General features: G+C 41.9%; 6 protein-coding genes and 1 long non-coding RNA gene across 8 annotated transcripts; 3 read left to right on the forward strand and 4 right to left on the reverse strand.

Moving 5' to 3' along the window:
* Positions 1-13,270: 13,270 nt before the first annotated feature.
* Positions 13,271-16,823, reverse strand: arl4d (ADP-ribosylation factor-like 4D). Its single transcript, XM_030399157.1, has 2 exons — positions 16,688-16,823; positions 13,271-15,016 (listed from the first exon to the last, which is right to left on the reverse strand). The coding sequence occupies exon 2, from the start codon at positions 14,888-14,890 to the stop codon at positions 14,282-14,284; it is 609 nt and encodes a 202-aa protein (XP_030255017.1). The 5' UTR covers positions 14,891-15,016; positions 16,688-16,823; the 3' UTR covers positions 13,271-14,281.
* Positions 16,824-20,652: 3,829 nt separating this feature from the next.
* tmem106a (transmembrane protein 106A) lies at positions 20,653-26,618 on the reverse strand. Its single transcript, XM_030401302.1, has 8 exons — positions 26,476-26,618; positions 24,770-24,955; positions 24,544-24,607; positions 24,295-24,448; positions 22,767-22,910; positions 22,643-22,686; positions 22,475-22,528; positions 20,653-21,347 (listed from the first exon to the last, which is right to left on the reverse strand). The coding sequence occupies exons 2-8, from the start codon at positions 24,948-24,950 to the stop codon at positions 21,239-21,241; spliced, it is 750 nt and encodes a 249-aa protein (XP_030257162.1). The 5' UTR covers positions 24,951-24,955; positions 26,476-26,618; the 3' UTR covers positions 20,653-21,238.
* Positions 26,619-28,444: 1,826 nt separating this feature from the next.
* On the reverse strand, positions 28,445-43,878 carry nbr1a (NBR1 autophagy cargo receptor a). 2 transcript variants are annotated; one of them, XM_030399409.1, is made up of 22 exons: positions 43,643-43,878; positions 43,232-43,294; positions 42,253-42,271; positions 42,107-42,129; positions 41,452-41,634; positions 41,139-41,216; positions 40,472-40,695; positions 40,250-40,369; positions 39,678-39,977; positions 39,143-39,302; positions 38,491-38,739; positions 36,820-36,945; positions 36,620-36,695; positions 36,383-36,493; positions 35,395-35,574; positions 35,127-35,294; positions 34,811-34,965; positions 34,272-34,729; positions 33,646-33,731; positions 33,168-33,255; positions 32,853-32,952; positions 28,445-30,068 (listed from the first exon to the last, which is right to left on the reverse strand). In XM_030399409.1, exons 1-22 carry the CDS (start codon positions 43,742-43,744, stop codon positions 29,880-29,882), a joined length of 3,258 nt encoding a protein of 1,085 aa, XP_030255269.1. In that variant the 5' UTR covers positions 43,745-43,878; the 3' UTR covers positions 28,445-29,879. The 2 variants fall into 2 exon arrangements, with proteins under 2 accessions (XP_030255269.1, XP_030255270.1); XM_030399410.1 differs by lacking the exons at positions 32,853-32,952; positions 33,168-33,255 and having other exon boundaries at positions 29,870-30,068.
* A 16-nt stretch (positions 43,879-43,894) lies between these two features.
* psme3 (proteasome activator subunit 3) lies at positions 43,895-48,946 on the forward strand. Its single transcript, XM_030399411.1, has 10 exons — positions 43,895-44,075; positions 44,596-44,628; positions 44,712-44,774; positions 46,191-46,295; positions 46,392-46,440; positions 46,544-46,662; positions 46,763-46,899; positions 47,027-47,081; positions 48,047-48,133; positions 48,227-48,946. The coding sequence occupies exons 1-10, from the start codon at positions 44,034-44,036 to the stop codon at positions 48,305-48,307; spliced, it is 771 nt and encodes a 256-aa protein (XP_030255271.1). The 5' UTR covers positions 43,895-44,033; the 3' UTR covers positions 48,308-48,946.
* A 3,359-nt stretch (positions 48,947-52,305) lies between these two features.
* g6pc1a.1 (glucose-6-phosphatase catalytic subunit 1a, tandem duplicate 1) lies at positions 52,306-55,324 on the reverse strand. Its single transcript, XM_030399413.1, has 5 exons — positions 55,071-55,324; positions 54,877-54,986; positions 53,546-53,651; positions 53,347-53,462; positions 52,306-53,200 (listed from the first exon to the last, which is right to left on the reverse strand). Exons 1-5 carry the CDS (start codon positions 55,286-55,288, stop codon positions 52,698-52,700), a joined length of 1,053 nt encoding a protein of 350 aa, XP_030255273.1. The 5' UTR covers positions 55,289-55,324; the 3' UTR covers positions 52,306-52,697.
* On the forward strand, positions 54,777-55,955 carry LOC115570719 (uncharacterized). The gene is made up of 2 exons (XR_003981801.1): positions 54,777-54,961; positions 55,079-55,955. It is a non-coding gene; the product is annotated as an uncharacterized LOC115570719 (long non-coding RNA).
* Positions 55,956-57,246: 1,291 nt separating this feature from the next.
* On the forward strand, positions 57,247-60,375 carry g6pc1a.2 (glucose-6-phosphatase catalytic subunit 1a, tandem duplicate 2). The gene is made up of 5 exons (XM_030399233.1): positions 57,247-57,553; positions 57,649-57,758; positions 58,527-58,647; positions 58,992-59,107; positions 59,477-60,375. Exons 1-5 carry the CDS (start codon positions 57,324-57,326, stop codon positions 59,977-59,979), a joined length of 1,080 nt encoding a protein of 359 aa, XP_030255093.1. The 5' UTR covers positions 57,247-57,323; the 3' UTR covers positions 59,980-60,375.
* Positions 60,376-60,948: the final 573 nt, after the last annotated feature.

Here is a 60,948-nt window from a genome sequence, read left to right on the forward strand (position 1 = left end):
CAACACAGTGTCGTTAATGTAATTAAACAGCTCTAAATAGATTGCTCAATCAACCTGGTTAATCAGTGTTAATCATGTTAAATGCTGCCATGCTGAGGATAAAAGTCTGTTCAGACAAAGATTAGCTTCTAAAATGCTCTTTCAATCCGAGTCAGAGACGGCAAACAAAATAATATGTTTACAATAAAATGCAATAACAATATAATATTCCTTTAAATAGGCTAATGTCATATTTATAATGCCAGGATCATGTCTATCCATTGACTCTGGAGCTGTTGCTAGGATGCGGTTAGCTTAGCTTAGCATAAGGACAACAAACAAGGAGAAGCAACTAGCCTGGCTCTGTAACACTCACACTCTGTACAAATTAAACAAACATGACTCAATTAGTTAATTAGTAAGCATTATCTTTAGACAAAGCCAAGCTAGCTGTTTCATCTCAGTGCATTTTTTTAAAATTTGGGTCAGGGTGAACGTAAACCGAGCATCAGTGACGTAAACACGTAGTCCACCTCTCCTCGTCCTGATGTCGACCTGCACTTTCAAAAACACAGTACGTCCGTCGAGTGCAACAGCTTGATGCAAGATGTTTTGGTGGAGACAGGAATCCATCCCTCTTTACTCTTAACATACACTTTCCATTTAATCCAAGCTTAAAATACATTATTCCACACGTTTTTCTTTTACTTTTGCGCCATTTTACTCACATTTCTCCCCAATTAGGCCTGCCATCCTTACCATCTCGCGGAGTGAAGTCTGGCTGCCGAGCATGACACGCTGTTGTAAGGTGATGTTTGAATAAAGGTGGATATAAGAAATAATTAACATCCAAACCTCTCTGTGTTACTTATCATACTGTACATCTTGTCATCACCCGAACAGAACATCTCTCCCCCCCCCGTGTGTGACAAAAATTACCACCATTCATGCATTTTTAATAACCGTTCAATCATGTCAGAGCGGGACTGTCTAATAATAGTCATTTTACACCACAGAATGGAAGTTATTGGTGTCAGCGTGCACCTGTAATCGTGTCCTCCCCCTCCCCTCCTCTCCCTGCTTCTGCATTGCGGCGTCTGAAGCTGTCAGGAGAGCATATGCACCACCGTGGTGTCATCGCCGGCCTCTGCCCGTCATCCCTGCCCCTGTGCACAGACCACCAGGCAACACAGCGAGTAACACGATACACGCTTCCTCCGTCCTCACGCTTCACCTTCTGAGCTGTTGTTCCCCGGAGCTGTGAGCTCCACACTGCAGCTGACAGCGATGAGAAAGTGCTGCTTTTTGCCCTCTCATTGGCCTAAAGGAATAGAAAATGTGCATCGGACAATAATAGTAGGGTTCTCCATGTCTAAGCTGCGGGTTGGTTAGTTATTGTAGACGCATTTTTGTTAGATTTGTCGAAGATTCGACAGCATCAATTAACCAAACGCTCTGACATATAAAAAAAACTGTCTGAAATGACTGAAGAGGCTACCTGAGTCCTTCACAAGGCTAGGCAAATGTATTGCTAAAGCTGTTAGCGAGCTAGTGCCACAAGAGGTGGAGCCACAATGTCCTAATGCTAACATACTAGCTGGACAGTAATGCCTACTGTCCGCTAACCCAGTTAGCACAAAGCACACAGCCCCTGAGCCAAAGAACAAGTGAGCAGCAGAGTCAAATTAATATTTCCCTGCTGGAAAAAATCAGCATAGACCAGCACCAAACACAACTAGTCTTGCTAGTGACTGGTCACCAGCAATACCAGCATATGTTGTGTTTTGAGGCTGATTTTGGTGCTGGTCTATGCTGGCTTTTCCAGCAGGGTTAGCTGCTAACCAAGTTAGCACAAAGCACGCATACAGCAATGAGGAGTAAATGTAGAGCTGGGAAGCCTTTTTGCACTCTTGTTGTTCTGTGTTTTCTTGACAACAAGTACACAGCCTCTGAGCCTCTGAACTCAGTAGCACAAAGCACACAGCCCCTTAGAACAAAGCAGAGCAGAAGAGACAGCAGCAGCCTCCCTTTAGCGGCTAACGTTAGCACAAAGCACACATCCAGCAGTGAGGACTAACTGTCGAGCTGGGTAGCATTTTCTGACTCGTGTTGTTCTGTGTTTTTTTGACAACGAATTCACAGCATGTTGTTTAGCACGAGCTAACTTATTAGCACAAAGCACACATCCCCTGAGAACAGAACAGAGCAGAAGAGGCAGCAGCAGCCTCCCTTTAGCGGCTAACATTAGCACAAAGCACACAACAACAGCCTTTACAAGTAACTGTCACAGTTATTAGACAAGAAAAGCTAAGAGAGAACATAGCAAACGAGCCGCTAACACATCTCACTGCTAGCTAGCGAGAGCTACATACATTTTGGGGAGGTGGTTCTGAAGTGAGAGGGATTGTTTCAGTTGGATACTTTCTCCAGTCTCACCAACCCAACCCAAGGTGGAAAAATCACATTTCAGCAGATTTTATTTTTTGCTAGATCTTCACCTCTTGCTGTTTTTCCACCCAGCTGTTCTAAATCCCAGCATGTGCCTGTTAACACAGCTAAAACACAGCTGGTGAATAATGAATTGAATGGCAGAGCCGTGGCCTCACTGCCTTAATAAAACTATATCCAGGTAGAAGCAGAAGTGGCACGCCGAAGTCTAGAAAATCCTCCGCATTTCCCTAAAATTGCAGCGCGCCCTTGACAGAATGACAGGGTATTTAGTCGCATTCAACTGATGCCTGAGGCGTTTCTGTCTCTTTTTTTTTTCTTACTGTCGCACTCTACGAGTTTCCATTCAGGTTTAATAAGTTCCTAATGAAAGAGGGCAGGCGGAAGCTGTTTGACTCAATCTCCTCTGCACAGTTACAGATCATTGGATGCTCCATTTAGGGTGATTTAAATGTGTGCCACGGGACGTATTCCAAAAAGCATTCACACAATGGCTTTCCATTTACTTTCCTCCTCCTCCTCTGCTATTATAGTAATGGAGGCCGGGGCGTCTCAGGCAACAAGACAAAGGAAAGCACAATGGTTGTGCCCCCCCCCCACCTCCCTCGCCTCCTCCTCTGGCTTGATGGTTCTGGGCTGGATGTTTTCAAGTGTGCACTCGGGTGCCATTGTGAAATAGATAAATAAATAAATAAATGAGGCTGCACGCTCAATCGAGCAAGACAAACACTCCTGACGCCAACTCCACATTTCACCACATTGCACCATGTGAGGATGTAACGAGCGAAGTGAAGGACACTGTGAATATTTTCTCTTCCGTGATCAACGGCGCACGGCCGAAAGTGATCAGGAAAGATGGAAAAATAGGGAATTTGTTTGACGCTGATGAGTTCTGAGGATCCACAGGATAACAAATTCTGTCTTCTTGTTTCAGTGTTGCTCGCTCACAGAACGAGTTGGTCGGTAACGTCAAATTAACTGAGACGGGGCGTCCCAGCTCGAGTTCAGTCGCATGTCATCCCTCTTTCCTCTCTCCCCGTCGTCTTCTGCGGTCAAATAAAGGCAAAATGTCAGAAAAATATCCTGAAATGTAAAAATGTTATGAAACTTTTGGAAGTAAGATGGAGTTCACAACTTCAGCATCCTTATAAACCAACATCGCCAAATGGGAAATGTTCATATATTCATTCATATCGGAGACTAAAAAATGATTCGATTTTGGACAAATGTATTAAATGCGAGTCAAAACCACGAGAACAATTTAGATAAAAACCAGAGATATTTAATTATAAACCCTAATAAACAACCAAACAAGCATGAAGATTAGAGAAGACAGACTGCAGGACGTTAACATCAAAAACCGTTATAGGAAGCTGACACTTGACTCGTCACACATATCTTCTTCTCAATCATCTTGCGTGACATGTGTACAGCTGGGTGTTAGCGTCTGTTAGCTCTCCTGTCTAGACGGGACTTAAGGTTATTTGTGACCCACTGGTCTCATTCCACCGGTGGAAAACGCTCCTGGCAACACTCCCAGCGTCGGTTCTGTCTAACAGGATTAAAGCAGCGCTGGAGGACGCGTCACCTGTACGTGCAGTGGGTTAAACAAGCGGCCGAGCGCCCTTGATGCGTGATGAACGGCAACAATACAAAACATCAGAAGGACTGAACTGAACTGTTATCTAGAGATTTCAGAAATAAATCAAATAGTTTCAGAGCCACATTGTTTCAGTCCTCCTCAGCAGGACTACCGGGTCCAAACTGGGACTCCCGCCTCTCAAACGAGCTGACAAAGTGCAGATCTGGCCAAAAATATGAGCGAATGGAAAGTGTGCCGAGCCTTTTTACGGCCAGCTGCTCTTTGTGCGTAAGGAACTCATTTAAATCCAGGTTGGTATTCGAGCAAATGACCACATCTCCATGTGGGAATGAACTCACTGCTGTCAAATCAGCAGCGTTCAGGCCGGGTTGTCCTGTGTAGTCACGGCCCCTGGAGGACCGGGATCTTTACTGCTGACCCTCAATAAAAAAAACCCTCCATCTTTAGCCAAGCATGATGCCGGTTCTGGAGTACCCTGATTTGGAGCGGTGGCCTGACAGTCTGGTCCAACTCCTGCCCCCTCAGAACAGTGAAATCTTTGATAAAATAACGTGAAACAGCAACAAAAGGAAAGCTGCGACGGCTCGAGCCTCGCTGGGGTAAACAAAAAGGCCACTATGGGCGCCTCATTTGGGAGAACGAGCCCCAAATACCAGATCTGATCCGCATGGGTTCCCCTTCACAAGCCCGGTCAAGATTCCTGGGTTCTTCTCCGCGGCACGGTTTTCAGTCCATTGTGCACACATAATGAGATTTACTAACTGAGGTATTCTCTGACTGAGTGAGTTTCACAAGTTGGACAAACATCATTTGTGGATTACTGAGCCTTTTTACCTCTTCTCACTTCTCACGTCAGAGGTTTAGAAACCTGGAATCAGCTGACTCGACATTTAAATCTACTGTAAGTGACAAAGACACTCGTATGTAGACAACTTCTAAAAGGAATCTAGTATATTTTCTGGTTTATTCCTGCAGGGAGATCATCTTCTCTCCCAGTCTTAAAGGAAAAGGAAAATCTACTCACCCTGACGCTGATGCAACACATTCAAAACAGCGATGTTTTGAGAGAAGATGTAGTAAAAGGAACAACCCAAAAAATACCCAGAATGGTTCCAATAGCTTGTCTGATGTAATCCAAGTCTCCAGAAGCCCCAAGATCCCAAATTAATTTGAAATGACGTTATCGACGCCCTTTTTCAGCTGGAAATCGTCACTGCAGCTGCTACGCTAATAGTGCTAGCCTGGAGTGATGAAAAGGGTGTTAATAACATCTTTTCAGACTAATATGGGATCGTAGGTCTTCTGGAGACGTGTGTGGATTCACCTTGTTGAAGATTTAACACAAGTCTCCATCTGCTTCAGTTGTTTAGTCGAATGCTGCAACGCTGTTTTGCTGCGAATGCTCCAGATATGTTTTGTGGACTACAACACTTCAACCTTTCCATCAAATAATGTATGAATGTGAACTGTTCCTTTAACTGTCCAACAAACCTGCAAGGCCAGAGGCTCCGTGAAACAGTCACTCTTATAAAACTCTCCTCTTTGGGCTGAAGGGAAAATAATTGAGAACAGAAAGTACGTAATAGAGAAAGAGAGAGAGAGAGAGAAGAAACAGACACGCATGAGCAGCACTGCTGGTCTGTGATCGTGGCGCCTCACGACAGGCAGAGAGAGAAAAAAAACCTACTCAACACGAGCGGTCAGTCCAGGATGATTTGTTTTGCCATGAGCTCCTCGGCTCACGTGCGCCCTCGCCCCCACGTGTTCTTCCTATCTGAACAAAAACACCACGGACGGCCTCGTTACAGCTGCTCCCGCGTCCGGGGGAGAGCCGCTGACAGCTCGGGGGTCCGGCACTTGCTTGAGCTCTGATCCCGACCTGCCAGGCAGGACGCAGCGTCAACAACAGCCACGCGGGGGGAAAAGACGTGACCTCCACGACGGAGTGTGTGCTTGTTGTGCACTGAGTCGTGTTTTCTTCAGACACAGCTGTGGTTCAATGCATTTACAAGATGTCATTAAAGTTAAAAAGGTGGTTGACAACACTAGATTTGAGTCCTTTGAGCAAGTTCCAACTTTACATTTCAGTTTCTGATTTCATGCACTCTCGCTTCATCTTATTTTGAAGGCAGGACTTTTACGTGTAATCGAGCAATTTTTCTATCGTGGCTTTGCAGGTTTTTCTTTAAAAATAAATGTTACTGTTCATCCACCGTTGCTCCGTTCTGAGTCATTTGATATTTAGGACACTTGTGAGTCACGGACAGGTTCAGCGTAGCGTAAGGTTCATTAACATATTGTAACTAGAATCAAAATTCAGTCATTCCTCGCCCCCATTCTGACGTTTCGGAGTCCACAAATCATTTCTGGAGCTTCACAGCAAAACAGCGTTCTCCTAAACAACTGACGGAGATGGAGACGTGTTTTAAAACTTAAAAAACAACAACAAGGAAAATGTCTTTATACGGCTCTTCCGACACTTTAAGTTGAAATCTTCACTGTAGCTGAGAGCGTCACTGTCTGTCAGGTGTAAATAACATCTTTTCACATCTATTCAGAATTTCAGAACAAGCTGTCTGGAGCCGTTTTCTGTTTTTGTTGGTTGTTTGTTTTCTCTTCTTCTTCAGTTCTTCTTCGGTGTTGCTGCAGAAATGAAAACTTCCCCCGACTTCACATCAGCATGAGGAGTGAGAAGATAATGACTGACTTTTTTGGGATGATCTTTACCTTTAAGCAGTGCATTATGGGAGTTTTTTTAGAGCACTATTCAATGCAGAGAATTTAAACCTTCCGACAGGAGTTAATCACGCGCTGTGTTTTCCTGTAAACACTTCTGACGGCTCGGTGTCCGCAGTCTCAGCCGTGATCTCTGAGTCCCTGTTGAACAGTAGCAATTATTCATGTCTCACTCGATCACATTAAACTATTGTGTCGCATTAAATCAAGCCACATAATACCCGAGTCAGCACATTCCCCGATCCACCCACAGCCGGCTGACACAAATAAACAGCTCAGATCTTGATATAGCACCTCGCAGCGTGACTGCTCCACATCCATCCCAGAGGCCATCGCTGCTTTAAAATAGTCGGGATTAACGGGAGCTGGTGTCTAGTGGCCACTGTACGCCTCGCTGGCTGGCATGTGCCAGATGGGTTTGTGGGTAATCCTAAAGCGTGGGATCAGGGGTAGACCCAGGGAGGCGGTGTGGGTGTACGGAAATCCACACCGGATTAATCGCTGCAAAATAAAGACAAAGGAAAAGATGTGTGTGTTGTAATTCAAAACACAACAGCAGGACGGTTCTCCAGATGTTTTGAAATGACACCTCACGAGGACTCGGCTTGGAGGTTTTTCATGAGAAGTGATTTAATCCCGACCCTTTGAGAGTCTGTGTGGAAGCATGAAATCATCCATGAGGTCATATTTATATCCCCCCCTGCAGCAGAACAAGTTACGGAAAAGTTTAGCCGTAAAATTTAAATCACAGTAAATGTGTGGTCTATAATTTCGTCATGGTTCCCGTGAGAGATGACTCATCTCTGACTGTGTCAGTCTGCAGGGGAACAAGAGGTGTATTTATACATATGAAAAAATGCCCCCTGATCCCTGATGTGATGCATTTTATTCACATATGAAATAAAAAGTGATTGCTTTCTTTCAGTCGATGGCAAAAGATGAATAAAACTGATAACATCCGTATGTTTTGGTGCAGGGTTACCTCAGAGGCCCCCCGCTGTGACATTGTCTCTTTTACGACTCAGAAATACAGCCTGTGTTTGTTCTTCCTTCACTTTCAGCCCGAGGGAGAAGACGCTTCTATACGCTGAAGTCAAGCTTCAGTTTCCCTCCAGTCCCTTCACACCCATCCAACCCTACAGGCTCGCCTGTAAATGAAGGACGAGTGGCATCTTTACGACCTTTCGGGAATAAAAACCAAAGCAACTAATCCAGCCCTCCCACAAACATTATTGTCACGTAAATCAACCCAAGACATAGTAACATAAGACAATGTAAAATAACGTAATGATGTATTAAATAACATAAAGTAATGTCGCATAACAAAAAAGATACGAAATGACACATAACGTCTTATACGGACAAGGAAAATAATGTAATATAACGTAACAATAAATAACACAATGTACATTAATTTGACATAACGTAACATGAGATGCCGTAATGTAACGTAAAATAACATAATGCAAGGTAATGATACATATCTTAATGTAATATAATGTAATGTAATGTAACATAACAATACATAATGACTCAAAATAATATAACTTAGCATAACATTATTTGACAATGTAGCATCAGATGCCGTAATGTAATACAAAATAATATAACGCAATGCAAGAATACACTTACCCTAATGTAAGATCATGAAATGTAACGCAGCGCAATGTAACGTAACATAATGTAACATAACATAATGTAATGTAATATATCCCAAAGTAATGTAACCTAATGTAACATAGCACAACAACATTACGCAATGTAACACAAGATAATGTAACGTAACATAATGTAACGTAACATAATGTAACGTAACATAATGTAATGTAATGATACATAATATATCCCAAAATAGCATATTATAATGTAACAGAGTACAACAATGTTACACAATGTAACATAAAATAAAGTAACCTAACATAATATAACGTAACACAGTGTAACATAATATATCCCAAAATAACGTAACATAATGTAACATAGCACAAAAGCGTTACTTAACATAACACCACGTAATGTAACGTAACATGAGGTAACGTAATACAAACCCATAAAAAGAAGCCTCTGCTGAACTGTTTTAAAAATGCTTTTATTAGCCTACTAACACACTAAACCAAGATGGTGAACACAGCAAACATTATGCTGATTGTAAAGTAGGAATAAAACTGATAACATCCGTATGTTTTGGTGCAGGGTTACCTCAGAGGCCCCCCGCTGTGACATTGTCTCTTTTACAACTCAGAAATACAGCCTGTGTTTGTTCTTCCTTCACTTTCAGCCTCGAGGGAAAAGACGCTTCTATACGCTGAAGTCAAGCTTCAGTTTCCCTCCAATCCCTTCACATCCATCCAACCCTATGGCCTCGCCTCTAAATGAAGGCCAAGTGGCAGCTTTACGACCTTTCGGGAATAAAAGCCACAGCAACTAATCCAGCCCTCCCACAAACATCGTCCCCTTTGAACCTCCACTCTGCAGCGTGTATTCTGCTAACAACTGACAAAACCAAACCCCCCCTTCGTCCACATCAGTGTCAACAGGGTCGATTTCCTCGAAGGACCCGCTCGGTGTGAAATCTGAGATATTTTCTGACATCAGCAACAACAAATACAAGACGAAGAAGAGCGCAAACACATAAACAGGGGTTGTCAACAGCTTTAAAACCAAAAGGAGATTAAATCAGACAGACGAACAGAGATAAAGAAGTGAAAAACAAACACAAAGGGACGGACGGACAGTGTGAGGTGGTGATCTCAGGATTCCCGTATTGATCTGATCTTCTCTTTCTAATCTCCCTGCCCGCTCGGTAACCTCAGCTGGATTGGACATCCAGCCACAAAAAAGCAATTTGACCCCCACCGCTGCCCTCACAGGTCACCCTTTAGTGACTGCTGACTTCAGGTTGCCATGGTGACGGAAAAATTATGTCTAGACCCCGGTTGGATTTGTTAAGAGGCTTGGATTTGTGCCCAGCGCCCGACTGAATTTAGCACAGGGGCTATAAAAAAAAACACCCGAAGCAGAGCATTATTGCTCCGTCATTATTTATCTGGAGATTTTGTTTATCTTTGCTTTCACGTGTGTTTGAGAAGAGGAGGACGGGGCGATGGCCTAATCGTTACTGCGATAAGCTCCCCGGGTCGACTGATTGAAATTTGGGTTCCTGCTTTTAGTCATGGCTCTGAAAATGCCCAATATTTCCAAACCGCCAATAGTGCAAAAAATATTCCTTTGGACTGAAAGTTTAGGAAAGAAAACACTCACCCTCCCTTCAGTTGTTAGTTTGGGGACTTCCTGTCTGTCCTTGGTGCTGAATTGGCCGAGTATTGTCTTTAACAGTGTAATTGTAAGAAATGACCAGAATTCGCAGGTAGCTCCTAAAACATAGGAGGCAGCATAACCGCTAACTGCTTCTGCCATCACTATCTTTTGCTGTAGTGACTAGTTGTCATTAGCAAGTAGCTCAGTTAGCCGTGGAGCTAAGTGACCCTATTGACTGTATAAAGAGGATAAAGTATGGAGGCGATTTACAGCGGCTTTGACCAGGACTATAACGTGACAGCGGAGCGAGTGCAAGTTTGGCGTCAGCAGTGTGAAGAACTGGATTGTTAATTGTGTTTTACAGTGACTTATCATCTTAATTTGTAAAAGAGAAAATTCAAACATGACAATACGGGGGCTTGGATTATTGGTTAAGCGATACAAAGTAATATTATGAGATAGTATGGGCTGGGGCTAGCTGGTTAGCATGCTATCGTCAGTAGACATGATCTTAGTAGTGTGTTTAGTGCTTATTAGCAAGTATTAGCATTCACATTGTCATCTTGAGCATGTTAGCGTGCTGATATTAGCATTCAGCTCAAAGCAATACTGTGCCTGAGTTCTGCCTCCAGCATTTCTGTACTCTTAAGTCTTGCTCGTAGTTTTTTACAGCTGTTGCCGCATTTTTCTATCTTTTTATTTGAGAACAGGATGAACTATCGGGGTTGTTTACGCTCTTGGGATGACTGAAAGAAATCTGTTGTGGATTTTAAAGCCCACTGGTAAACCTGTCTTTGAGGGATACGCCTAATCCCTAATACACAATCCTCAAGGCTTCCCTTCTTCTGTGTGTTTTCTTGTCAGCCTCCATTAGGTTTAAAACAGAAGAAGGGAGGCAGGGAAGGGAGCAGGGAGTCTGTATAGTTTGTGACAGAAACATGCAAAAGAGAAGCAGAAAAGAAATGGGAAGAAGGCGATGCTCCCACAGGTTTTTCCCCCCACAGGACGGATCACGGCTCCGAATCAGCAAGTCAATCAAGTGTGCAGTGTAGTGTCAGCATGACAGCACCTTCTCTGAGCCGCAACACGCCGTCTTTTACATCTTGTACTCTGGGCAGAAGTATTTCTCGCTGGCTGATCGATGCCTCCGCATGCCCACAGTGTGTCTCAGCTGCTGTAAAATGCCACATCACCATGCTAATTTATTCAGGGACCAGCTGCTGTGTCAAGATGATTCTGCAAAAGGCGCCCTCGAAAGTTTTTAATGAGCTTCACCGTTGTTAATAACGGGGCCGGTGAGGTCGCAGGAGTCGAGATGTCTGTGCGCGTGAGCGTAGGTGTGTAGGTGTATTTTTAAATCGTGTGTGCTACTTTGACATTTTCTAGCAGGGAAGAAGTCTCAGCAGGAGGCTTCTGGTAGGTAACAAGTCTTTATCTGATCGTGTCGAGCGAGACAAATGTGAACAAAAACACACACGAGCACGTCGACAATGTGTCCGACCTGCAGATCAGACCTTCTGTTTGTTGCATAATGTCAACCGAGGAGATTTGTGGATAAGTGGATTAAAACCTTTAATCAGGAACAATTGCAGGATCGCCAAGAACAGTTTAAATCATTTCTGCTGGCATGGCGCATCAGAAATCCAGTGTTGTGATACCTTTAAATAAAACGACCTCATCTTTGTTTAACGCAAAGACATACACGACATTACTTCTTTTAAAAGCTGCCATTTCAGGACACTCTGTTTATCAGATTGTGGTTGGTGCACTTAAATAAAGTGGCCTCAACATGAAACTCACTGACTGTGTTTTGGGTTTGTAAATCAGCGCATCAGAAGTAAAGTACAGCAGCACATCTCTCAGTCCCACGTGATCACACAAAAGGACTAACCCGCCTCACCTCTGAGCCACCTCAACCACTAATTGATGCAATTACAGTGTTACAGCTGGCAGACTGGAAGGTGGGAACCAAAGAGGATGGATTGTTTTGGCCTGCGTGGGGGAGGTGGCGCTGACTAATTTGCTGATTCAGACATGAATAGGGAGGAAGGTCACAACCCCAGACCTCAAAATGGGGATGGAAGTCATTTTATAATCCAATAAATGTCTCTTTTAGATGATACAGACATTCAAAAATGCTATAATGTGTTTTTTTTGGGACACATGGAGGCAGTGGAAACAGTAACGTATTGAAAAAGAGATGACTGGTTGCTATTCATACTCAACAGGCACCCAAAATACAAAACAAAAAACCTTTATAGTGGCTAAATCTTTAAAAAGCAAACATATTTCAACCACTGCAAGTCTTCACCACTGCAATAAAGGTTTTTTTTTAATATCTAGGTCTTATATTTGGAGGGCCTGGATTGTCTTTTTGCAAATTTGTAGTTAAAAATGTGCATATTTACACATCTAACCATTATGGAGAGACATAAGCATTAATTTGGAGTCCAGTTTTTGCTCTGTTTTTGGTCTCCACCACCAAATCCTGAAGGAAATATCTGACTGTTCAGCCACTAAATGCTCAACGAAGTTCACCAGCAAGTCTCTAACTGTGTCTGTCTACAGTTTGGTCCTGGGTACAGTGGATTTTTCCAAACTTTTTAACTGAAAAACAGTTGACAAAGAAAGCAAAAGCAGTGAGAGCGAACCGAAACAGCAATGTTGTGGCCCGACTACCAGACTAAAATACTTCACAGCAGATAGAAACATATATACAACCTCGTACACAGAACATTTTTGGTCTCACAATATAAGAACGAGAGGTAATTTTTTTTATACAACTCACTCGTTTAAAGATATTTAGGCTAGCTAGCTAGCTGCAACCAAGCTATGGGGGACGTCATGTTGACTACCTCCATGTTTTCTCCAGTCTACGGTTAAAACCCCTTTTATGATCCTGTGTTAAAGGTGCAATATGTAAGAATTTCATATTCAAAACAAATACAGGGGCAGCAGAGTAATCACTGCTCTAGTTAACTAGCTACTGTTTGCTAGTTAGCTGGGCAACTAGTAGTTATCTCTGCAACACAGCACATCATGACGTAAGAACAGCTACTTATACACATTCTGTTGAAAATTTAACTTTTTTAAAATATGTTTTCAACTACCATTCTTACACATTGATCCTTTAACATAAAACATGTGGATTATAGCAGCTTCAACAAGTCTGGAAGTCTAAATCTGTCCATCAACAAACCTTGACCATTGTCCTTTACCCACTTCCATCAACTACAAGAAAATCCATGAGGTTTCTGTACAGTGCTTTCGATTTTTATTAAGTCTTCAGTGTTACAAAAAATGTACAATTTGTATGAACACTATTGTTAAAGTAGCGGAAACTGGATCTCTGTGACCATGAAGGGAATGCACTTCGGATTACTGGTTCCATGGCAATGAAATCTAACATCATGTGGCGCTCCGGCGATCAGCCACTGAAGTCTGTTTCATTTCGTAACATTTTACAAAAGAAAGAAAAAAATCCCTCTGTCCAACACAAACAACACAAAAATGTGGAATAAATATTTTAGGGAAGCATCAACAAAAACAGACTTTAAGTGGGTCGGAGTCTGTGCAAGCATGTGAAAGATTATGAGGACTTTTCTAAACGTATCTTATATATTTCTTTACCACACTGATGTGAGTTAGGGCTGCACGAAGTGGTGGAAAGGATCATATTGGCAGGTTATTTTGGCAGATATTACGATAACGATATGGTCTAATTAGTGGGAATGATCATTTTCTGCATCACTAATTTCATATTAGCTGGAAAAAACTAATAAAATCCTGATGATGTGGCGAACAAACATGTCTTCTAACATCTGGGGAACGACATTATAATCCTGTTTTGTCGCACTTAATCAAAAATCAGCATCTTATATTCGACTCGATTTTGATAATACTTCGACTAACTGTGCAGCCCTAATGCAAACGTGTTTATATATTAGTCCTAAACTTAACAAATATGTTGAATTCTTCTTTAAAACAAGTGTAAAAAAGCACTTAGTGAGGACTAACTGCTATCACACATCCCTTTACATCTACAAGTTAATCTTTCAGAGGGCAGCTGCACGACCGCAGAACAAAGAATCCATCAATACTGCTTCTTTTGTTACGAGCAGATCCATTCCTCCTGACCCTCAGGCCGTCTGTAATTGTTGTTTTGTTGGCACAAATCGCTCTCCCATTAAGAGGGACCATTAAGCTTTGGAAGTGTCTCAACAGTGGATAAATCTGTCCACAGCGTGAGTCCGGAGTTCATCTCTTTCTGTTCCTGTTGTGCTTCAACATCTTCTTCCTCTTCAGGATCATCTCGTACAGTTTCTCCAGGCCCGGCTGCAGGCCCTGACCGTCCACGGCGCTGCAGCTCTGCACGTGATGCAGCGTGTACGTGCTCAGTTCGTGCACGGAGAGCAGCTTCTCCACCTCGCTGACCGACAGGGCGGCGTCCAGGTCCTGTTTGTTGGCCAGGACGAGCACCGGGACGCCCTGGTTCTCTGACGTTCGGGTGATCTTGTGGAGCTCCACCTTGGCCTCCTCCATCCTCTCCAGCTCGGTGGAGTCCACCACAAACACCATCCCGTCCGTCCGCCGCGTGTAGGACTTCCACAGCGGGCGCAGCTTCTCCTGTCCGCCCACGTCCCACACCTGGAAGTTTATGGTCCGAGACGTCCCCACCGCCACCTTGATCTTCTCCGTGTTGAAGCCCTTCGTGGGGATGGTTTTGACAAACTCCTTCAGTTTGAGCCTGTAGAGCAGAGAGGTCTTACCGGCCGAGTCCAGCCCGATAACGACCACGTGCAGACACTGGAAGTTTGGCAGGAAGGACGGCGTGTTGGGAGCCATATCAGTCAGCTGGTTCCCCATGATCGCAGCCAGCTACTCACACCTACTCAGTGAGGTGACAGATTCCTGATTTAATCCTTTTCTTCACTGGACTGGCATTTGCTCTTTGTCCTCAGGGGGCAGATGAGATCAGACGGTGCTGGAGACCTTATCAAAACACACACACACACACAGAGTTAACATTTAATGAAAGACAATGGGTAGTTAAAGGAGTGTTTGTTTGCAGGTGTTATCTCTGAGGAAGACAGAGGAACAGATAGTGGTGATAATCAGTGGAGCTGATTGAATTTCATCAGCTGGGACTTCCTGTTGTGTCCTCAGCTGAGATGTATAATGAAATACAGTGTTACTCAAAGATACTTGAGTAAAAGTAAAAATATTGTGTTTAAATGTTTCTTTAGTGAAAGTTACAACGGCAATATTCTGAAATCCAGGGTGATAAAAAATCCCATAAAACAACCGAATAACTCATTAAGACACATTTTGTTTTTGTAGTGAAAATCTTTAAAAATTCTGCAAAATATCAAACAAATCTTTATAAAAACAACACTTTGTTTACTGTTGGCACCAATTTTATTGATGTAATTTAAGTTCAGTGTTAAAGTTAGACCTGTTAAATTAAAAAAAAAGTGTTAATTAAATTTTATGTAGGAAATCTTGAAATTTTAGAAAAATCTGAATTTTCTGTTATTTCACAGGTTGTTTTGTTATTTTATTGATATTTTTGACTAAATTTAAAAAAATAAACAGGACAAATTCTCAAAATAACACAGTGTGTTTTTACAGCGTATCTCAATTTTACTTAAGCACTTTGAGGAACTTTAAAAGGTGTGGTATTAACTGTTATTCTGTAATAAAACAGCGATTAACTCATAACATTAAAATACAGAAAATGTCACCTGAACTATGTAAAACTGCAGGACCAACACTTCTTTCACTGTTATCACTGATTTAAGTTAATCTGATTACAGTTTCATCTATCTAATAAAGACAGATGATTAATTAGTGTTTTTTTAAAAGAGGCAAAAAGGTCGACTGTCTGTAGAAACATGTGACTGTCGTGCCGTTTCAGAGTAAACTTGTCATTTCTTCACAGGTTTGTGTGTTTAAATAATACAGAAAACCTCTGCACATCTGAAAAATCCCACAGATAAAAAAAAAAAAAATTTCAGTGGAAATCACAACTGTACTCCAGCCCAGTACTAGAGTAAAAGTACTTAGTTACATATAAGTTAAAAAGGCAGTAACTTATTCTAATAAAATGTCTGTGTGTCGGAGGTGTTTCTGCAGCCTGATCCGCTCCAGACTGCCCGACCTGGAGAGCTCTTTCCCGGGACAGACTGATGCCAGTGCTCGGGCTGGATGATGTGTGTGTGTGTGTGTGTGTGTGTGTGTGTGTGTGTGTGTGTGTTCGTGAGGACTGCTGCAGCTGCACTAATCCGGTTGTTGTTGACATGCTGATACCATCAAACAGCTGCTCTGGACACACTCACACACACACACTCTATATGTGTTTGCATGAAAATACAATGTATCACGACGAGAAATATCCATCCAGCGGGTATCGATCCCAGAGGCGAGCTGTCTGATCATCAGTGTTTGATTTAATTATATTAGTAGTTATCCTGCTGAGCCTCTGCGGTTTGTTCCCTCTGCTGCCCGACACACATACATCCATGTTTGTGTGGAAATACATATAAAACTTCAGGATGTCCTACCAGGAGCCTGCAGGGTTAACTTTAAAGGACACGGCGGACAGAAATGAGAGCTGCTGATCGATCACAGGACTGAAGTCAGGTGAGTAAAACGCAGATTTACCTGTGAAACTCTGTGAAATCCTCCGGCAGCGGTGAGAAAAACATCCATGTCTGTGCGCGTGTCGCCTCCGTCAGCTCCTGTCCTGCTCGCGCGGCTTCTGAGCAGCTCCGGAGAGGCTCGAGCTCACACGGCAGCTAAAGCGCGGGTGACGTCACGGCCACCTGGACAGTGCTGCGCCACGCCCCCTGCCGGCCGCGCCGGTGAACTGCACCCAAGTGACATTCAGCAGTGGAAGGAGGACACTAAAAGTAGCAGCAACAAAGTGTAGAAATACTCTGTTGTACTTCAAGTAATTAGAGTAAAAGTACTCACGATTCACAATGACGTCATTCAAGGTGTTTACTGCCGCACTAAGGCAAAAGGTCGTAACTTCGATTTTGGGCGAAAATTAGTTATTGTAATTTTTGGGACAATAAACATAAGTTTTATCATGTAGACAAACATCAAGTTTCAATTCAGTAGTTTTGGGGGGGGAAATAAGATTATGTTTTTGCCGTAACTTCAAAAAGCCAAGGAGAAACTGTGGCAGAAGATCGTAACTTCAGATACCGCTTTCTGCCTTAGTTTCACGCTGCTCCTGAACACATGAATGAAGTTACAGTCCAGTAATAGCTAGCGGTAGCCTTAAGCTAGCGATGCAAACTAGTAGGCTAACCTGCTTCACAAACTAGACACAAACACTTTGCAAGCCATAATCAACAACCTATCTAGTAACAAGCGGTGCTTTAGAGCATTGGATATCTTCATTCACAACCCGTAATACAAGGCTACACGTACAACTGAAATAAAATGTGCTTCTTATAGGCTAGCTCTCGCCTGCCAATGACGGTCCACTGACTGAAAACTGCGTGAGTTGGTTGGAGCTGAAACGACACACCTTCCACACACGCATGCACACGCACACACACACACCAGCAGCAGGAATGTAGTAATTTACAGCCTACCTTTTGCTGAACCCTGGTTAAAATCCATGTCAAACATCCGACGAAAAAGCAAATCCATTAAATCCACCACAAGTTTTTTAAACTTGCTGCTGGCTAGTCAAAACTCCCAGGTTGTCAGCAACAGGCTGTCAATTCTATCTATGCAATCCTACAGTTTGCTGTAGCCGTGGGTTGATGGAGAAATTAAAGCTGGTCGCAAAGATGTCACGTCTTGATTTGCCAAGAAAGAAAATAAAATTGATCATTGGACGAATCCACCATGTGACTCCTTGATGTCACAGGTGACACGTTGTAAAGACAGGAAAATATATCAATACAGTGTTTATTCATAATTTTTAAAAAGACCTACACGCGTCATCAAAGTTTATTCCTGTATTTATGATAATAATGCAAATACTGCAAGTAAAATCCCAAGAAATATTAATTCCTACTATGTTTTCATCAGACTGGCTTTCAACATTAAGATGCTACAATGGGATGATTATGAAATATCTTTGCTGTTCTAGGCAGCTGGTTATCCACATAAACAATGAGTCTATATTAGTGCCTCATATCCAAACAGAAGTACATGTTTTATATGCATTAAAACATCAAAACACTCTCATTGTTAATGCTGACATCTGTCAGAGAGAGTGTGCAGAAAATCATGCGACTGCCTGTGTGGTACTATGAGTATGAAATATAGAAAAAAACTTATTAATCTATCATTTTCATATGATGTTGATACATATAAAGCCATTTTATCATAGTGAGTTCAATAGGGTCAATATTGCTTACATTTTAAGTGAAAGTTGTCACTGTTATCATAACATTGTGCTATAAAATAGAAGTTAAGGTCTTTTGCCTTGGTATAACCAATTGTCATTTTATGGGCAGTGCAAAGGCAGAATACAGTAACTTCCGAAAAAGGGTCAAAGTTCAAATTTGAGTAAAAAAAAAATGTGTAGATAGATTAATACAGGTATACACTACAAACTGTGAAAATTACAATATTATACCTATAACCCAACTGTCAGGACATTAAGATAACTTTAAAGATATTTTTCTCAGTTTCACACTCTGGAGAGTTAAGGTCTTTTGCCTTAGTAGGGCAGTTTAGATGTGTGATATATTTAAAGGGAAGCAACCCCAGCAAAGAAACAGGAAGTCTTCTCAAGCTTTACTCCAAAAAAGGTTACCCCAAGAAGTCCAGGGAATTACATTTAATATGCAAGAGCCAATAATTTAAATATAATTATAATTTTATCTAAATGTTTGGTGACAAATGTTTAAGCACACTGACACACAGCCGCATCAATCAAGATGTTTATCGTCACACCAGTTTTTTTTATTACATATAATAACTAGAAGAAGAATAAGAAAGAAAAAATAAAAACAGTATGCAGGATAAGAATATGGGACAGCAGGTTTTATTGTGTTTTATTATTGTTTTATTCTTGATTCATTACTATAAGACTGATTTTCAATGATTTCTTATATTTGCATGTCATGCACATAAAGTCTCCGAGGTCACACAGGTTTACGAGACTTCAACATTACATAATATTTTCTGTTCCGTGCAGAGTTACAGGTTTTCTTTGCAGCTCGGTCTTCAGATATTCCGGCTTCTCTTCCAGGCTTGACAAAGAGAAACCTGCTACATAAAAGATTCCCCTCCTGAAGCAGTTTTCATAACCAGCCAGCCAAAAGAAATCAGAAAGAATGAGAGGATGTTTGAGTGTTAAAGTGCATCCAGCAGAGCTCCGCAAACAAAGTCTGACCTCCTCCGGCAGAGTGATAAACCTGCTGGTCTCTGGAGCTAATGGCCTCCACTTTTGTTTAATTATACTTCAGAGAGACTCACTTTTTCTTTACGAGACAATGAGCTCCGTCGTGTTTGTTTGCAACGCACGTCAGCAGAACATTTCTCTACTCAGGGGAAACATTTCGTTCCTCATCGCCTGAAGATCACAAAGAAACCTCTTCTGGACTCACGTAGACGATTTTAAACTTTTAGGCGTCAACAGTTTTTCCCTCCGTGGACGAATATAACTTAAATTCTCTGCATAATCGTCTGTTTTTAAGATGTTGGCAGGCTTTCACTGGCAGGAACACATTCATGTGATTTACCTGAGTTAACATCAGCTCTGCACCTGTCAGGTCACCTCAGTGTGTCCTGACTGCCAGTGTGTCGCAGGACGCAGCTCCACCTGGTGGCCGCGGCCGAGAACTGCTGCAGGAACACTTTATCTGTTGAGCAGCTGTTTGTAGATGTTTTAGTTTTTATGTTTTGAGGCGACACTAATAATACAATAATGATCAAAAGGTCATTATCGCAGGGTAACCACTAACTGCTGCTAACTGTAGCTGCCGTTAGCTACTTAGCTCAGTTAGCTGTGCAGCTAGTTGTCCAGACTGGGAGACTGTTGGTGGACAAATGACAACTGGAGACGCAAGAGGAAGCGTTAAATGGAAATACTGTATAAAATTTAAATTATTTGAAGTATTTGTACACTTGAGTAAATAAATTAACTGATCCACGTACACGTTGTTCGAACTGCTGCGCAACAAACAACTTTTTTCAAGGTAAAATACAATAATTGAGTCGTTTTTGGACGTTCCTGTTGAAGTTGATGAATCTATTTAACATTTTAATCAATAATAATCGTATTTATCGCTACGGTTGAACAGCTTTACAACTCTGGGCTTTTTTATGTCCCACTTTCTTTCATATCTTTACTTTTACTTAAATAAATAAACAGTTGTTTGTGTTTCCAGGTTAAAAAAGAAGCTTTTAAAGACTCAGAAGAAGTTTCCCCAGTTATCTCTGACCTCGCCGTGAGCAGATTTTATTTTCTACCGCTCACACTTTTCAGCCTGCTTATAAAAATATGCCGTTGACAGTTTGTTTTGAGGATGATTTAGAGTAATTGGGAAAACTTTAGCAGGAAACATGCGCTGCTTTTTGAGTTTTTAAAAGTAAATATTGAATGTTTTGATATCTCAGAAGCTGAATAAAGAAAACTAAAACAAATCACTGGAGTGAGACATTGTGATATATTTGGTTATATCATGGGTTATAGTTTACATCTGGAGGATTACTGACTGTGTTTCACGCTGCTTTGACGTTCCTCATTCGGTGCGTCAACACGAAGAGGATAAATTTAGCCACGATGTGCGAACAGTCGCCCGTGCAGCGTCTAGGAAAGTAGCAGCAAACTGAGGGAAGGCCACAGTTTAATGCAGTAAAAGTGCAAATGATAACGGACGAGAAAAAGTCAGATCAGATAAGAGTTTAACATCCTATTTACACAATACGTGGCATCCTGACAACATACGCTTTAAAGAAACGTCTTCATATAAAAAACCTGCCCGGTTGGATCTCTAACAAATAAGAGCAACAAAAAACCATCCGTGCAAACACATAAATGCATTTGAAGCATCAACATTTTAAATTTAAAACATTGTAGTGGTTGATTAAAGTCTTCAGGTATGCTAAAACAACATACAGAATAAGACGAGATGCATTTTCGCACCCCGCACGGAAGAGACGAGGCTGAAAACGCGGCAGAATATTAATTTCTTCACACTTCGTCGGGTGTTTTTTTTTTCTGCGTGGATGTCATCATCAGCCCATAGGATGTGGGATCGTGGAGTTGTTGCCACAGTCGATGTATTCAAAGGTGTCCAGAGACAGCTGCTCCGTGTGAGAAAGATAAGAGATGTTCAGCGTCATTCTGGGGAAACAGAACAGGAGGAAAAACATCGTTAGAGACGGCTGGAGACGGAAACTCTTCTGTCAGGGTTTCACGATGTTTTAATGACGTGTACATCTGCCAAATGAACACAATGAACTCCAGTATTTGCAATCCTGGGTTCTGTATGTACATGTTGGAGTCTGCAAATGATTCGTACTGATCAACAGTTTTGGAACCGGTCCAGTTTATCTCCTCAGCTGGCAGCTGTTAGACTTCGACTCGGGCCATTGTTTCAAGTGTTGATGCTCGTTTCAGACCGACACAGTTGTCATTTTCATGCCGACCGCCCACGTTGTGTAAATAGTCCCTGAGAGTGTTGTTTTTAAAGTGAAGGTTGGTAAGGTGCACAACGAGGCAGCGGAAAGCGACACAAAGCTGGTCTCAAGTCTGTTTACAGCGATTTTAGGGAGATATTCAGACTGTCAGATTCGGCCACACAGGTGAGTTCACAACCTGCGTACACTCTGATATAAAGACTAGAAATGATGCCGACAGTAATCTCAAACACTTCCCTGCGTGTAGTGACGTCACTGTTGAAAATACTGTAGTTATAAACATGACAGGACCGAGGAAACTCTCCACAGGAAACAGAATTCAACCTTTAGCTTCTGAAATCAATATCTGTTGACAGGATGACTGGATTTATCAGCAGATGTTAACTGAATAGATCTGGGCCGAAATACAAACCGATCCTTTGGTGAGTCATCAGTTAAGTTAATTAACTGTTCCTCGTTTGCACGCGTGCACGTTGAATCATTCTTAACTTTGACAGTCGCAGTTGCCCCGAAGGATTAAACTGCAGCCAGCTGAGACGATCTACTGGACCAATTTCAAAAGTTTTAAGAAGTACGAATCGTTGTTTTAATTGTTTTTACATGTTCAATACAAAATGAGTGTGATGTTACTGAATGCAACATGACATTAAGGTAAGATGTTCTATCTAAAAAGAACATCGGATGTAAAGATCGGGCTTTGAAGACTTTTTTTTTCAAGAGAACGTGTTTTGCAGGTTGTGGTTTTTAGCCTTCGACACCCTGCGGCGTTGAGATAAGTTCAAGTTCCTGTTTCTTCTGTTGATTTTTCTCTAGATTGAGGCCGACACTTACTGCAGCTCCAGGAATAACGAGTGAATCTTGATGGTGCTCGACTTGCAGTAGTCGCTGAAAGAGACAAAAGCAGCGTGGACGTGAGTTCAGACGAAGGACCGAGCGTTAAAATCACTGTCGCGCCGTGTTTTCTGTCAGAAACCACATCGAGGTTAATTTCAAACTCACCTTATGCCGTCATCCGTGATGACGAGGTCGATTTGAATGTTGTGCTGCAAAAGTTCGGGAGAGAGGAGTGAGAAAACTGCACGACAAACATATTAACAGAATCATCATCCCGTGTGACACTCACCGATTTCTGCGAGCGTGGCGGGATGGTGGTCGACATGTTTATCGGCTTGATCTTCCCAACGACTGCTTTGTTGACCAGACCCTGACCGGAGAACTTGACGATCTGAACCGGGACGAAGTTCTCGTTGGTGATGTTGATGAGATTCTTAAAGGAGAAGAGAGACACGCAGCTCGTCAGGTGGAACCAACACACCTTTCCATCATTAAACAGCCTCAGGGAACTTTGTCCTTTACAAGCACGGCAGCTTTCTGCTCCGTCATGTGACACATTAAAAAAATCTGGCGGCTCAGCGACGGTCAGGCGGATATTTAACACTTTGCGGTGCGATGTACAGTTCATAGACTAATTTCTGATGTGTTTAAAAATATAAATCTCGACGTTTCAGTCATTATTCTGATATTTCTTTACTACTTCATTGTGTTTTTTAAAAGTTGCTCCACTGAATTTCTTTTTCCTGAAAGCTTTACGGGACACACAGCAGCCCAGACACGATATTCTCTTCCTCTTTCTCGAGTTGTTGGGGTGAGCATGCAGTTATCTGCATGTTAGGCTACATGCTTCAGTCAGAACGTTTGGTTAACACTTAAAAATGCGTCATATGTTCTCAAATGTAGGTCTGAATACAGCTCAGCACAGGCAGAGAGCAGAACAGAAACTGAAGCAGAAAAATAAAGATGTCACAGAGCAGAAGATGCAGTGTTACATGCAGTGAGAAGGCTACGAAACATGTGCATATTTACCTTTTTTTGTCCTTTTGAATTATCAACAAATGTAATAACTGAATATAAAACATAAGACATTTAAATAAAAGGAACATGAATCCCCCTGGAGTCAGAAGCTGAGTGCTAAGCTAGGCTAGTTTTAGCTAAAAGTGGGGTGAAGTAGAAGAACGAAGATGTAATGTTTGCTAAAAATAATACGTTCTCTGTCGGCCTTCTTGCATTCGAGTAATACCAATTAAAATAATTAAAGCAACATGTTGTAGAAACGTCATGTGATTTGGCGTCAGTTTTCAGACGTTACGTAGGAGCTCACTACAAACTTAACTCATCACGTAAGAACAAGAGACTACATCAAAATGATTTTAAATCTGTTATTTCAAGGTGAAAAAGTTGCGTAATGTTGCTTTAAGTAAACTTTTTAACAATTTTTTTTAGCTAACATTCGCTGTTGTGTTAGCGTGTCTCCAGAGAAGGAGCTAGCTTTGGGATTTTACTTGTTAGCATTCTCGTTTTAGCTGTTTTAGCTTTAAGTTATTTTACCGTAAGCTTCACATTTGTTTGGCACAATAACTTCTATATAAAGGCCGACGTAGAAGCCAGATCCTGCTGCGATCACACACCGGCGCAAATCCATGCAGATCACGAAGGCCGAGACCAGACCACAAGAAAACTCTCTGCATCGCGCACTCGCCTACGTACAATTTGTGTCTTCTTTCAGGATGTTATTGATTCAAAATGTTTCCATCTGGATGCTCCGATCTCATCAATCGCAGCTCTTTCATCAAGACAGCATCAGTGCGACTTACTGTGATGTTCAAGTCCACCGTGTCCGGCCTGAAGTAGACCATGACACTCTGCACGGACACGGGCGACAGGGTGACGCTCCGCGGGAAGAGGAAGAAGAGGATGAGGCAGCAGACGAAGAGACACACGGCCATGGAGATGAACACGTACAGCTTCCTGGGGAAAAAAAAGCAAAAGTTGTTCACGTCAAATCATATCGTGTTATTAAACCACACAATCAGAACGTTTTTGTTCACATGTGTGTCGCTTACGTGCGTCTGGGTTTCAGCCTCACATCGTTGCACGGTATCACAGCCACCAGCCGGTCTTTATCTCCTGACGAAACATATATAAATAATGTGGGTTTGACCACAAAGTGATGTGAAAGTGAAATGTGGCGAGCTCAGCTGCAAGCAGCAAACAAAAAGCTGAGGAGTCACACAACACGTTCTGACGAATCTGTGACAAAATATAATTTAAGACAAAGAGATTAAAAACCTCTGGGGATTCTGCCGGTGCCTCGACAGGTGGGGCAGGTGTCTCCGGCTGGGTTTCCATTCATGGTGCCATACGTGGGGAAGTGCTTCAGGCTGTGCTTCCTCTTCGAATCCGTCTCCGTCTCCGTCTCCATCTTGTCAGGTACCTCTGTGGGTTTGCTGCTTGTGGCCGGTGTGACCATGACACCTTCACAGAGAGAGAAAGAGTCCAGCGCACTCGTCAAGTTCAACTGCAAAATGACAGCACGTAGACTAAAAGTGCTCCCTCACAAACACTTTAAAAGGCCAATAAAAAGCTCATTCCTGTGCTGCAAAGTCCAACGTGTGGGAGTGAACCACATCGTAACGCTTTATTAAGGCTGGATAAAACACACATGCAGAGTTTTTCTACCAGAGTGAATAATGATGAGTTTTAATTCCTGGATCATGGAGTGAATCATCCCACTTTCACAACGACAGCAGAACTTGTGAAATCTGAGACAAAGTTCACAGCAACTTAGTCCTAATGTAGTAATAAATAATAATTCTACAGAGGCATTACTTTATTTTTAACACGTAAATGTCACATAAAATAAATGTAAACATAGTCATTTTGTATTAAAAATAGCTTTATTTTGAAGGTTGAACTTCCACATTTTCCACTGAAGAAGCTACACTAGTTTTGTTTTGTGTGGCTCAGCTGTTGTAGCTGTTTAACTGTATAAATGCCTCAATAAATTATTAATGTGCCACTAAATGTAGCAAAAATAACACTGAGAATAAATGGTGGCATGATTTAATTTATAAAAATGTGACTCAATAGATATTTCTGCTGTAATTTCCCTTTAAATGTATTCAGTTTAGTAAAATTCAGCTATTTATGTACATAACCATTTAATTTTCCATCATTTATTCATTTTTCTAATCTATTTACACACTTATTTATGGACATTTACACATTTATTTCTTTATTTCTTTAATTCACACTGTTAAACTTCTGTTATCTCGCAGTAAAACCTTAAAAATCAGGATATTTTTACTGTAAAAGCCAGATTCAGCACCTGTGACATCACCAGTCTGCAGTAAAGGAAAGTAACTAAGTACATTTTTACTCAAGTACAAGTCCGGTCTACATGACTTTGCACTTTGTACTGGAGGCCCGAGATAAAAACAACACTGTACTTCCTACTGCGTGACATGTTTTTAACAGCTGTAGTCGATACAACATGTTATATTTTAATAAGATTTAACAAACAGCTGATGATGATGATGATGATGATGAAGATGAAGATGTATATTATCTAAAACACCCACATTAAGGACATCAACCCAAACACATCATATATAAACACAAAGGGGTCGTTTTGAATCCTTTTAATCACTTTGGTGGCATTTATTAACAGGCTAATGCTAATTAAATATATATATATATATTTATAACGTTACATATTTATATTAAATACATACGAGCACGTCCTCCAGCTGTTACTCTGTGACCTACATCTGAACACCAGGATGTTAAACCTTCTTTACATCGTCTTTACTAAAACAATCTTTACTAAAGTGCCAGTTTAGACTCACTTCCGTGTTTTAAGGCTTTAAGTAATCTGGATGTTTCTTGTTGTGACGGTTAAGAACACGTCCCGCCACCTCAGCAGCAGAGCATGTGCGGGAAACTGATCCCGGATCAGATCACAAAGAATGAGTTTTAAAATAAGCTCTCCTTACCTGACGACACGACCTGATCTCCAGATGTTGACGCGAAACAGCTTCTTAATCATTTAAGTTTGCAGCAGCTTCATGAAGAGAAGCAACAACAACATGAGCCGAAGTGGGAGGATCACTTCCTGCTTCTGTAGGTGACAGGTCGGCTGTCTGCTGCTGCCCACTGTCCTGCTATCAGTGTTAATACACTGATCTGGAATAACTCACCCACGTGTAAGAAGCACTATACATGAGGCCATTTTGAGCTTCATTTCCTGTAGATATATTTAATCCACCAGGGCCGGATTCACCATCTCTGAGGCCAGAGGGGTAAAAATAAACATGTCGGGCCCCTTTTGGCCACCAACGAGGAAGACCACCTTTGTGCTTACTAGCTGCTAGCTGTTAGCCGTAGCTTCACATTTACAACACAGTTGTGTTGCGTATGATGAGTAGGCTACTTAGCTAGCTTCATTTAGCATAACAATTGTAAACAGGGGGAAGCAGCTTGGCTCCATCCAAAGTTGACAAACACACCTACCAACATCATTAAAGCCCACTAATTTAAATATTGTATCACTTTAGCTGCTTTGGCAGGGTATATTTTTAAACTTTGGACAGAACCAAGCTAGCTTTAGCCTGTTTTCAACCTTTGCGCTTACTAGCTGCTAGCTTAATTTAGCATAACGATTGTAAACAGTTGTCCATCCAAAGTTCACAAACACACCTACCAACATCATTCAAGCCCACTAATTTAAATATTGTATCACTTTAGCTAGCTTTGGCAGGGTATATTTTAAACTTTGGACAGAAGCAAGCTAGCTTTAGCCCGTTTTCAACCTTTGTGCTTACTAGCTGCTAGCTGTTAGCTGTAGCTTTACATTTGCTACACAGTTGTGAGAGTAGTGTAGCGTTTAAAAGTAAAAGGATAATTCCACATTTTTGGAAATATTAGCTTTTTTGCTTTGATTGATAACACTCATGATTATTTGTTGAGTAGGCTATTTTGCTAGCTTAACTTAGCATAAAGATATAAAGATCGGAAACAGGGGGAAGCAGCTAGCTTAGCTCCATCCACAGATAAAAAACACACTCACTAACATCATTAAAGCCCACTAATTTAAATATTGTATCACTTTAGCTAGCTTTGGCAGGGTGTATTTCTAACTTTTGGACAGTGAGCCAAGCTAGCTTTACCCTGTTTCCAGCCTTTGTGCTTAGCTAAGCTAACTAGCAGCTAGGTGTAGCTTCACATTTACTGCACAGTTGTGAGAGTGGTATAGTGTTTAAAGTAAAAGTGAAAGGATAATTCAACAGTTTTGGAAATACTAGCTTTTTAGCTTTGATTGCTAACACTCTCGTGCTTGGGTGTTGATCAGGCTATTTAGCTGGTCAGCAGCTGGCTATCTTAAATTAGCATAGATATTGGAAACAGGAGGAAGCAGCTAGCTTGGCACCAACACCATTAAGCTGGCCAATTTACATAGTTAATCACTTCAGCTAGCTTTAGAGGTACAGCAAGCTAACTGCCTGTTTTCACCTGCTTCCAGCCTTTGCTAAGCTAACTGGGTGCTAGCTGTAGTTTCACATTTAAACATTTAAATGATATTAATCTTCTCTCCTTCTCAAAACCAGAAAACGAATAAGCTTAATTCCCAAAATGTTAAACTTTCCCTTTAAACACAACTTTATTATGCATTTTGCACCACACATAGCACATTTTACAGCTCGGTTACGAGGCGCCGTCTTGACATTATATAACACTGCAGTCATGGTGGATCTTGTACTTTGTTACACTATTAAAATATGTTAAACCAAACCTCATTCTGTCACAACAGCTGTATAATCTGCACACTCTCACCTATGGAGCCTACTTAAGTCAGCAACCACTTAACCCAGTACAACATGTACTCTATAAAACACATAAAGTACGCGCGGCGTAACGACCTACATTCAGACATTCATCATTAACAGACGGGGCGAAGACACGAGAGAGATGTGCAAATAGTTTATTGGCGGATTGACAGTAGAAGGGTATTTAATGTATACACTCTGTGGCAGAAGGATAACTTGCCAAGCATACAGTAGTAGATATATTCAGAATGATTCTCTAGAGCATGACTCTTTAAAACATGACACAACATAAGAAAAACATGGTTCAAACACTCCTCAACCGAACACACACACACAGGAGGAAAAAAATTCAAATTAACTTAAATCTGCACAGTCACACCACAAATGTCAAAATCACCACATGTATATTTCAGTAAACTAATAATCGTCGTCCATTAAAAAGGCAATGTAATGAAATAAAACAGACTTGGTTCCACTGCGAGTTCGAGGAATGTGTCGTTGGAGACGTCACGTCTCGGATTAATGCTAAAAAAGGCTTGTGGACAGGAGAAAATGCAGGCAGGTGTGTGTGTGGTTTTTTTGTTTTCTTTTTACCTTTTTTTAAACGATGACGCAAAAAGCGGACATTTGTTTCTTCCACTGTGACTGTGCTAAGACCACGAGAACACGACTCATCTCTAAAGCCTCTACCTGTCATGCAGGTGTCTCCTAAAAAGCGGTAGAAAAAACATCCGAGCCCGAGCAGGTTAAACCCGCGTCGGACTGGGTTTTTTTTTTGTATACATTCCACATGTCAACGTCTAAAATAACAGTACTCTGATACAGAAAAAAGATTGCATTGTTTAGGCAGATTTCACTACGATAAGATCGAGAAAAAGGTCTTTAAATATCTGCTGTTTTCACCACTGCACCGCCGACCCCCTTCACACCCAGAACGTCTGCGTAGCTTCAGTAGCATCGCGCTTAAAATGCTAACTGGCTGCTTTTCAGAGCATTTCTACCATATATATTTTTTTTTTAGTAAATGACATTCAACATTTTTTTTTTCACTGCTCTATGTTGAGAGAAGAAATCTAGCCAAGCCGAGGAAGCAGCTACGACAGCCATACGAACACTAAAGATGAAGAGCTGAAACACACACTTTAGCTCCGGCTCCGTCCGACCCAAAACACGTAAGGCCCCGGTAAACAAGGCGATTTCACCACGATTCAGTTATAATTTACAAAGTGTGTGTAGTGTGTGTGTGTGTGTGGATTAACTTTTTATATAAAAATGTCGAAGCTAAATTAAAGGCAAAGGCAGAAGAAGAAGCCGTTCATTTCTTACTCGCTGATCAGCTCCGGTTTGTTTTTATACTCTTAGCATCGTTTAACGATTGGTCCAAATCAACTAACCACCCTTTTTTTTTTGTTGGGAAAAATCAATCAGTTGCATGAATCATAAATAGGTAAGTAAATCAAGATAGATCCGAACACTGCAAAGGGTGGGTGATCTAAATACTCTCTTTACATTTTAAAGTCATATAATTTCCTTCTCGTGACTCTTTTACAGCCTCGGCGTTGTTTCCCCGTCCCTCAGTGTCGAGCGTTGACGGCTCGGTTCTGGCTGTCCTCGGCCATCTGCACCAGCTCGTTGACGGTGTGCAGCAGGCTGTAGCCGTGCTTCTTCAGCAGCCGCTGGTTGAGCCGCTGGTCTCTGAAGCCCATTTCAAGCAGCATCGCCATCATGGAAGGGTCCTGTCGGGTGGCGGGGTCGATGCCTCGCTGCAGAGGGGGAACAAACCAGAGAGGAGAAGGTGGATGTTAGTGTGTTTGACCGTCTCAGGTGATAATCTGGAGCCTCTATTCGTCTGAAAGGTTGCTGCATATTCACACTGTATTCAAGTGTGTTTGCAAGATTTAATGCGACTTGATGTCCATTTGAAAAATGTTTGCCAAATGTATCGATTTCCGAGACTTTACTCATGAACCTGATCAAATTTAAGGGGAGATGTTACTGAAGAGGGTAAAATTTTAAGTAACAGATCGCCATGAAACTTTCTTAGTCGCCAACTGTGTTTTAGTTTGACAAGTTCTCTGAAATGCCATGTTTAAATATACAAATGAGGTATTCCCAGAACAGAAATCTGAACATAGGATCGAGCCGTGTTCAGAATCCTCCTTTCATTTTGCCGACATATTACTGTCGGAAAAAACTGTCAACAGACATTAAAATGTTTTTTAGAAAGCAGCATTACCGCCTTTAGGTTGTTTGCCTCCGTGCACCAGTCGTGTTGATGTGGCGTTCACTTTTATGATGTCATTGTACATTTAACCCGCTTACCTTCTGGATATAAAATGTCTTAACTTCATCATTTTATCCTAAAATCCTGTCGTAATGATCAAATAATTTGGTGAGTAGTAGCCAAAAAGACAGACAACCTATAAAAATGTATATAGGAGGTATAAAAAAAAAGTTCAATTTACAGGCTATGAATATATATTAAGATATATTAACGAACTCCTGTGTGAAAATATTCAAAATGTAGATAAAACTGGAAAGATTGGTGTGTAAGTGCTACAAAAACGAGAAAAAAAAGAGAAATCACCATGAAAGTTCCCCAGTTGATGTGATTTTTTTCTATTTTTAACTTCACAATCAAACCTATTTTTAACAGTGGAAAAGATTTAAATTCCCCAGAATTCGTCTTCTCAGTTAACACTTCCTCCAAAGTTACGTAAAGCTCAAAGTGAACATTTTTATTACACAGCTGGCACAGATCAGGTGTTGCGTGAAGGTTGCCGGCAGCTCTACTCAGTAAAAAGCTTTAAAGGTTAAATACTTGACACAATTCAGGGAAAAATCAGGTTAAACAGAGCGTTGAACTTCCTGTCTGACACTTTTTACCCTCGTGGGATTAAATGCTTTGATTATCAGCAGATTCTTTGAACAGTCACATGTTTTACAGTGGAAACACCCGACACATGATCACTTTTATAAAGCTGTTACGATGGAGCAGTTACCCATTTCCACATCCAGCTGACGCAGTGACATCAGCGCTCATTTGAACTCATGTTCATATCAGCTTAATGGTACTGTGATGTCTGCCAGCTCCTGAGGGGAGCTGCTAAGTGTTTCCTCTACGCTCATCGGAGAATAGCCACCGTCTGACTGAGGGTTTGATGTCAGGACGGTTACACAGCAGCTGGTTTTATAAGAGCTTATTCGCTGGAAATGAAAGTATGAGGGCAGCGAGAGCGAACCACAACATCAGTCTCAGTAAAAAACAAAAAACAAATGAGCTGAAAGACGTTACAAAACTCTGTAGAGACGAGGACCGTCGACAGAAATCTGATCAGCTGTCCAGATAAAAGTATTGCTCGGGCTTCTGATGGGAATCAATTCAGTACTTTTAACTGTGCTCTTATTGGCTCGTTTTAAGAGAAATCACTAATTATTATTTCTATTTTCTGTGCTGTATTTTCATGAATCCACAGGTGTGTGAAAGCGTCACTCTCTGTACTCTATTGACAGAATATAGTCGATGTATACATCCTTTATTTACCTTAATCTGAAGAGGTGGACGTCTGTGTTTTGGTGTAAAAAATCTCTAATTTAAGAATTACCAAAATCTGCATGTATGCACTCCTAATTAGACCCCGACCAAAAACTGCACAGTAGGTGAGTAATCAATATACTTTTGTTTCAGTCCAAAACACTTCTCGTAGGGCAACTTAGCAAGACTGATAACATGTTTTGATAGCCTGTAATGTCAGCTGACAATTGACATCATAGGTCTGAACTCGGTGGCAAAGGAGGACGCGCCGAGCTCTCTGTACTCAATTCAACGTTGTATTTATGAACTCATATTATTAAATAACCAGCCGGCTAATCGGTTAATCATAAAATGTATTTTTGTAGAAGCTAGGTAGTCGAAAGCTGTGCATTTTCCCACCTGTGCGCTTGTGTTTTGACTCTTACACCGAACTTGTGGCAGTTTGAGCGTCGTCTGCATCGCGTCCGCACTTTTGGGAAGTCAAACCGAACCAATTTTATTTCTGACATCGTCACTAAGAGCAGGATTTACGCGCGTTGGCTGCGTCTGTGCCTCTCTGCCTGTCTGACGCGCGCGATCTGTCTTGTGAGTTGTGAAAGGAAGAAACGCATCACAGACAAAATGTTTTCAGTTCTCCCAAACCATTAAGAGAACCGACAACATCAGAGCCCAATGACACTACGGTCCTTAACAATTAAGCCGCAGGGCCCGTTTAATTCTGGCTTTTAGAAAACGGACAGCAAAAGAAGACAAAATAGTTGCGGAAACTTCAGCAACCTGGAGCCTCACACACATGTTCTTCTATTCTTACACTCACGGAGAGGGGCGATACAGTCTGGCATGTTTGGCTGTTACGTAAGGAAGCGTTGACTCACAACCTGAGCACCTCTCTGAGGGTTACTCGTTTTGTTGCTCATGTGAGAATCGTCACCTCAGTTGCTGCCGCTGTAACTGTAATATATGTTTTAACTGATTTAAAAACAGCAGACAGAAGAGTTGCTGTGCGTTGTACCTGTATTGAACAGTTTGGTCCAGTGAAGAGAGCTTTGTAAGCGGACGCTGCGACAGAGAGGGCCCCCTTGACGAGTCCCTCTGTGATGCCTCCTTGGCCCCTTGTATAAAGAGAAGGATGTGGTGAGGCCGGGTTATGTAACAGAACTGCAGAGGACAACGTGTTCCAGTTCGACTTGTTTTAGGTAAGAAAAAAAGTGCATAAATATGAGTAAACAACACACACTGCTGCATGCGTTGTCACTGATCATACAGGACAGGACAGAACCTGGTGAGGGCGGTTAAAGAGAAACTAAAGTATCAAGTTGTTTTGCACCTCGGCTGCAGAGCGTTGCTGGGTCTGGGGTTATATGTCTCAAAGGCACTGGATGCTGAGCCGGCTGATCTTGACAAACCAGACGAAACTGCAGAGCGGGTGAAAAAGAAAAGAAAGGAAAAATAAACACATAGCAAAGACGCAGAGGAGGAACAAGAGTCATTCTGCTGAAGCAACAAATCCCCAAAGCTCGTGTGCTATCTCACTTCCTGTCTTCCCACGAAAGCCAAAATGTGTTTCCTCTCTCGCCTAACGGAGCCAAAAGCTCCTCGAAGTGCCGCGCTGCTAATTCGGGTCAACGCGGTGAGTCACGCACGCGGCTGTGAGGCAACACAAGTTTAACAATCTGAGCTGGAGTCAAAGTCCTATTTCTATCGCGCGTAAAAACAGCAGAGGAGATGTTATACTGATCCTGTCATACTGTGATCCTGTGATTCTGTGATGTGCTCGTTTCAAAAGATTCAAATGTAGAACTCACCATTTAGGTGGACTCGTGGTTGGTGTGGCTCGTACGGGTCACAGGCTGGAGGACTGGGGTCCTCAGCCAGGTACAGTGCCTCCGACCTGAAGAATCACACAGTGGGCAAAGAAGAAGAAGATTTTAATTTATCAGCACAACTTCAAGGTTTGATTTAAATCCAAAATCGAAGAATTTATTAACATTATTATCAAATGTTGCGTTTCTGGCTGAACTGCAGCTCGAAAACATTATTCTTTTACTTTGTTCAACTTTCTGTTGCCAAAATCTTACATCAGGCTGTTTTCATTGCAAAAGGACCCTAATGTTTGTCTTGCAAAACGTCAATGTAATCAATATCTGTCTTCAAAAGGAACAAACACAGACAGTTTTATCCAGAAACAGGACACATTTTGAAGCACAACAACATACATTCTGGTTTAAATTGCTCTACTTCTTTTAAAATCTCAAAGTACTTCTGGTAATAATGACGTAAAACCCTAAATCAACCTTGAACATTCATGTACAACGTCGGTAACCAACCCTTGTAACAACTGTTGTCATTAAACAGTTTGTTCATACATCTGTGTTCATACATCCTGAAATATTTCTTTTATGCATGCTAACAGATCTCCCACCCGTCTAACCTGGGCGAGTAGAGGGCCGGTGGGGCCAGCAGGGGGTCGTGCAGCACCGGCGGTCGCACCACCTCGGGGGTGAGCGTCACGGCGTCCAGCGTTTGGGAGGCGCACAGCATCTGGTTCACGCTGCCGTGGATGGGAGGGACAGGCGGAGGCCAAGTGTTCACAGATGAAACCTCCACATCCGCCTCCTCTGTCCTCTCCTGGCTCTCCTTCACTGGTGCCGCCCTCACTGACTCACAGTCCTCCTCCTCTTCTTCTTCTTCTTCTTCATCCTCCTCTTCCTCTTCCTCCTCCTCCTCCTGCTGTATGTCTGGATCGGTTGAGGACACAGCAGCGGTGTCCGGCTGCGACATGGCGGAGCTGTACATGGACTCGCCCAGAGGCCGGCTGGTGTCGAAGCAGTCGGGGAGGACGATGATGTAATCGTCACAGGAGGACACCGAGGACGTCTGGCTGCTGACCTGAGACACAGCAGAGGACGGTTATTGATTTAACCTCATTACTCGTCATCACATGATATAAATGTTAGCAGAAAACCTCACCTCCTCCCAGTCTTCTCCTCTGGTTCCTCCCTCCTCTTTCTCCTCTTGAGCGTCTCTCATGTGCTGCATGTCATCCAAGCCCATCACCTCTTCGTCCTCGTTATCGTTGTGTGAACTGATATGCAGGTTTTCGTTCACTGGTTCCAGCAGAATAACTGGAAAAGACACACAGGGGAGGCTCATTAGATTAATCACCACATAAGTTATGACGTGGGAATGTTTTGCGACGAGTTCAATCGATCGGTCCTCGTGTTTTTCTTGTTTTTTTTTTTATATCTGCTGATGTGCAGAAAAGGGCTGGATGTTTTCCTCTGACCTGGCTTCGTCTCCTCTTCCGGGGTGATCTGGTTGAGTCCTGCGTTGGGAGGAAGAACTGAGCTCTCAAGTGTTCCGGCACAGATCTCCTCATTTCCTTCCGGCACCGTCTCCGTCCTCTCAGCATCCAAAGGTCTCTCGAAGCAACAGCTGGGCCCCCGGGAAACAACTGGAAAGGTTTAATAGATGAAAATTAGTACGACAACAAACACCAAAGAAAGAACAGTATTTTCTCAGTTATTATAACAGTGTAACTTGGAGGTCCTCACTCTGTGGTTTGTGGATGCTGTGCTGGGCTCTGCGCAGGGGTCTGTGATCGGGGGCTTCCTCCAAAGTGAGGGAGCGGATGACGGTCTCACAGAGGAACTGAGCTCCGCTGATCTCCTCCTCCCGGTCCTCCTCCTGGGTCCCAGGCTCCAGCAGCTCCCTCTGCGGCCTCAGTTTCACCCCTGGACAAAACACAACCAACGTTAAAAGAGCATTTCCACAACACCGCCGGTGATCGAAATCAAAATTATTTTAAATCCCAACAACTCCTCTTCCTTGTCGAAAGCTGCTGCCTACATTACCCACGATGCAACTCGACAGCTAAACGCTCTGGCTCATATTAGTCTGTGTCATGCTAGCAGTGGCTAATGTAGCCTTGAACCAGTAGCATCAAGCGGAGTTTCATAAACTCTCTTCTCTCCAGCTCTACACCTACAGATGTTTGTCTTCTGCCTTAATGACTCAGGTGACATCATTTAGGGCAATTTCACGGAGCTTCCTCTGGAGCCACAAAATGCTTCTCACAACATTTTTTTCACATTTGCAAAGACCGGTAAACACACTTTGATGCTTCCTTTAACATTTGGTCCAAAGATCAAGGTTCCTGCATCCCTTCCGCAGCCAAATTCAAGCACTTTTCAAGCATTTTCAAGCTTTTCCAGCACCTACAAACCCTCAGACCTTCGTGTTTTGGTCTGAAAACCTGCATTTTTCTTTTAACTACGTATCCTGTATCTCAAACATTTTCAAACAAAAGACAAGCAGCACGTGATGCTCGAGCAGAATTGTCTTCTGTCCGACTTAAAAAGCTATTCAATCAGATAGAGATAGCGTCGGTTGAATCCTGAAGTCCCGCCTGAACGATCCACCACCATAAAAACGTAAGCTCCATGATTCAACGTTTCCTTGTCTGGTAATCATTACCGCCACACTCACACCATCGAGCACACACTATTCTGGAGGTTTTAAAAGTACACACTCGGTCCTTACCAAAGAGTTTTCTGACGCCTGTGGCCTCTGTGTCTTCTTTCAGCTGTGAAGTGACGGCCTTCTCCAACACTGGTGCATCGTGGGGCAGCGGGGATATGCAGGGTGTCAAATCTACAAATCAGGGAGAGCGAACACAACACAGTTAACAGACTTAAAATGCTGATGTGAATATTGTAAAGAAGTAACGAACACCGCTAGAATTGTCTCGTCTTCTCCGGTGTTTTATTCGTCACTTACCCACAGGGGTGTTGTTAGGAACCTTCTCCAACTCCTGAACGATATTTATATCCAGCAACTCAAATGACAGAAGATCCTAAGAAACAAGAGCACACGCAGGAAGAATGAACTCATAATCACTGTGTAACAGTCGTCTGGCGTCTTTAGGTCTTTTTCAGCACATGAACATGTTTTTAGGGAGCTGCTTTGTGAGTGTGCACCTGTGCAGTGAGCAGGTCGACTGAGGGGAAGTAGTAGTCTTCATGGTTCACGTCTACGGACAAGTCAGGGCAGCAGTCCTTGGACCTTACCTCCTTCTCCTTCTCCACCTGCCTCACCTCCTCCTTCTGAAGCACACACAAGAATGACATCGTTAGCGTCGCTACACAACGCCCTCAAAGACGACCCTGTGTCATATTTATATGTCATTACCTCCAGATTTAAGGATTGGGGGGGATTAGTCTTGATTATCTGTTTCTTCAAGTCCTACTCCACACATCACTGATGAATTATTTTCCCATTATCAACCTGGAACCTGCCTTATTCTGTCATATTCATGTTGAACTTGTTCTTAAATAATTCAGATTCTTCTTTTCAAGCACTCAGATTCTTTACTTGAAATATTAATGAAAAGGTGTCAAAATACTTCAGTACAAGAAAAATCCTGGTTTCCGAATCTTGCTTACGAAAGAGCTTGGAGGAATTTCCACAAAATATACTTGAAAGTATCAAAATTAAAAAGTACTTGGTGTGCAGTAAAATGTCCACTGTTACTGTTAATCACATTAATATGTGTAATTGGCATTTTGCTGTTGTAGCTGGTTGAAGTGGAGCTAAATTAAACTTTTTTAGATATAATCCGGTAGTTTTGTGTCCAGTGGGGTCAGAACCCTTCAAAAGGGGCACAAGATAAATCTGAGGGGTTAATAAGGTGATAAATGAGGACAGAACGAAGAAACAACTAAGTTCTGCTACACAAATCTATTTACATGTTTGGGAGTTTTCCTTCATACCTGTCTTTTTGTGAAATACTGAATAATTCTGCCTCTTTCAGCCTTAAAAAGATCTTTAAATGAAACACTGACGGAGGTTTAGAAGAAAAATAATTTGACATGTTTTTTTTGTACATAACAAGAGAAATGGTTTAGACACACTGGTTTAACCTTCACAATGTGTTGCATTTCATAAGCTTATCCAATGTTTCATTTGTGAAATCTGTAACTACATTTATTAAAGGGTAGCTCCATCAATTTTTGCATTAAAGTCCGTATACAGGTTGGTGAGTACTTCTACATACGTGAAAAGAATAGTTTAAAGTCTTTTGTGGCTCCAGAGGAAGCTGCATGTAATCTGATGAATTGCCTCCTGTGATGTCACTCAGTGACTAAGCTGCATTGTGGGTAATGTAGGCACCAGTTTATGAAAAGTAGTCCAGTTGTTTAAAAATCAGTTTCGATCAAATTGATACAGCAGAACCGGAGAGATCACCTTTATTATTCCACGGATTCTTCTTACTTTTCAAAACCTGGTGCTTAAATTACCCACAATACAACACAGCTAGGAGGCACTTTCTCATATTACACGCAGCTTCTTCTGGAGCCACAAAATACTTTAAACTACTTTTTTACACATATGAAAAAACCCACTTTATTAATGTACAATTGGCAGCATTACTGTTGTAATAAAAAGTTAAATAATTACTATACTAACCTTTAAAATTTAGTAAAATAGAAGTGTAAAGTAACATAAAATGTACTTCGCCGTGTAAAGTACCAGTACCTCAACATTTTACATTTACTTCTTGGTAACTCAGGCTGTCACATATGTTTCTAGCAGCACATGTCAGCAGCTGATGTTCTGCAGCACAGCGTGTCATTAGTGAGCAGACTTGCCGATCGTTTGCTCTGTTGCCCGAGCGCGTTGCGGCTGTTGCCGTGTTCGACCACGATGCTGCACCAGACACGCGGGCCAAACTGGCACCCGCAGTGCGCCAGCCGCCAGTGGGAGGTGTACGTCCCCTCCATCACAGGAGCCACAAAGGCCACACTGACCACTCCCACTTGTCCGGGCAGCAGCAGGGGGACCGGCACCTCCCTCTTCTCCTCTGACGCCAGGCCGAGGTTCCCCCACATGAACACTAGCTGGGTGCACGTACACACATACACAAAACACAAAATAGGAATACACATGCGAAAAAGGCACAAAGACGAGGGCATGCGTCCAAAATCACACAGCAGAGAAATCAAGTGAGGGAAACACACACACACTCACACTCTCACACACACTCACTCACTCACACACACTCAAACGATGACAAAGACTTAAAAACTTAAACAACGACACAGATTTAACTGAATGTAAATAATAAACATCTCAGACGGAGAGGGGATAAGTTGCATTAGGCTGGGTGAGAAATCTTAGCTTGTGTTAGTGGGTATAGAAGTCGGCAATGAGCTGAGTGGGGGGCTCAGAGTGGGAGTGAAGCAGAGGAGGGGGGGGCAAAGAGAGAGTGGAGCCTGTCCTCTCAGAGGGTGGGAGGGGTACCTTAGTCTCTGAGGTCCAGCTGATAGTGCCCGAGTTCCTCATCTTCCAGTATTTGATGAACTTGGTACCAGGCTCCAGACGGGTGCCGTCCGGCAGATTTTCATCCAGAAACAAGGCAGCCATAGTGGGCACCAAGGACGTGTGCGAGACCCCAGGACCCCTAGTTTCAAGTGTACAGAGCATTGTTGAAAAAAGCCCTGGTCTCTTATAATACCCATCTCTTTTGTTCTCTACGAATCAAAAAGCAGGACCCCCAGATTTTTTTTTTTTTTTCTTTTTTTTTTTTTTGCAGCTCAAAAGCAAATTTTTTTTCTTAGAAAATCTATGAAGCAGCAGCAGCAGCAGTTTTCACATTGAGGTAGTTCCAACATTTTTCATCCACCACCCCAGAGCAGCCAGCGATACACTCATACAGACTAGATTACAAAGATGGCATATTTTTGATTTCTTTTCTTGGAAAAAAAAGACTTTATTGCATCCATGCTGGGTTGGAGGTACCCAGCACTGTCGGACGCCCTTCCGAGGTGGCGCTTACTCTGGACTGGAGGCCTGGGGGTCAGGGACCGGGGCGGGGATGGGACCTTGGGCTGGGGCTGGACCTGAGGCTGTTTCTGAGGCAGCAGGGGGGGGCAGGGCTGGGACCTGGGTGGACGCGGAGGCCATGTGTGTCAGGTTGGCTCTGCCTGAGGTAGAGGGCCCGCTCCACTGCAGCCCCCTCTTCTCCAGTCTCAGTTTCTTCTTGATTTCCTTCACTTCAGCTCTGAGCTGCCTCCTTTCAGCTTTGAGGCGCTGTCGCTCGGCCTTGCGCACTGTCCTGTCTCCTCGCCTTGGGAACCTGGTTTGAAATGTCATCAGGAACACCTATTTGTTGACTATCAAAAGTTTATTTTCCAAGAACAAAAAACACATACACACTCATAATTCAAAGCTTACAGTAATCTAGCTGCTAAAACATGCTGTTGCGTCTATTTATATGGATGTTTTCTTCCATTAATGTAGGAGAAGCGATAGCAGAAAGGGCTAGCACAGTTGCAGAAGTTAAAATGTCTTATTGTTTCCAGAAGAGGGAAGATTTTCTCCTCAGTCTTGGGGGGGGGGGGGGTTTACCTCAACTCTCCCGACATGCCATGCTCAGGGATGGAGAGAGGTGTCTTGGTTCTCACGAGGTTGTGGCTGGGGTCGTGGCTGTGTCGGCACAACTCACACAGGATGCAGGACGGGCACACACTGACCGGGACAAACAAAAAACAGCAACATGGACGCGTTGCAAAGCTAAAACACATTCAAGATACGGCTTATGTTTTATATTACAATGCGTTTTAGGTCTACCTGCACTTGTAGGCCCCTTCAGAGGTGAGTTTGTTGCAGCTGCTGCAGTTTGGGGTGTAGCCAAGGGACCCATTCGAGGTGGAGGGACCCGGCCTGGGCCCTATAACGCCACCGCTGGCCCCGATGACCTCAAGGGGCCCGTCAGCTGATTTGTGGGTACAACACTGGCCAGAAAAGTCACTGCACATCCTTTCAACGACCTCTTTCACCACTTCGTCCTTAAACTATGAAAGAAGAGGGAGTTCATTGACGTTCGTAGAAGCTAAACGCAACAATTCACTATTTAAGAGGCAAATATTTAAGGAAAGGTAAAGGAGACTAATGGAAAGACAGGTGAGGTTTCATAGTCTACAAAACAAGTGCACCCACTTCAGACAGGGCGTGTGCTAACACTTACTTACTTAGCTCAGCAGCTACAGTGAAGGTTTCGCCTTATAAAGGTGTATAATTAACGTCTTTTTAAATCATTTGAGGATCTCAGGGCTTCTGGAGACTCGGATTAGTTTGGACAAACTGTATCGAGACTGTTCTGCCGTGCAGCTCAAGAAATGTTTTGTGAACTACAAAATCTTCACCTGGATTTCCATCGACACAAGGTGAATCTATATTTTTGGGTGAACTTGGGTGAATCCAGCATCAAAGCTAAAGGGTCAAAGGTCAATCTCACCTTCTCCATGTACGACCTAAACCACATGGGAGGTGGCTCATCTTCTGGTTTGTTCCCCTTGGTGTCCTTAACCGCGACCTGTTTCAAAAGTACATCAGTAATTCAGCCTGATTTCAATAATTGGATGCGAGTGACTGAAATGGATTCAGCAGTAGCGACTCTACCATTCTACCGTTGCCACATGAATGAACAGGCAATGAAAGACAGTAATTTCATTTGAGGCAGCAGCCACAGCGAATTGTATCACAAGATCTGATAAACAGCAGCCGACACTGTGCTCAAGATGTGGTGCTGGAGAGTGGAAGTTCCTTACAGCTTCTCTCTCCGGGGTGACTTGTGTGCCTTTGTCCACAGTTTTAACCCTCGACGGATAAGGAGGAGCCGGCCGGAGGTCTCCTTTCAGCTCCTTCACCTCCGTCTTCAGCGGGCCTCCGCAGGCCTGGCCCTTCATCTTGTACACGTTCATGTGCAGCTGGTTGCCCTGCTTCTCGGCACTCTGTGCACACAAATAAGCATTTGACACATACCACAGGAGACTGAAACAGGAATATGCAAATATTCAAGACAGGAAAGAAACATACAAATATCAAATGACTCATATGAGTGTTTGGAATTCAGCACGTCAACATGTCTCTGCTACTTGTTTTCCTTGTGAGCTTAGTGACTAACTACGTGAATGCTGTCACACTGGAACAGTCACATATTTGCACTACTTTATCTCTTAAGCGACGTCACACACAGCATCCTTAGTATATACTGAATGAGTCACGTTTTGTCATGTAATCAGAGGTATTTTTTCTTTTTATCTTCTATTTATGGAGTAAAGTTCACTGCATTCTACTGCCATGACAACGTTCACAAAACATTTCCTATATGTATGCCTCTGTCATAACACTGACTTTATTCACATGAAGTTGAATTTAATCTAATATTTGACCGTTATATAATATCCAGTAGTGTCCCAGTACCTTGATGGCTTCTTCATATTCATCTGAAATAAAAACAAATAAATAAATCAAAGAGTAAGTTAGTTGGACGATTGACAAACAACCAGTTAACAATGTTTGGTTATATTCTACTAATTCTAAAAATTGAGATAAAGTATTTTTCTCACCTTGACTGTTAATGCAAATCTGAAATAAAGAGAGAATAAGATCAACATGAGTCAATGAACTCGGGCCAAACCAAAACATTATCACAGCTTTGTAAGTAATGTAAAAACTAGAGCCTGACCGATATATCAGCTGGCTGATATTGGCCCATTACAGATATATTGACCGATAATTAAACAGTGATGTATCAAGATTTTCCAATATTCTAATAGTCATTACATGAGATGATTCCAATAATTAATCGGACGATGGTTTTCTGTGAAAAAAAGATGGTTTCTATTGTTTTCCCGTTGTTCTTACCGATTATTAAAAATCAAGGAGACTGAAAAATCATATTTGTAGCCAATATACTTTTATCATTACGTTACAACATTACTGCCATTATAGAGTAACGTTTTACATTACTGCATTATCTACTGAGAAAAGTGACACATTAAAGTACGTTATAGTTACCAGACATACAGTAAAACGACCTTTTGAATCGCTGCGCATGTTGGTTATATTGTCCAGACGGCTTGTAGCCAAATGTACAGCCTCATAATAGGAATGACGGAGGCAATATAACATTTCCAGCTCTTTAATTTAGCTAACGATGTGACAGTGAACCGAGCAGAAGCATACAGTAGCAGGCAGAGCTGTTTCAGTGAAAACGATACAACATGGGCCAATTTTCTTTTTGTGGTACAGCACATTTTTTTACCCCCAAACACTGATTAATTGTGGTGAGTTACCAATCAGATATTGTTGTAGGAGCCAGATTAGCACATTTTTAAATTAGTCTTTTTTCTCAGCATTCTGACAGAAAAAAAAATCCCAGATACCGATAATCAGATAATGCTGAATATCGCCACGATAATCAGCCAGCGCCAATAATTGCTCTCGCCTAATGATATCGACATCGGCTCCAAAAATTAAATATCGGTCGAGCTCTCCAGCAGCACACACACACACACGCACGCACACACACACACACACTCTTACCTCTTCGTTATCCTCATCAAAGTATTTGACTTGAAAGTGATTGATCCCGAAAGATGCTTTGATCTGAAACATAAAAAGAAGTTGACATCAGATCCACAGCACACGTTTCTCTTCTGTCCCACACGTGTTATGAAAACATCAATAATGGCACGTTGGAGAGAAAAAAAAAAATACCTCCACAGCTAGCTTGCTGTACAAAACGATTCACAGCCAACAGAAAAGATTTAGCTTCACCTACGTGTGTCGTTACGTACCCGTGAACGTTAAAATAACCGACTGTAAACACGTTTTGTCGCAGCTGTGTCGACTGTCCTTCAGGTGGCCCATTGTTTACGTGGTTAGGCCACGTCTGGGCCTACTTTTCACCAAACTGCGCCAGCGTTTAGCCAACACGCTCAGCTAGCTGCTTACCCAGGCTTCAACGGATTCCCACTCCAGTTTGTCCAGATCCTGATCCAGAAATCTCTTCACGTTGCCCCGGAAGTTGACTTTAATAGTAACAGGCAGCCCCATGTCAGCCGTCTATGCGTGTTTAATGGCTATCATTTGCGGTGACACCGGCCTATTTGATCCCTGTTGCCCTCGACTGTCTTTTCTTGTTTACATCGTCAGCTGCGTCTAGAAAAATACGGTGACGTTTTCGCGCGTGCGCAGTGAAACCCCCTGCGCCTTGCGTTCGCGTCGCGTGCCGACGACGTCATCTTTAAGCTCACAAGTGTGGCTGACAAACAGTGAGCCACACGTTCACAACCGAATTTAATGCTGTTGGGACAATCGCTCTTCGCATTTTTTACCACATAAGATGTCTTCACTCCTCAAGGTGGACAATGAAATTAAAACCAAGGTGAGTGTCGTCTCCTGTGAACCCGCGTTGAGGTTATACGACGCGTTGTTGCTATTTGCCTGCTAGCATGTTAGCCACGTTTTTGTAGCATGATGTGAGAGCTCTGATAAGGCCAGGCTAGTAACGGCTAACCGGCTTGTTTCCCGCCTGCTACGATACACCTGTCAGACCTTCACACAGGTGACGTGTCAGGGTGACGTTAAGATTCACGAGGAGTGAATGGAAGTTTATGTTACGTCGCTTTTTCCCTGACATAACAGCTAATGTTGGGAGAGCACATGAACAGAAAGGGCCTGTGTTAGCATGTTAGCCAAGCCAACAAACTGCCGTTAGGATAGCGTCGTGTTGCCAATTTAACGTCAAAGCGTCTGTAACTGTCATTTATAGTCTCCATGGTGATTACAAAACCCACTTTAAGTTTGATAAAATTTAAGTCATCAGCTGCCTTTAACAAAGAAACTAAGTGTGTTTTCTCATTGATTTTGTCTGACATCTGGACTCTTGTTTTATATGTTTGCAGGTTGATGCTTTCAGGGAACGTATAACTTCAGAAGTAAGTAATTAATAACATTATAAACAAAACAAATACAAGTTATTATCAAGCCAGAATCAGCTAAAAGTTTGCATTTCTTTCAGGCAGAAGATCTAGTTGCGAATTTTTTCCCAAAGAAGTTGCTGGAACTCGATCACTTCCTCAAGGTTAGTAAATGATATTCTAATGAAGTACATGTTGTGTAGTCTCAGATCTGTGTCTGTCTTTGTCAGGAGTGGGTGGTAAAATTGATAAATTCCTCTATTATGTAGCTGTATATTTTGAACTAAGATATAGACATATTGACGCTACCACAGTATAAATGTTTTGACGAAAAAGTAGTTTCATGGTGAACATCAGGATTCCCACTTGTCCCGGAAAATTGTCATTTAAACTGTCGATCATTTTTCTCAATAAAAGTGTGAGAAAATAGTGAGACATTTTAATCAGTGTTTCCGAGAGCCTAAATATTAATTATTTTAAATGTTCTGTTTTGACAAAACCCCCATGATATTCAGTTTATAGTATATGTCACTGAGGAGGAAAGAAACCAGAACATATTCAGTCATACCCACCAACAGTACACACACCTCAGATTAATAGAACAAATACAGGATGTGACGGTAAAATTACTTTTCATCAGTCTTTAATTCAAAGCTCACTGTAAAATAAATAATAACAAAAATACTGTGGGAAAAAAAAACGTTTTAAAATAAATTAAACAAAAGTCATCATCCAAAAATTACATGAAAACAATTCGGGGTTGACCGTTGTGTTTTGTTTCGGGGCCAATATTGAAATATTTATAATTTAAGGAGACAGATACCTGATGCTTGGAACCAGGTACCTTATACTTCCACTCCACTTAATTTATTTGATAACTTTAAATAAAAGGGGTTTTTTTGCAGATTAAGATCATTCAGCATTGATTGGCTATTACTCAGATGTGTAACCAATCAGATAGTGTTGTGGGCGGGACATTGAGTGACACCGCAGAGTGTCACTCAATGTCACAAAGCCATTTTTTAGAGTGCAGTTTTAAATTCATGTATTTTGGCGGCAATCTAACACAATAAAAACCTGGATACCAATTATGGGAAAAATGCAGACAGCAACCCTGATAATCGGTCTTACCCTGAAGGGAATGTATTGATGAGCTATCACAGGAAGGTAGACCTTCAAAAAAGAGGAAGGATAAAATGATGGAGGACTACAGTCCGAGAGTGGAAACAAGAGGCAGACGTTATTAAAGTGGAAGGACAGACTCTTCTTCTCGGTTGGGTTGCCAGGTGCACCAACACATATCCCACAGAGACCCTAACTTTTGATTTGTGTTGCTATGAAATCATGAGATTAACTGGAGGATTTTCTAATCGGGAGCTCAGCGGAGAAAGGGTTAAAAATTGTGAGACTTGCATGGAGCTAGATTCAGAGAGTTACTCAGACAGGTTAGATGTTTATCCAAATAGTCAGCCTCCACTTTAAAAGTGGACGTCTTGTTGAGCAATCATTACAGCTCTAGATGAGTCACAGCATGACTTGTCAAGAAAAATAGTAGAACTGGTTTCCTTGTTGTTCTTCAGGACCCCATCATAAACATCACTGAACTGAAGGAGATCCACTCGGAGATAAACCTGACGGTTCCGGACCCCATCCTGCTCCCAAACCTGCATGACGGACTAGAAGCGGTGAGGCTCCATTTTAGAGCTGATTTGATTATTCAGTGATTATTACATCTACTGTGTGACGAGCAGAAGTGAGACCACGTTTTATCTGCTCCATAGCAAAATGCCAAAAAGAGGAAGCTGGAGGATGGAGACAAGGAGGACATTGGTGAGGCTATCAAGCATCCTTTCTGTATAATCATCATTCCTGGTCCCTTTTTCGTTTGTTTGAATCTTTATTTATTTGACCCTCCTCTCTCTTGTTCACCCAGTGACTGGCACCAAGGTCTTTGTCATGCCTGGTGGGATGATGAAGAGCAACGGTAACCTTGTTGATCTTATCGAAAAGGTCAAACCAGAGATCAGGACGCTCATAGAGAAATGTAACACTGTAAGTAATGTTTCAAATCATTAGTCACACTCTGGTTTCAGTAGTCACGAGCGTTGAAGTTAAAATAAGTGAAGGACTAATGAGGACTTTTCACCTGCAGGTCAAAATGTGGGTTCAGCTGCTGATCCCCAGGATAGAGGACGGCAACAACTTCGGAGTGTCCATCCAGGAGGAGACGGTAGCCGAACTCAGAACAGTTGAAGGGGAGGCAGCATCCTACCTCGATCAGATATCAAGGTACGAGGCATGAAACTGTCGCCGCGTCAGACCGCTCTGCTGCAACACTTATTTTTGCTTCAGTTTTGTTCACATGATTTTTTTTTTATGTTATGATTTAATTTTTGACTCCCTTCTTCACCTCTAGATACTACATCACAAGGGCAAAGCTGGTTTCTAAAATAGCAAAATATCCACATGTGGTAAGTGAATATTATCTAAAAAATAAATGAAAGCACAACAAACTACCTGGGATGTTCCAAACCTCAACTTCCCCTCACCTTTAAACCGAATCTTAAACTAACATTAGTGGCCTAGAAAGCTGCCGCTAAAAAAAAATCCCTAAATTACTGTTTTGTTTGGACAGCATGTCGGTCTTGGTTCGATTTGTTTTGGGCCAATCGCAACCATTTATCTAATATGGGGCAGATGATTATGATTGACAGAGCAGCGTTACATGTTTCGCTTCTTCAAGTGGTTGTAGGCTCATGAAACTCTGATGAGACGGTAAAATTGGGCAGCGCTGATCAAATATGAATCAAGGTTCTGTTACTGTATGACCCGGCTGCACTGGCGTTTTCAGAAACACATTTTACTGAACTGTTTCGATGTCAGTTGAGAAGATTTGCGACCAGTAAAGACCCAACCGGTCTGTGTCATGCTTTTGGCTGATGTAACTTCTTGTAGGTCCATCTATTTGTTATCGCCCCTCTGATACTGAAGCTGTAACGAGGCTGGACTGATCCACATTTGCAGATTAGTCCGGTTGATGCCAAGAGACGTTTCCTCACTTCAAAGCTTTTACTGGAAATAGCAGCCGTAAGAAACGTGAGCAGAACTCCTGGATTATTTGCTGCATCATTTCCTGCGAGTCCCTCGTACATGAAACGTTTGAAGCCAGGATGAGAATGTCGGAGAAAAAAAGGGTTTGGTTTCATTCATTTCTTTAGGAAAGCTTTAAGTAGTAACTACTAAAGACGTCTGCTGGTAGCAATATAACTTAAACTGAACCCGACTGTTGGTGTCAGACGATAAACCATTCAACTTTATTTGGTACTTTCAGGTCACAAAGCAGTAAAATGGGGGAGAAAGGTTGTTTTCAGCTCACTGTGAGACTTTGGAGAACTAATTTGTTTATCTGAGTATCTTCTTTCTTTATTTTTAATAGGAGGACTATCGGCGCACAGTAACCGAGATTGATGAGAAGGAATACATCAGTCTGAAGATCATAGTGTCGGAGCTCCGAAATCAATACGTACGTCATATCACTTTAAAACTTTCCTTCACACCAACGTGTTCTTGGAAGTATTTCCACACAATCATACCGTCTTCTTTTCTTCTTCTGAAGGTAACGTTACACGACATGATCCTGAAGAACATTGAGAAGATCAAGAGGCCTCGAAGCAGTAATACTGACGCGTTGTACTGATGTTCATCCAGCCATTTCAACCTCCACCTCCCATCTCCACCTCTGCTCCTCCTCCTCCTCCTCCGTCTCCCTGCCATGACTGTCCAGCTACAGTAACCTGGTCCTGGTCCAAAGGACTCCGTCTAGACATTCACCTCCTTCAGTACAATCAACTCAGCCCAGTACAGAAACATTAGCTTCCATAGATGGACACGACGCACATGTTTTTGTTTTAACTGTACAATATTTTTCTTGTTTTAAACCCTTTAAAGACATAAATATTCTCATAGACGACAAAAAAGCGCTATGTATTTTTTAATTTTAATTAAACGTTTCGTCCTCAGATCTTTTGTGAAATTGCTTCATTTGTAGCTCTTAAGAAACATCCTTTTCCCGCCCGCCGCTCCACTGAATGTTGATTCTTTACTGAAGTCTCGTGTTGGACTCTCACTGCATGTGAAGGTAGTTTAAAAAGAATCCAGAACATGAATGCTGTTTTATTTTTTTCCTCTGAATGTTGTACGTTACACAGTTTAGTCGTAACAAACATGAAGTCTGAGCAGGTTTTAGTTCCACAGGCTTATCGGTTTTCAGTGAAAATCACCAAAGCGTCTTTCATCGGGGCATTGACTCTATTTAATAAAAACATTTTTAATAACATTTTTGATTTTCTTTTTGGTATTTTTTGTGTTTGTAGACATCGATTTATTGGACATTAGATTAAAAACAAGTGAGTTTATTCCTGCACATATCAAAATGTTCGGTCACACGTCGATACGTTTGTGTTGAGGTACACAATAAAATAGATTTCATAACTGAGGAAGCAGTTGGGTTGCAATGTTTGTTCTTGACCTGCAGGTGTCGCTGTGGTGTCGATTCACCATCAGCAGAACAGAAGACACACACACACACACACACACACACTTGACTCAAAACACTGATGTTAATTACCAAGACTTTTATTTCTGATAATAAATAAAATATGATCAGTCAAACGTTCACCTGCATGTCTGTGCTGACTTTTGAAATAAAAGGAAATGCAGACACAGATAATAATATACATGCATATTTTTTCAGGGGGTTCAGTTCAGGTGAATAAAGTCAGTCTGGAGAACACTGTGATACTAACATGTCATACACGTTGACACACTTTGTGAAATACAGCGGGATGTTTTTGTTGTCCTGATGAAACTCTGGTGATAAGATAACATCCGACCAACAAACATGCAGTGATGTAAACTGCGTGGAGTTGCTCAATGTGTGTGACGCTGCTGTGCCTCTCCTGTGCAGCCTTTATAGAGCAGCAGCTTAAAGATATGACTCCGTGAGATAAGCAGCGGAAAACAGCTACGAGCCCTCAGAGATAAGATGGTTTTAACAGCCTCCATTATTATGTCATCGATGGAGTCTCACATTTTCCTTCTCACCTCGACTTCGTCTAGTGAACAGTTTTCTTAGTCTCACTTTTCTCGGTTGACGAAATGGTGGGAAAAAAAGTTTTACAATTATTATCTTTCTAATTACCTTTTTTTTACTGATGAAATAAAAATCACATGGGAAACCAAGTGGAAAAAAATTCAGTTTAACACATGGAAAATAAAGTTTTTCTCCTGACAAAACTTTTCACACATTAAAAATACAAACAAATACGTTTTCAGGAGGAAATTTTTTATCATTTATTGTTTGAGAAAAAAAAAAATAAACACCTTTTTCACCTGTGAAAATGATTTCTCTCCACTGGATTTCACACTTGGACAATTTTGTTTTTGCTTCCGGAGAAAATTTTTTATGATTTATTTTTTTTGTCTTTAAATTTGTATGTGTGAAAGCAAGTGGATTTTAGGAACAGAAAAATCATGTAAAAAGAAAAAGTTTTCAGGAGTTTTTTTTTTTTTCTTTGGCTTAATTCCCCAAAATTTTCTTCTTCTGTTAAACCCGTTTCTTTCCACTTGGTTTCACACAAAAAAACGACCAAAAATAAAACCAAATATAATTTATGGAGAAATGGTTTATTACTTTATTGTGTGAAAAATGTTTGGGAAGGAGAATTTTTTTTTTTAGCTTTTTTTTTCCGAAGAAATGAAAATCGTGTCAAAAGGAGCAAAAAGCATAGATTGCCTGATAGATTTTTTTTCTTTTGTTTACTTTCAAAAAAGAATTCTTCTAGCTTAACTTTTTCTCTTCATTTGGTTTCACACTTTCAAAGAAATAAATACATTTGTGGTGAAAATTTGTATTTTTTTCATGTGCAAAAACTAAAGTTTGAGCCTTAGAAAGTTTTTTCGTGTTGGAACAAAATTCTTTTTCTTTCTTTTTTCAGGAAAAACATAACTGAGGACAGAAGCAACAAAGGTTTTCTGAAATATTATTCACTTGAAAAAAACTTTTTTTTTTCTTTTTTTTGGTGATTTTTAGCAATTTCTTTTTCAACAGAAAAAAAATCATGTTTGGACAAAGAGTACAAAACATTCAGAAGGAAAGTTTTTATGTTGTATTTTTTCCTCTGTCAAAACTTTCTCACCACTTCGTTTCAGGAAACCGAGTGTTGTTTCCTCATTTCAATCGTGGAAAAACATGTTTTTCCAGAAAAATCCCCAAAAAAAGTTCAACTCACAAAACATTTGTTTCTCACTTGGTTTCTAGAAATATTTTTCACTTAAAACACTTTTTTTTAGATTTTTATTTTTGTTTTTTTGTTTTTTTTTCTTCGGTCAAAAACTTTCTTCCGTGTGGAACTAAGTGGAGAAACAGTTTTCTTTCCACTCGGTTTCACCCAGAGTATAAAGAAAATACAATTTCAGGAGAAAACGTTTAATCATTTATTGTGTGAAAAAAGTTTTGGAAGGTGAAAAACATTTTTAGGGGATATTTTTTAAGGAGAGAAAAAAAATCATGTGTGAAACTGAGTGAAAAACATTTATTACTTCCAAAAACAACTTTTCCTCTCCACTTGGCCCTCAGGACTATTTACACACTACAGATATTTCCCACACTTCTATCATTCCAGGTGTTTTCAGGTGAAATAATTGCACTCGGCTCACATTACAAAATAGTCTGCAGAGCTGCGTCTGTCGCTGTAATCCTGCTGGTCTCAGTTCCATCCTGCTGAAGCTCCTTTGAGCAATGTACCGCTGTCAGAGCCTTACAGGACTCACGTGTTGTTCTGCCCCTTGACCCTCTGTGTCTCTCTGAAAGCTCATGGCCGTGGCGAACGGCGGCGTCAGTATGTGGGCCTGCCGAGTGAAGGGGGCATGCTCGGGTTAATATTTAATGGTTGTTCCTACCAGAGAATTAATCAGTATCAGTCTGAGACATTCAGAGAAAACCTGATAGGAGAGCAGCAACACACGGGGACGACCTCCACAACACACCTGTAACTCATGAAGTCTGATCCTGTGTCAAATAAAACACATTTAACAGATTACTTTAATCCAGATCCATGAGTGACTCCCTGAGATATTAACACAAATGTTGAATAATAAGCACGACTCTTTGTGGAATGCAAATAGTTATAAAAACATTCTTTATTTTTAATTCTTTAAACAATCTTTTCCATTGACCATTGACTTAATTTTTTTTCATATAAAAAAAGGGAAATATAAGTGGGATTCATTTAAAAATAAGTCAACAGTGTTACAATATGTTCCAAACAGAGATCCTTATACTTTTTGCCATGACAGTGAGCTCTAGCAATGGGCGTTGTTGCTTTTTCTGAAATTGAAATGATAGAACAACATTAATTTTGATCTTCTTGGAAAAACAAAACCAAACGCTCAGAGCAGACGACACTGAGACCTCGAAGACCGAATACAAACGAAAATAAACATCCATTAGCCGGCAGTTTGATTCCTGATTCCTGACACCACTGAGCCTGATCCAGGAGACAGTTAGCTTAGCTTAGCTTAGCACAAAGGCTGGAAGCAGGTGGAAACAGCTAGCCTGGCTCCATCCAAAGAAAACAAAATCCACCTTCTAACACCTCTAAAGCTCACTACTGCCGAGAAAATCCAACACAGAACTCTTTATAAAACCACTAACTGGCATTTTAATACTTCTGTTCTTGTACAAATTACAAAACTGAGACAAAACATGTTAATTCACATATTTTACAGCCATTTGTTGGCGGATTTTGTTACCTTTGGACGGAGCCAGGCTAGCTCTTACCTGTAAGCTAAGCTAAAGTGGAAGCAATGTTTTCATCGAACTCTGACAGGAAGTGATCAGCATATTTCCCAAAATGTTAAACAGCAGTACATATTCTTTAAAGGAGCTGATATCCAGGCCAGCACAATCACTTCAGGGACTTTGTTCTGGAAGTCTTCATGTCTTTTGAATCAAACATGAGGACAAATGATCCTGGTACAATATAGAAAATTAAACTACTGAGTTAAAACAAAAAGGTGGACCTGAATCACAAGTTCTTGTCTTCTGTCTTCCCCGGACGGATCCAGCAGAGAGCGAAGGGAACCAGAGTCGTCGGGATTAAAAGAGCAACTGCGCTTTTACCAAAAGACAGGAAGTAGAAAGTCGTGAGATTTTCAGAGGAAAATGTCCATCCGTCGAGCAGATGAAGCAGAAACAAGGAGACGATAATACATCCCATCTTGAAGCTGGTGCTTGTGTTCTTGGTCTCGCTGTTGAGGGGCGAGTGAAGACCCAAACCCAAACCGAACAGGGTGCCCATGTTACGCAGGAGGCTGGCGAAGGGCGTGCTGTCCAGGTGGACCCACTCGGGATTCACGCACCACTTCTGGGCTTTCTCCATCGTCCACAGCAGGTCCACGCCCAGAACTCTGAGCAGCAGGTAGAAGCAAACAGCGAGGGAGGTCAAGGAGAGGGTGGTGTGGAAGTATTTCCTCATGCTGGCGTCGTAGATCCACTTCTCCTTCGAGACGACCTCAGCCACCAATACGCCTGAAACAAAACCACGATCCATCAAACAGAACCATCTTGTTTGGGCCAGCAGGGCTTCTGTACCTGCTGTTCGGCGAGCAGCAGGAGCAGAATCTCACCTGACCACTCACTCAAAATGACTTCCAAACAAAATGCGTCATTCTCACCTGTAATGACTCCAGCGATGACCTGATGGGGAAAGTGTGCCGCCATGTAGACCCTGGACATGCACACCACCAGCACCAGCAGGCCCATGAGAGCCCACAGGCCCAGCTGCAAGAACCTGATGACAGACGACAGTTTAATTAGATTCTGAGGGGGGGCAGCGATGTAACAGAAATGATTGATGTGTTGTCACAGACTCACCTGTATAATAAAGGAGGGCATCTCTTCTCTGTCGCCGTGGCGAGCAGCGCCGTGACCATCACATACCAGACGCCAGCTGCTCCCATGGCGTGACCCGACGGGCTTCCTGGAGGGAACCGACTCGGGGTTAATCAAACACAGCGTCTTCCTCAGAAAGCAATAAACGTCACGTAATGAGGCGCGCAGACTGATTGTAGTCACATTATCTGTGTTATGTAAGTCAAAGTCAACTTATATTTACTCCAGAATGACGATTAGATCGAGTTTGAAAGTGTCGGCGTTCTGATCTCATAACTGGTCAGATCAACGCAGACAGGAGCTTTTATACATGCATGTAAATAAACTGTGTGTATAATTTACTTTTATTTGTACATATGATATTTAAGACATTAAACATCTGATATTTTAAGACTTTGTTTGTATCGGCGACTTTCACTTTTACCAAAGTAATATTTTAACACAATATATTTACTTTAAGTTAAGTTTGACTCTTGCCATTTTTTTTAAAAACACTGATTTCATGCATTAAGGTTACAACAAACTATTATTTCCATCCCTCATGGATGAATCTGCAGATTATATTCCTGATTAATACATTTATTGTTTGGTTTGTGAAACTTTAGATCACACTGTGACCTTCACAAGAGACAAATTAAGAAATTAAACTGAATTTTTAAAGGAAAAAGCAGATAATCCCCATATTTTTTCATATTTGAGACAAACTGTTTAATAAAATAGTCGCCCATTGATACAGTTTCAGCTGTTCTTGTATAACTTGTGTGGTAGTTTAAACCAGTGAAGCTTCATGTACTTTAAACTCTTCATATGAAATCCTAATTTGTAATGTTATTTGCAACGAAAGCTGTCTTTTTGGTGTAAAAAGGACAATTATTCTGTCCATAAATGTAGTTTGTAACACTCACGTACAATATATGATCGTGTACATTAAATTTGATGTTATGTACATTTCACCTGAGAAGAAAGAAGGAAAATTATACAAAATAAGACAGAAAAACGTATTAAAAGTACTTAAATAAATGTACTCAGTTACATCTCACTCCTCCGTATATTAAGACGAATACTCAGGAAGAAAACTGGAGCAAGCGCGATAATCACATAGGAGTCACCGTACAATCAAACCGGGATTACTTTACACAGATTAACAGATTAAGATCACTACAAAAGGTCAAAGGTAGCACGTTTATAACACTCTTATCACGTCCGGCATGATGTTCATTCAGAGACCGTCGTGTGCACGCGCCAAACACGCTGATCTAATCTCCACCAGGCTGATAGTTCACTGTGTTACAACCTCTCCTCCTGAACTCTACCTGGTCCGGTCTCACAGGTGATGGGAAACTGCCGCAGAGCCGGGGCCGGCGCTGCTCCGTAGAACCGGGTCTCGTGAACCCACCAGTACGGTCTCTCCCCGAACAGAACCCTGCCACAGAGACACCAAGACACTCAGAACACTGTTTCTCTGAATGAGTTCGGATCCACTTCACTGTTTTTTCTGTTCTGTTACCATTTCAGCACCAGGTTGAGCCAGTCTCCCAGGACCGCCACCCAGATGAGCCGGAGCCCGGTGTCCCTCCGCAGGTGGAACCAGAAGGGGAAGAAGAAGAAGAAGGTGGTGTGCAGGTCGGCCACGGTAGACGCCAGGCCGAACAGGCCCTCATAGCTGCTGTATGTGGTCTGCAGGTGGACCGCCAGCTCGACCCCCCAGCTGTGCAGAAGATCCATGATGGCTCAGCCTCTGCCTGAGGATGACGCGCTGAATCTGGGGTGTTTGGTCTGGTCTGCCACCGTGTGAGAGCCCCACTGGACTTTACTCAAGGCTAGTAAATGTGTTTGCCTTCAGGACAGCGCAGACGAGTTCCTTGACCTTTACACCCCTCGAGGCCTCTCCGCTCGAATCCATCATCACAGAAATCAGCGTCCGCCTCTCTGACGGATCACATTTCTAGGAAAACCTTTTTTTGAGCCAGCTGCTTGTGTAATCCATCGATCTTGGCTCACAGTGTGATCCTCCGTGTCCCAGGGAGAGTGACGAGTGCGTCATCTGCTTCTTTCAAACCCAAATCAGGACGGCGCAATAAATCACGATATGAGACGATATGAGGTTTATTTCTTGTTTTGTTGTCCCGTCTATGACAATATGAGGAATGTACTTTTTACTAAAATGCTGATTTCTTTTGGTTGGATGTTTAAGAAAAACTTGAGCTGTGCTGCAGGGAGGGAACCTCTTGTGTATTTTCTTTGACAATTTTGGGAGAGAAGACAAAGTTATTTTTAAGATCAAGCTGCAAAATAACTTACAATTGTGTAATGACCTTAATGAACTGCTGCAACTGTATTTTTTGTTGTCTCCAAGTGAATTAAATGAAAAATAAAAAGCGATTAACCACTATGTTCATATTTTGTCAATAGTCATCTCTACGATATTGTCGCAATATTGATATCGAAGTATTTGGCCAACATATTGTAACGTTTGTATGTATTTATGAAGTTCTTTTGAGGAGATAAAAAAAAAGATAAATTGCAGTGCAGCTCAATATCGCTGCAAAATATGGCATCTTTTTAAAATCCATCAATAACTTGTAGTTGTTGTCTACATTCTTTTTTAAAAAAACAGTACAAATAAAATGTTCCTTGCTCATTAACATCTATGCATTGTTCCCTGAGACATTAACTTAAACAAAAACTCATCTAGTGTCAAAAAGTGTTTTTTTTAATCAGTAACTTTGTTTGGATCCTCACCAAAACTTAACAGGCTCTATTCTGGGCTGAGACACATCCTCATTCTAAGTTTCGTGGAAATCTGTTCAGTAGTTTTTGTGTAATACTGACCACAAACCAACAAACAACAAACAACAACAAACGTATACGAGACTGTACGGAGACATTTTATCTGATTATTTTCTCGTTTTTACATTTTAAAATCAGTCTCCATCTCCTCCAGTCGATGTTTTGTGGACTTTTTGAACTTCACCAGACTTCCCATCAACACGAGGGCGACGAGATAATGACTGAATTTTCATTTTCAGGGCGACCCCGTCCTTTAAGGCCACGCCGCCCGGCCCTCGCCCCCCCAAAGTGAGAAGAGATGAGGCAAAAAAAAAAAGACACATGAGCTCATCTGTTTGTGGTGACAGGACAGTCAGCTTGTACATGACCTCCAACCTTTTTTCAGTTTTATCACCCGACTATCTCCTCTGCTTCTCAACCCGATCATTTAATCATTGATCGCCTTATGTAAGTCCACTGTACCTCCACCAGGGAGATGCCACCAAATCAACGGCAAGAAACAATTACATAACTGACAAGATTATCACTCAGAGGGCTGCATGAAAAAAAGAAATAGAATTGTTTTCCTAAACTGGAGCACTGAGGAGGATTTGTTCTGAGAAATTAAGAGCTGATATTCACAAATATTTCACCAACAAGCTCTTCAAACAGTTTTCTGATGTATCTCGTCAGCACCTGGTCACCTGACTTCCTCTGTGCTGCGTACAGTGACGGAGATACTGATTGACGTTTTGTTTCCCCGCTATCTTTTCACCTTTGTTTGTGAGGCAAACCCTCCCAAACTCCCCCGACTCCCAGTGTTTTATTACACATGTGCAAGGTCCAAAGATCAGCGTGTGCATGCGTTTGGGTGGTGGGTCCCTCCGGTATAAAACCAACCAGCTGTCTTACTGATAGCAACAGTCCTTTTCACTTCTTACTCACTCACACATCACCAGACTTTCTCTCCTTTTCTCTAAAGAGGTCAAAGATGAACGCTTTAATGGACGCCGTGCAGGGTTTTGGGGTGAGCACCACCCACTACCTGCAGACCAACTACCAGGACGCCCAGGGTTTGTTTCTGTGGGTGTCCTGGGCCGCGGACCTCAGGAACACCTTCTTCATCTTCTTCCCGCTGTGGTTTCACCTGCGGGCGTCGGTGGGCATTAAGCTCATCTGGGTGGCCGTGATCGGAGACTGGCTCAACCTGGTGTTCAAATGGTGAGTCAGTCAGAAGATTCTCATCGAAGAAACGTGAAATTAAACGTCCTTAGTGGGTTTTTAAAGAGCGAGTTTTATTCTGCTGTCTTGTTCAGGATTCTGTTTGGAGAGCGGCCGTACTGGTGGGTCCATGAGACGGCTTATTACGCAGGCAGCGCCCGTCCACACATCGAGCAGTACCCCATGACCTGTGAGACCGGACCAGGTGAGAGACACTCACTCACTCACTCCTACACAAATTATTTAAGTATGTGGGTCCAACATCAGCTGCAGATTAGGACCTCAAGATTGGGTTATAAAGCCCGACCTGTCTTCAGGCCCTTTTAATAACCAGAAACCAGCTGCAACACAGTTAAACTTTGTAATGTTGGTCATGTTTTTTCCTTAAATTAATGGTTGAAGAAGTACGTAAAACCTTTACTTGAGGCAAGACATGTGAAGAGGACACGTTTTCAAAGCAAAATGCCAAATTATTTAACTTGTGGCGTCTAAAATTCAATAAAGGTAATAAAGTATTAGCAGCAAAATTGTCAGGAAGTATCAAAAGTCGGATCTTGTACTTAAGTAAAAGTAGAAATACCAAGTTAAAGTCATGCATTTACAATTCAGGCGAAGTATTAAAATAGTTGCATAGAAATATACTTCAAGTACCAAGAGTAAGAATTCTTTTATGCAGAATGGTGCACATTATATTATTGGATTATAATTACACCATTATATAAAAGGTGGTTTTAAGTACGTTATAAACTTTAGCTGCTGGTTAGCTTGCGAGTTTCCTGCTAAGGGTCAATAAAGTTAGATTTTTTGGACGGTATTTTGTATAATTGAAATTACATTTTCAAAGTAACGAGTAACTAAAGTCGTCACATAAACATGGTGTACTTAAGTTCATTACTTGAGTGTAACAAATGATCAGAGCAGTCATTGTTCTCATTGAGTGAATCAGCGTCTGATATCTGATCGTGTTATCCAGGCAGCCCCTCCGGACACGCTATGGGAGCCGCCGGCGTCTACTACACCCTGGTGACCTCCATCCTCGCCGTCATGACCAGCAAGAAGAAATTCGGAGGCAAGAAATCCACCAACAAGACCTGGTGAGTCCCCGACCTCACCTCAGAAGTGTTTAGACACAGCACAGCTTCACTCTTCTGCCTGTGTTGTTTACCATTTTCCATCCAGAGCTTATCGCTGTGGACACGCTATCTGCTCCGTGGTTGATCATTGACTCATGAGAACTATTGGTCCTGAAGAGGAGATTATTCAGAGTTGTTTTGACGTCCAGGCAGCCAAGAAAAACTGTGTTAATTGTTATATAGCTTTAAAGGTTAACTTGTTTGTTTTGGATGATGACCAGCAATGAACTTTTACAAACGCACCCTCAATTTTCGCCTGTTTCAAAATAAAAAAATCAAAGTTGTTTGAATTTTTATTTTGATAGGTATCTGAAGACCGCTCTGTGGACGCTGTTTTGTGGAGTCCAGGTGTGCGTCTGTCTCTCCAGAGTCTTCATCGCCGCCCACTTCCCGCACCAGGTCGTTGCAGGTGTTATCACAGGTCAGTATGTGTCTGTGCCCGCCCTGTTACGACAATAGATAATGTTTTTTTTTTGTTTTTTTTTTTTACTTATTGCAAATTTAAAGGTGCAGCACATTTGCAGATGCTAACTCTAGCTGTCGTTAGCTACTTAGCTCAGTTAGCGGTGCAGCTAGCGAGCCAAACTGAGAGCTCAGAGCATTGGGGAGGTGATGGTGTTGTTTACTATCAGACTTTCAGCTCCTGAGGTACAAAGTGGCTAGCTGATTAGCATGCTAACTTTTTCACCTTTCTGTTCAGGACTGAAGTTACATATTGTTCCTTTAAGTCCAGTACTAACTAGCACTATTTAACACTTAATACTGACCTTGATGTTTCAATGGTTTCTAGGTATGATCGTGGCTGAAGCCTTCGACAGAACTCAGTGGATCTACAACGCCAGCATGAAGAAGTACTTCTACACCACCCTCTTCTTGACCTCCTTCGCCGTTGGCTTCTACCTCCTGCTCAAAGCGATGGGCGTGGACCTGCTGTGGACCCTGGAGAAAGCCCAGAAGTGGTGCATCAAGCCCGAGTGGGTCCACCTGGACAGCACGCCCTTCGCCAGCCTCCTGCGCAACATGGGCACCCTGTTCGGCCTGGGTCTTGGCCTGCACTCGCCCCTCTACACCGAGACCAAGAAGAGCAGCAGCACGTTGGTGAAAGCGGGATGCGTCATCAGCTCTCTGGTCCTGCTCCACCTGTTCGACTCCTTCAAGCCTCCCACGCACACCGCCGCCCTCTTCTACCTGCTGTCCTTCTGCAAGAGCGCCACCGTGCCTCTGGTCACCGTCAGCATCATCCCGTACTGCGTGAACGGAGCGCTGAGCCTGCAGAACAAGAAGGGAATGTGAGGGATGAACTCACATTATACAGACTTGTAAAACAGAAACAAAAAACTTTCCTCTGGTGCTTTTGCCTTCATACGTCCAACTGACCCTCAGGAAAAGCCTGTCGCTGCCGTCTGGGGACGCTGAACTCTGCGAGCACTGTGTGACGCTGTGTGAAAGCGATATCCAGGATGCTCAGGTGCACTTACAAAGACCAATTCTGAATTCATTCACAAAATATGCTAAATACAATTGCTTCAGAGTCCTGGAAAAGGAAAAGCGACAAACTCAAAACTCACTTTAAAGACAAAAACTTTCATATGGTGTCTCAACTTTAATAGTAATGTATTTTAAATGTTTTAAAAAGTATTTTTTTGAAGTGTTTTGAATATTTTTAATAAAAAAACTCTTGAAAATGTGTTAAGTGACTGAATTTAATTTGTTACTGCAACATTCAATCACACTGAACTACATTTCCTTATAAAAGTATGTCAAAATAAAAATACTCATTAACTTAATATGTACTAATAACTTAATGTACAAGTTCTGAGTGTGTAGATAATAAATATACTCTAGAAAATTGAAAGTAAGTGGCCTTAAAACTGTAACAACTCCATTTGTGGGTCTTTGGGTGTAAACAGGAAGTAGGAATGGAAGTTAGCTAGCTTGCTAGTTAGCTGTGAGCTTGTTTCCCGTTTTTTCTTAAAATTCTGGCAATTTTGCGGGCACAAAAGTATGCCGAATAAGCTAGTATCAGCTTGCGTTTATACTGTGTTCATCAAAATACAGACAGCGATCATCGAATTACGTTGATATAACATCAAACTTAAAACCTAACTATTCTCGGGCAAGTTCTGGGGAGCGTCTTTTTTCTGTGCTCTCTAAGTGGATTTCTGGACATTTAATCCGATTTAAACAATAACCTCTGCAAGTGTCTATCTTGTCTCTCTGTTTTCAATTTGACCGAGATATAAAGTGAACAGACAAGTTAAA

The sequence above is a fragment of the Sparus aurata genome, chromosome 20 (assembly GCF_900880675.1).
Source record: "Sparus aurata chromosome 20, fSpaAur1.1, whole genome shotgun sequence".
Taxonomy (NCBI): domain Eukaryota; kingdom Metazoa; phylum Chordata; class Actinopteri; order Spariformes; family Sparidae; genus Sparus; species Sparus aurata.

What these genes read in the sequence shown, in the direction of transcription:
- psme3 (XM_030399411.1), top strand. Translation starts at nt 44,034, where the DNA reads ATGTCTTCACTCCTCAAGGTGGACAATGAAATTAAAACCAAG. An exon ending in ACAATGAAATTAAAACCAAG is followed by an intron (nt 44,076 to 44,595) that starts GTGAGTGTCGTC and finishes ATATGTTTGCAG; the next exon opens with GTTGATGCTTTCAGGGAACG. An exon ending in TACCTCGATCAGATATCAAG is followed by an intron (nt 46,900 to 47,026) that starts GTACGAGGCATG and finishes CTTCACCTCTAG; the next exon opens with ATACTACATCACAAGGGCAA.
- tmem106a (XM_030401302.1), bottom strand. Translation starts at nt 24,950, where the DNA reads ATGGTCACACCGGCCACAAGCAGCAAACCCACAGAGGTACCTGACAAG. An exon ending in CGGTGGACTTGAACATCACA is followed by an intron (nt 22,911 to 24,294) that starts GTAAGTCGCACT and finishes TTCTCCTTTAAG; the next exon opens with AATCTCATCAACATCACCAA. An exon ending in TCGTTATTCCTGGAGCTGCA is followed by an intron (nt 21,348 to 22,474) that starts GTAAGTGTCGGC and finishes CTGTTTCCCCAG; the next exon opens with AATGACGCTGAACATCTCTT.
- g6pc1a.1 (XM_030399413.1), bottom strand. Translation starts at nt 55,288, where the DNA reads ATGGATCTTCTGCACAGCTGGGGGGTCGAGCTGGCGGTCCACCTGCAG. An exon ending in CTCAACCTGGTGCTGAAATG is followed by an intron (nt 54,987 to 55,070) that starts GTAACAGAACAG and finishes TCTCTGTGGCAG; the next exon opens with GGTTCTGTTCGGGGAGAGAC. An exon ending in CACCTGTGAGACCGGACCAG is followed by an intron (nt 53,652 to 54,876) that starts GTAGAGTTCAGG and finishes GGTTCCCTCCAG; the next exon opens with GAAGCCCGTCGGGTCACGCC.
- arl4d (XM_030399157.1), bottom strand. Translation starts at nt 14,890, where the DNA reads ATGGGGAACCAGCTGACTGATATGGCTCCCAACACGCCGTCCTTCCTG.
- nbr1a (XM_030399409.1), bottom strand. Translation starts at nt 43,744, where the DNA reads ATGGGGCTGCCTGTTACTATTAAAGTCAACTTCCGGGGCAACGTGAAG. An exon ending in GCTGGACCTCAGAGACTAAG is followed by an intron (nt 38,740 to 39,142) that starts GTACCCCTCCCA and finishes ACGTGCACCCAG; the next exon opens with CTAGTGTTCATGTGGGGGAA. An exon ending in AGGCGTCAGAAAACTCTTTG is followed by an intron (nt 35,575 to 36,382) that starts GTAAGGACCGAG and finishes TGTTTTGTCCAG; the next exon opens with GGGTGAAACTGAGGCCGCAG.
- g6pc1a.2 (XM_030399233.1), top strand. Translation starts at nt 57,324, where the DNA reads ATGAACGCTTTAATGGACGCCGTGCAGGGTTTTGGGGTGAGCACCACC. An exon ending in CTCAACCTGGTGTTCAAATG is followed by an intron (nt 57,554 to 57,648) that starts GTGAGTCAGTCA and finishes TGTCTTGTTCAG; the next exon opens with GATTCTGTTTGGAGAGCGGC. An exon ending in GACCTGTGAGACCGGACCAG is followed by an intron (nt 57,759 to 58,526) that starts GTGAGAGACACT and finishes CGTGTTATCCAG; the next exon opens with GCAGCCCCTCCGGACACGCT.